We start from the raw sequence: 72,089 nt of genomic DNA, 5'->3' as shown, positions 1-72,089 counted from the left end.
CGGACACGGAGGGCTTTTTCATCAACACCATTGCCTCTCCGATGATGCGTGAGTAGTTCACCACAGACCTTCGGGTCCATAGCTAGTAGCTAGATGGCTTCTTCTCTCTCTTGGATCTTCATGGAGATATATCCGATGTAATCTTATTTTGCGGTGTGTTTGTCGAGATCCGATGAATTGTGGATTTATGATCAGGTTATCTTTGAATATTATTTGAGTCTCCTCTGATCTCTTATATGCATGATTTCGTATCCTTGCAATTCTCTTCGAGTTGTGGGTTTTGTTTGGCCAACTTGATCTATAATTCTTGCAATGGGAGAAGTGTTAGAAATATGCCCTAGAGGCAATAATAAAATGGTTATTATCATATTTCCTTGTTCATGATAATCGTCTATTGTTCATGCTATAATTGTATTAACAGGAAACAGTAATACATGTGTGAATAAATAGATCACAATGTGTCCCTAGCAAGCCTCTAGTTGGCTAGCTCGTTAGTCAATAGATGATCATGGTTTCCTGATCATGGGCATTAGATGTCATTGATAACGGGATCACATCATTGGGAGAATGATGTGATGGACAAGACCCAATGCTAAGCCTAGCACTAGATCGTATTGTTCGTATGCTATTGCTTTTCTAATGTCAAGTATCTTTTCCTTCGACCATGAGATTGTGCAACTCTCGGATACCGTAGGAGTGCTTTGGGTGTATCAAACGTCACAACGTAACTGGGTGACTATAAAGGTGCACTACGGGTACTCCGAAAGTGTGTGTTGGGTTGGTACGAATCGAGATCGGGATTTGTCACTCCGTGTGACGGAGAGGTATCTCTAGGCCCACTCGGTAGAACATCATCATGAGCTCAATGTGACTAAGGAGTTAGTCACACGATGACGTGCTACGGAACGAGTAAAGAGACTTACCGGTAACGAGATTGAACAAGGTATAGGTATACCGACGATCGAATCTCGGGCAAGTTCTATACCGACAGACAAAGGGAATTGTATACGGGATTGATTGAATCCTTGACATCGTGGTTCATCCGATGAGATCATCGTGGAGCAAGTGGGAGCCACCATGGGTATCCAGACCCCGCTGATGGTTATTGGCCAGAGAGGTGTCTCGGTCATGTCTGCCTGTCTCCCGAACCCGTAGGGTCTACACACTTAAGGTTCGATGACGCTAGGGTTATAGGGAATTGTTATACGAGGTTACCTAAAGTTGTTCGGAGTCCCGGATGAGATCCCGGACGTCACGAGGAGCTCCGGAATGGTCCGGAGGTAAAGATTGATATATAGGACGGATGGTTTCGGATACCGAAAGTGTTTCGGGCATCACCGGTAATGTACCAGGACCACCGGGACCACCGGAGGTGGCCCCGGGGGACCACCGAAGGGGGGCAACGACCCCAGGAGATAAGGTGGGCCAAGTGGGGGTGGGAACCAGCCCCTAGGTGGGCTGGTGCGCCTCCCCACTCAGCCCATAGCGCAAGGGAGAGAAAAGGGGGGGGGCAAACCCTAGGCCAGGTGGGCCTAAGGCCCACCACATGGTGCGCCACCCCCTCCTCCCCCCTCTGGCCGCCGCACCTCCCATCTGGGGGGGCTGCCGCACCCCCTAGGGTGGGAACCCTAGGGGTGGCACCCCCTCTCCCCTCCCCCTATATATATCGGGCACTTTTGGCCATTGAGACACACGGTTTTTCCCTCTCTCTCGGCACAGCCCTCCTCTTCTTCCTCCTCCTCTTTGCCGGTGCTTGGCGAAGCCGTGCCGGGAGACCTCGTCTCTCCACCGACACCACGCCGTCGTGCTGCTGGAGTTCTTCCCCAACCTCTCCCTCCTCCTTGCTGGATCAAGGTGCGGGAGACGTCACCGGGCTGCACGTGTGTTGAACGCGAAGCTGCCGTGGTTCGGCACTAGATCGGAATCGCTGCGAGTACGACTCCATCAACCGCGTTCTAGCAACGCTTCCGCTTAGCGATCTTCAAAGGTATGAATATGCTCTTACCCCTCTCTCGTTGCTGGTTTCTCCATAGGAAGATCTGAATATGCGTAGGAAAATTTTGAATTTATGCTACGTAACCCAACAGTGGCTTCCGAGCCAGGTTTTCTATGCGTAGATTCTATGCACGAGTAGAACACAAAAGTTGTGGGCGATGATTTGTCAATTTGCTTGCCGCTACTAGTCTTATTCTTTTCTGGCGGTATTGTGGGATGAAGCGGCCTGAACCGACTTTACACGTACACTTACGTGAGACTGGTTCCACCGACAGACATGCACATCGTGCATAAAGGTGGCTAGCGGGTGTCTGTCTCTCCTACTCTAGTCGGATTGGATTTGATGAAAAGAGTCCTTATGAAGGGTAAATAGCTTTGGCATATCATCGTTGTGCCTGTCATGTAGGTAAGAAGGCGTTCTTGCTAGAAACCCAAATCAGCCATGTAAAACTTGCAACAACAATTAGAGGACGTCTAACTTGTTTTTGCAGGGTTTGACATGTGATGTGATATGGCCAAAGTTGTGATGTTGCATGTATGATGTATGAGATGATCATGTTATTGTAATAGGTTTCACGACTTGCATGTCGATGAGTATGACAACCGGCAGGAGCCATAGGAGTTGTCTTAATTTATTGTATGAGATGCAACGCCATGTGCTTACTACTTTTACTTCATTGCTAACGGTTAGCTATAGTAGTAGTGATAGTAGTAGTTGGCGTGACGACTTCACGGAGACACGATGATGGAGATCATGGTGTCACGCCGGTGACGATGATGATCATGCGATGCCTGAAGATGGAGATCGAAAGAGCAAAGATGATAATGGCCATATCATGTCACTATATGATTGCATTGTGATATTTATCATGTTTTACATCTTATTGCTTAGAACGACGGTAGCATAATAAGATGACCCCTCTTAAAATTTCGAGAACGTATTCCCCTAAGTGTGCACCGTTGCGAAGGTTCGTTGTCTCGAAGCACCACGTGATGATCGGGTGTGATAGATTCTAACGTTCGCATACAACGGGTGTAAGCCAGATTTACACACGCGAAACACCTAGGTTGACTCGACGAGCTTAGCATGTACAGACATGACCTCGAATACAAGAGACCGAACAGTCGAACATGAGTCGTATGGTTGAATACGATCAGCATGAAGTTGCTCACCATGGTGACTAGTCCGTCTCACGTGATGATCGGACACGGGTTAGTCAACATGGATCATGTATCACTTAGATGACTAGAGGGATGTCGATTTAAGTGGGAGTTCATACTTAATATGATTAAATGAACTTAATTGTCATGAACTTAGTCTAAAAGTTGTCTTTATAAATATTGTAGATGTCCAACGTCAACCTCAACTTCAACGCATTCCTAGAGAAAAACAAGCTGAAAGATGATGGTAGCAACTATGCGGACTGGGTTCGCAACTTGAAGCTCATCCTTGAAGCAGCTAAAAAGGCCTATGTCCTTAATGCGCTGCTAGGTGACCCTCCCGCTCCCGCAGCAGCCCAGGACATTCTGAACGTCTGGCGAACGCGGAGTGATGACTACTCTCTGGTCAGGTGTGGCATGTTATACAGTTTAGAAACGGGGCTCCAAAGGCGTTTTGAGCAACACGGGGCATATGAGATGTTCCAGGAGCTGAAGCTAGTTTTTCAAGCTCATGCCCATGTCGAGAGATATGAAGTCTCCGACAAGTTCTTTAGCTGTAAGATGGAGGAGAACAGTTCTGTCAGTGAGCACATACTCAAAATGTGTGGGTTACACGGTCGTCTGACTTCACTTGGAGTCGAACTTCCGGATGATGCTATAATTGACAGAATCCTCCACTCTCTCCCACCAAGCTACAAAGGCTTTGTGCTTAACTACAACATGCAAGGGATGGAGAAGACCACTCCCGAGTTGTACTCGATGCTCAAGTGTGCAGAAGTAGAAATCAAGAAAGAGCATCAAGTGTTGATGGTCAACAAGACCACTAGTTTCAAGAAAGGCAAGGGTAAGAAGAACTTCAAGAAAGACGGCAAAGCTGTTGCCGCGCCTGGTAAGCCAGATGCCGGGAAGAAGAAAAAGAACGGACCCAAGCCTGAGACTGAGTGCTTCTATTGCAAGGAAAAGGGTCACTGGAAGCGGAACTGCCCCAAATACTTAGCGGACAAGAAGGTCGGCAACGTTAAAGGTATATGTGATATACATGTTATTGATGTGTACCTTACCAGCGCTCGTAGTAGCTCCTGGGTATTTGATACCGGTGCTGTTGCTCACATTTGCAACTCAAAGCAGGAACTGCGGAATAAGCGGAGACTGGCGAAGGACGAGGTGACGATGCGCGTCGGGAATGGTTCAAAGGTCGATGTGATCGCCGTCGGCACGCTGCCTCTACGTCTACCATCGGGATTAGTTTTAAACCTTAATAATTGTTATTTAGTACCAGCTTTAAGCATGAGCATTGTATCAGGGTCTTGCTTAATGCGAGACGGCTACTCATTTAAGTCAGAGAATAATGGTTGTTCTATTTATATGAGTGATATGTTTTATGGTCATGCTCCGCTGGTGAATGGTTTATTCTTGATGAATCTCGATCGTGATGTTACACATATTCATAGTGTGAGTACCAAAAGATGCAAAGTTGATAATTATAGTCCCACATACTTGTGGCACTGCCGCCTTGGTCACATCGGCGTTAAGCGCATGAAGAAGCTCCATACTGATGGACTATTAGAGTCTCTTGACTTTGAATCATTTGACACATGGAACCGTGCCTCATGGGCAAGATGACTAAGACTCCATTCTCAGGAATAATGGAGAGAGCAACCGACTTATTGGAAATAATACATACTGATGTGTGTGGTCCAATGAACGTTGAAGCTCGCGGTGGTTATCGTTATGTTCTCACTCTCACCGATGATTTGAGTAGGTATGGGTATATCTACTTGATGAAGCACAAATCTGAGACATTTGAAAAGTTCATGGAATTTCAGAGTGAGGTTGAGAATCAACGTGATAGAAAAATTAAATGTCTACGATCTGATCGTGGAGGAGAATATTTGAGTCACGAGTTTGGCACACACCTAAGGAAGTGTGGAATCGTTTCACAACTGACGTCGCCTGGCACACCGCAGCGCAACGGAGTGTCTGAACGTCGTAATCGCACTTTATTAGATATGGTACGATCTATGATGTCTCTCACCGACTTACCGCTATCATTTTGGGGATACGCATTAGAAACTGCAGCATTCACTTTAAATAGGGCACCGTCTAAATCCGTTGTGACGACACCGTATGAACTATGGTTTGGCAAGAAACCTAAGTTGTCGTTTCTTAAAGTTTGGGGCTGCGATGCTTATGTGAAGAAACTTCAACCAGAAAAGCTTGAACCCAAAACGGAGAAATGCGTATTCATAGGATACCCTAAGGAAACTATTGGGTATACCTTCTATCTTAGATCCGAAGGTAAAACCTTTGTTGCCAAGAACGGATCCTTTCTAGAGAAAGAGTTTCTCTCGAAAGAAGTAAGTGGGAGGAAGGTAGAACTTGATGAGGTAATTACACCCCCTCTGGAACAGGATAGTAGCGCATCGCGGGAAGTTGTTCCTGTGGCGCCTACACCAACTGTAGAGGAAGTTAATGATGATGATCATGAAGCTTTGGATCAAGTTACTACTGAACCACGAAGTTCCACAAGGGTACGCTCCGCACCAGAGTGGTACGGCAACCCTGTGATGGAAATCATGTTGTTAGACAATGGTGAACCTTCGAACTATGAAGAAGCGATGGCGGGCCCGGATTCCAACAAATGGCTTGAGGCTATGAAATCCGAGATAGGATCCATGTATGAGAACAAAGTATGGACTTTGGTGGACTTGCCCGATGACCGGCGAGCCATAGAAAATAAATGGATCTTCAAGAAGAACACTAATGCAAACGGTAGTGTAACCGTTTACAAAGCTCGACTTGTCGCAAAGGGTTTTCGACAAATTCAAGGAGTTGACTACGAAGATACTTTCTCTCCCGTAGCGAAGCTGAAATTAGTCCGAATCATGTTAGCAATTGCCGCCTTTTATGATTATGAAATTTGGCAAATGGACGTCAAAACAGCATTCCTTAACGGGAACCTTAAGGAAGAGTTGTATATGATGCAACCAGAAGGTTTTGTCGACCCTAAGGGTGCTAACAAAGTGTGCAAGCTCCAGCGCTCCATCTATGGGCTGGTGCAAGCATCTCGGAGTTGGAACATTCGCTTTAATGAGGTGATTAAAGCGTTTGGGTTAATACAGGTTTACGGAGAAGCCTGTCTGTACAAGAAAGTGAGTGGGAGCTCTGTAGCTTTCCTCATACCGTATGTGGATGACATATTATTGATGGGGAATGATATAGAGATGTTGGAGAGCATAAAGGCCTATTTTAACAAGAGTTTTTCAATGAAGGACCTTGGAGAAGCTGCATACATATTAGGCATCAAGATCTATAGAGATAGATCAAGACGCCTCATAGGTCTTTCGCAAAGTACGTACCTTGACAAGATATTGAAGAAGTTCAATATGGAAAACTCAAAGAAAGGGTTCTTGCCAGTTTTGCAAGGTATGAGATTGAGTAAGACTCAGTCGCCGACCACGGCAGCAGATAGAGAGAAGATGAGTTCTGTCCCCTACGCTTCAGCCGTGGGCTCTCTAATGTATGCCATGCTGTGTACCAGACCTGATATAAACCTTAGCATAAGTTTGGTAGGGAGGTACCAAAGTGATCCCACTACGGAACACTGGACAGCGGTCAAGAATATCCTTAAGTACGTGAAAAGGACTAAGGAAATGTTTCTCATTTATGGAGGTGACGAAGAGCTCGTCGTAAAGGGTTACGTCGACGCTAGCTTCGACACAGATCCGGATGACTCTAAGTCACAGACCGGATACGTATATGTGTTGAATGGTGGGGCAGTGAGCTGGTGCAGCAGCAAGCAAGAAGTCGTGGCAGCATCTACATGTGAAGCGGAGTACATAGCTGCTTCAGAAGCGGCTCATGAAGGAATTTGGATGAAGGAGCTCATCACCGACCTTGGAGTGGTTCCAAGCGCGTCGGGTCCTATGACACTCTTCTCTGATAACACTGGAGCCATTGCCATAGCCAAGGAGCCCAGGTTTCACCGAAAGACGAAGCACATCAAGCGCCGGTACAACTCCATCCAGGACCATGTCTAGAGTGGAGTGATAGATATTTGTAAAGTACACACGGATCTGAATATTGTAGACCCGTTGAATAAACCTCTTCCACGAGCAAAACATGATCAACACCATAATGCTATGGGTGTTCGATACATCACAATGTAACTTGATTATTGACTCTAGTGCAAGTGGGAGACTGTTGGAAATATGCCCTAGAGGCAATAATAAAATGGTTATTATCATATTTCCTTGTTCATGATAATCGTCTATTGTTCATGCTATAATTGTATGAACAGGAAACAGTAATACATGTGTGAATAAATAGATCACAATGTGTCCCTAGCAAGCCTCTAGTTGGCTAGCTCGTTAGTCAATAGATGATCATGGTTTCCTGATCATGGGCATTAGATGTCATTGATAACGGGATCACATCATTGGGAGAATGATGTGATGGACAAGACCCAATCCTAAGCCTAGCACTAGATCGTATTGTTCGTATGCTATTGCTTTTCTAATGTCAAGTATCTTTTCCTTCGACCATGAGATTGTGCAACTCCCGGATACCGTAGGAGTGCTTTGGGTGTATCAAACGTCACAACGTAACTGGGTGACTATAAAGGTGCACTACGGGTACTCCGAAAGTGTCTGTTGGGTTGGTACGAATCGAGATCGGGATTTGTCACTCCGTGTGACGGAGAGGTATCTCTGGGCCCACTCGGTAGAACATCATCATGAGCTCAATGTGACTAAGGAGTTAGTCACACGATGACGTGCTACGGAACGAGTAAAGAGACTTACCGGTAACGAGATTGAACAAGGTATAGGTATACCGACGATCGAATCTCGGGCAAGTTCTATACCGACAGTCAAAGGGAATCATATACGGGATTGATTGAATCCTTGACATCCTGGTTCATCCGATGAGATCATCGTGGAGCAAGTGGGAGCCACCATGGGTATCCAGACCCCGCTGATGGTTATTGGCCAGAGAGGTGTCTCGGTCATGTCTGCCTGTCTCCCGAACCCGTAGGGTCTACACACTTAAGGTTCGATGACGCTAGGGTTATAGGGAATTGTTATACGAGGTTTCCTAAAGTTGTTCGGAGTCCCGGATGAGATCCCGGACGTCACGAGGAGCTCCGGAATGGTCCGGAGGTAAAGATTGATATATAGGACGGATGGTTTCGGATACCGAAAGTGTTTCGGGCATCACCGGTAACGTACCGGGACCACCGGGACCACCGGAGGTGGCACCGGGGGACCACCGAAGGGGGGCAACGACCCCGGGAGATAAGGTGGGCCAACTGGGGGTGGGAACCAGCCCCTAGGTGGGCTGGTGCGCCTCCCCACTCAGCCCATAGCGCAAGGGAGAGAAAAGGGGGGGCAAACCCTAGGCCAGGTGGGCCTAAGGCCCACCACATGGTGCGCCACCCCCTCCTCCCCCTCTGGCCGCCGCACCTCCCATCTGGGGGGGCTGCCGCACCCCCTATCTCCTCCCCCTATATATATCGGGCACTTTTGGCCATTGAGACACACGGTTTTTCCCTCTCTCTCGGCGCAGCCCTCCTCTTCTTCCTCCTCCTCTCTGCCGGTGCTTGGCGAAGCCCTGCCGGGAGACCTCGACTCTCCACCGACACCATGCCGTCGTGCTGCTGGAGTTCTTCCCCAACCTCTCCCTCCTCCTTGCTGGATCAAGGTGCGGGAGACGTCACCGGGCTGCACGTGTGTTGAACGCGGAGGTGCCGTGGTTCGGCACTAGATCGGAATCGTTGCGAGTACGACTCCATCAACCACGTTCTAGCAACGCTTCCGCTTAGCGATCTTCAAAGGTATGAAGATGCTCTTACCCCTCTCTCGTTGCTGGTTTCTCCATAGGAAGATCTGAATATGCGTAGGAAAATTTTGAATTTATGCTACGTTACCCAACAAGAAGTGCTTGGTTTTGGGTTCATACCGTGCGGTGTCCTCACCTAGTGACACAAGGGGTAGCGAGGCATGCATCGTGTTGTTGCCATCAAGGGTAAAAAATGGGGTTTATATCATGTTGCATGAATTTATCCCTCTACATCATGTCAGCTTGCTTAAGGCGTTACTCTATTTTTTATGAACTCAATACACTAGATGCATGCTGGATAGCGGTCGATGTGTGGAGTAATAGTAGTAGGTGCAGAAAGTATCGGTCTACTTGTCTCGGACGTGATGCCTATATGTATGATCATTGCCTTAGATATCATCATGAGTTTGCGCAATTCTATCAATTGCTCGATAGTAATTCGTTCACCGACCGTAATACTTGCTATCATGAGAGAAGCCTCTAGTGAACACTATGGCCCGTGGGTCTACTTCACATCATATTTTCAGATCTACACTTTTACTCTGTTGCACTTTCCACCTTCAGATCTCACCTTGCAAATAATCGTGAAGGGATTGACAAACCCTTTATAGCGTTCGGTGCAAGTTTGTTTGTTTTTGCGCAGGTACATTAGTGCCTAATCTTGATACTCCTACTGGATTGATACCTTGGTTCTCAAACTGAGGGAAATACTTATCGCTACTGTGCTGCATCACCCTTTCCTCTTCAAGGGAAAAACCAACGCAAGCTCAAGAGGTAGCAAGAAGAATTTCTGGCGCCGTTGCCGGGGATGATCAAGTCAAGAATAGTCTCCCATCAACGTGCCAATTTCTGGCGCCATTGCCGGGGAGTATTCAAAGTGAAGCATATCCAAGTAACTATCGCAAACTCATCTCTTGCATTTACATTATTTGGCTTTTTCGTTTGCCTTTCCTTTGATTGTGTGCTATGTGCCTTCAATATGCTTGCATCTTCGCTTGCTAAAAATCTATTGATATGGATCCTCATCCACTTGCTAATCTTTTCAAGAGATCCAATTATTTTGAACAAATTGCTAGTGAGTTTTGTGCACTAGATTATCTTTATGAAGTTTTGCTTGAGATGCGTGAATCTGACAATTGTGATGAAGAAATTTATGAAGTGATTCACGAGGGCTCCTTGAATGAAAAGAATGATTGCAATGGTTTCACTATGAATTCTATTAATGTCAATCATGTTAAAAATATGCAAAACCCTAAGCTTGGGGATGCCAGTTTTGCTATGTCCACTACTTGTTGCAATGATCATTATTGGGGTGATGATTTTTCTTATGATCTTTAAAATTTGTTTAAGCCTCATGATTAATATGATATTTGCAATAATATTGAAAGTGGGTTTGTATAAGTCATGACTTTAGTTGATGATAATCCCACTATTTTTGAAGAGCGTCAACTTTGCATACATTTGGATCATGAAAAGAATATCCTATGTGATAGCTATATTGTTGAATTTGATTATGATCCCACATGTAATTGTTATGAGAGAGGAAAATATTGTGGTAGAAACTTTCATGTTACTAAATTACCTCTCGTTTTGTTGAGATTGATATTGTCTCTTTCTTCTTCCTTGCATATGGTAGTTATTGCTTGTCTTGATAATTTGTTTTCCTATAAAATTCCTATGCATAGGAAGTATGTTAGACTTGGATATGTTTGTCACATGTTTCATGATACTCTCTTCATGTCCGATTACTATCTTTTATGTGAGCATCATTGAATTGCCTTATGCCTAGCTAAGGGCATTAAACGATAGCGCTTGTTGGGAGGCAACCCAATGAATAAATTTATTTTTGCTTTTTGCTTTCTGTTTTGTTGTGTCCACACCATCATAATTCTGTTATGATTGTTTTTTTATGTTTTTTTGTCTTTTTGTGCCAAGTAGAACCTTTATGACTAGTTTGGTTGATGGTGGTTTGATCATGCTGAAAAAGACAGAAACTTTGTGCTCACTAAATTATTTTTACTTCCTATCCAGAAAGAGCTTTTGAGTTGATTATTTTTTCTTCTGTTTGATATGCAAATTGCCTTAATTTTCAGAAGTTTTCAGAATTTTTGGGATAACATAAGTATACGAAGTATACAAATTGCTACAGACTGGTCTGTTTTTGAGAGATTCTGTTTTTCTTGTGTTGATTGCTTATTTTGATGAAACTATGGATAGTATTGGGGGCTACTAGCCATGGAAAAGTGAGAATACAGTAATCTAACATCAATATAAATAGAAATCAACTTTTCTACAGTACCTAAAGAGTTGGTGGTTTGTTTTCTTATGCTAATGATATCACGAGTTTTTGTTTAAGTTTTGTGTTGTGAAGTTTTCAAGTTTTGGCTGATGTTCTCATCGACATTGGGATAAAGAGTGGGAAGAGCTTAAGCTTGGGGATTACCAAGGCATCCCAAGCCAAATTCAAGGACACCAAAAAGCCAAAGCTTGGAGCTATATTTTTATTCACCACATGATATGTGTTTTGCTTGAAGCGTCGTGTATTATAGGAGTCTTTTCTTTTTGTTGTGTCACAATCATCCTTGCTGCACACCTTTTTGAGAGGGACATGCACTCATCGTGAATTTGCTAGAATACCCATTGAGCTTCACTTATATCTTTTGAGTTAGGAAATTTTTCTCTAGTGGTTCAGTTAAATGTTTGTAGAGCACGGCGGTGTCATATTTTGTAGAAATAAAAACTCTCGATCTTCACTTATATCTTTTTGAGAGTGCTCTCTCTCAGTAACTTGGTAATTGGCGTGTGCTATGAAAGTAGTCCTAAAGATGATGGGCATCCAAAGAGGATATAATAAAAACTTCCATATTCAAGTGCATTGATTAGGAAGAGAAGTTTGATTCCTCACAATTTAGTTTTGAGATATGGATTTGGTAATATTAGAGTTATGTTAGTAGGGTGTTGTGAATCTAGAAATACTTGTGTTGAAGTTAGTGTTTCCCATAGCATGCACGTATGGTGAACCGCTATGTTAGGAAGTCAGAGCATAATTGAGTTATTGATTGTGATCCTTTGTGTGGCGGTCGAGATCGCGCGATGGTTAAAGCCTACCAACCCTTCCCCTAGGAGTATGCATTTAGCACTTTGTTTCGATTACTAATAAAACTTTCGCAATAAGTATATGAGTTCTTCATGACTAATGTGAGTCCATGGTATAGATGCACTTTCACCTTCCACCATTGCTAGCCTCTCTAGTGCCGTGCAACTTTCTCCGGTGCACAAACCCACCATATACCTTCCTCAAAACAGCCACCATACCTACCTATTATGGCATTTTCATAGCCATTCTGAGATATATTGCCATGCAACTCCCACCATTCCTTCTCATGACTTGTGCCGTCACTTTCATGTTGCCATTGCATGATCGTAAGATAGCTAGCGAGATGTTTCAACTTTATACGCTAAGCTAGATCATTGCACATCCTGGTATACTACCGGAGGTATTTCCTATAGAGTCATCATTGCTCTAAGTATTGAGTTGTCAGTAAATAAAACTGTGACGATCATCACTATTAGAGCATTGTGCCATGTGAGGAATAAAAATAAAAAAGGGGCCAAATATGCCCACCAAAAAAAGAGGCCAAAGAGCCCAAACAAAAAAATGAAAGAAAAAGAGAGAAGGGACAATGCTACTATCTTTTTCCACACTTGTGCTTCAAAATAGCACCATGTTCTTCATGATAGAGAGTCTCTTGTTTTGACACTTCCATATACTAGTGGGAATTTTCATTATATAACTTGGCTTGTACATTCCAATGACGGGCTTCCTCAAAATTGCCCTAGGTCTTCGTGAGCAAGCAAGTTGGGTGCACACCCACTAGTTTTCCTTTTGAGCTTTCACACACTTATAGCTCTTGTGCATCCGTTGCATGGCAATCCCTACTCATTCACAATGATATCTATTGATGGGCATCTCCATAGCCCATTAATACACCAAGTCAATGTGACCATCTCCTCCTTTTTGCCTCACAACCTCCACCACACTCTATTCCACCTATAGTGCTATATCCATGGCTCACGCTCATGTATTGCGTGAGAGTTGAGAAAGTTTGAGAGAGTAAGAGTGTGCAAACAATTACTTGGCCAATACCAGGGTTGTGCATGATTTAAATTCATTGTGTGGGGATGATGGAGCATAGCCAGACTATATGATTTTGTAGGGATAACTTTCCTTGGCCTTGTTATTTCAAAAGTTCATGATTGCCTTGCTAGTTTGCTTGAAGTACTATTGTTTTCATGTCAATAGTAAACTGTTGTTTTGAATCTTACGGATTTGAACATTCATGCCACAAGAAACAAGTTACAAAGGACAAATATGTTAGGTAGCATTCCACATCAAAAATTCACTCCTTATCACTTCCCTACTCGAGGACGAGCAGGAGTTCAGCTTGGGGATGCTTGATACGTCTCCAACGTATTTATAATTTTTGAAGGTTCCATGCTATTATCATGTCAACTTTGGATGTTTTGTATGCATGAATATGCAATTTTATATCTTTTTTGGGACTAACCTATTAACTTAGTGCCAAGTGTCAGTTTCTGTTTTTTCCGTGTTTTTGACCTTTTTCAGAGGAGAATTTTAAACGGAGTCCAAACGGAATAAAACCTGCGAAATGATTTTTTCCATAATAGAAGATACGCAGGAGACTTGAGAACAGGCAGGGGACCCCGGGGGAGGTCACAAGCCCCCTAGTCGCGGCCTGGGGGCGCTCCTAGCAGGCTTGTGGCCCCCCCGTGGCTCCTCTGCCCTACCTCTTCCGCCTATAAATTCTCTAAAAAATCAAAACCACGGAAGAGAGCCACGAAAATACTTTTCCGCCGCCGCAAGCTTCTGTCTCCGCAATTTCCTATTTTGGGACCGTTCTAGTGCCCTGCCGAAGGGGGGATTCAGACACGGAGGGCTTCTTCATCAACACCATTGCCTCTCCGATGATGCGTGAGTAGTTCACCACAGACCTTCGGGTCCATAGCTAGTAGCTAGATGGCTTCTTCTCTCTCTTGGATCTTCAATACAAAGTTCTCCATGATCTTCATGGAGATCTATCCGATGTAGTCTTCTTTTGCGGTGTGTTTGTCGAGATCCGATGAATTTTGTATTTATGATAATATTATCTATGAATATTATTTGAGTCTCCTCTGATCTCTTATATGCATGATTTCTTATCCTTGTAATTCTCTTCGAGTTGTGGGTTTCGTTTGGCCAACTTGATCTATAATTCATGCAATGGGAGAAGTGCTTGGTTTTGGGTTCATACCGTGCGGTGTCCTCACCTAGTGACAGAAGGGGTAGCGAGGCACGCATCATGTTGTTGCCATCAAGGGTAGAAAGATGGGGTTTATATCATATTGCATGAATTTATCCCTCTACATCATGTCATCTTGCTTACGGCGTTACTCTCTTTGTTATGAACTCAATACACTAGATGCATGCTGGATAGCGGTCGATGTGTGGAGTAATAGTAGTAGATGCAGAAAGTATCGGTCTACTTGTCTCGGACGTGATGCCTATATGTATGATCATTGCCTTAGTTATCGTCATGACTTTGTGCGATTCTATCAATTGCTCGAGAGTAATTCGTTCACCCACCGTAATACTTGCTATCATGAGAAAAGCCTCTAGTGAACACTATGGCCCCCGGGTCTACTTCACATCATATTTTCAGATCTACACTTTTACTCTGTTGCACACCTTCAGATCTCACCTTGCAATTAATCGTGATGGGATTGAAAACCCTTTTATAGCATTGGGTGCAAGTTTGTTTGTTTTTGCGCACGTACATTGGAGACTTGTCTTGATACTCGTACTGGATTGATACATTGGTTCTCAAACTGAGAGAAATACTTACTGCTACTGTGTTGCATCACCCTTTCCTCTTCAAGGGAAAAACCAACGCAAGCTCAAGAGGTAGCAAGAAGAATTTCTGGCGTCGTTGCCAGGGAGTATCAAGTCAAGAATAGTCTTCCTTCAACGTGTCAATTTCTGGCACCGGGGACTATTCTAAGTGAAGCTTATCCAAGTTACTGTCGCAAACTCATCTCTTGCATTTACTTTTTTTTGCCTCTCGTTTTCCTCTCCTCCACTTTTGAAAAACAAAAAATTACATTTTTTTTGCCTTTTTCGTTCGCCCTTTTCTTTCGCTTGGTTTCTTTTCGCTTGTGCGCTTGTCTGCTTGCTAAGACCTGTATGGCCCAACCAAAGGATTATGATGCTTACTATAAAAGGTTGGAAGAGATTGAAACTAGTGTTAAAGGATTCATGTCTACACAATTTGATTATAATAGTTACTTTCATGGAGAACAAAGGGAGCAAAATTCTTTTATGGCTTTTATGAATAAAGAAGTTGATGATATGGCCAAAGAATTCCTTGCGTAAAATTCTCAGTTTGCTTGTCTTGAAAAATTGGTAGGCCAGATTTCTGATAAACAGGCTACCTTAGTCAATAAAATGGTGCTAAACCTGAAATATGTGATGAGAATCAAGAAGATCTTAAAGTGCTTGGTGTGACTCCCATTGAATCCTTGTTTTCTAATGTCAAACCTAATGATGATGGGGCTGGATATGAATCCACTTTGGTTGAGAAACGCCTCAATGGTTCAGAGTCTATCTATCTTGATGCTAAAAGCATTGAAAGTGGAGTAGAGGATATCAAAACTTTGAGTAGTAATGAAATTACTACTTTGGATTTCAAGGAATTCAATTATGATAGTTGCTCTTTGATTGAATGTATTTCCTTGATGCAATCCACGCTAAACTCTCCACACGCTTATAGCAAAAACAAGGCTTTTACCGATCATATCGTCAATGCTATGATGAAATCTCTTGAAGAGAAACTTGAGTTGGAGCTATCTATTCCTAGATAACTTCATGATGAGTGGGAACCTACTATCAAAACCAAGTTTAAAAACTGTGAATGCAATGCTTTGTGTGATTTGGGTGCTAGTGTTTCCGCTATTCCAAAGTCTTTATGTGGTGTTCTAGGCTTCAATGAGATTGATGAGTGCTCTCTTAATTTGCATCTTGCGGATTCTACTGTTAAGAAACCTATGGGAAAGATCAATGATGTTCTTATTATTGCAAATAGGAACTATGTACCAGTGGATTTCATAGTGCTTGATATTGATTGCAATCCGACATGTCCCATCATTCTTGGTAGAACTATCCTTAGGACTATTGGTGCTATCATCGATATGAAGGAAGGGAATATTAGATTTCAATTTCCATTAAATAAGGGCGTGGAACACTTTCCTAGAAAGAAAATAAGATTGCCTTATGAATCCATGACGAGGGCTACTTATGGTTTGAGGACCAAAGACGACGATACTTGATTCTATCGCCTTATGCCTAGCTAAGGGCGTTAAACAATAGCGCTTGTTGGGAGGCAACCCAATGAATTTATCTTTGACTTTTTCTTTCCATTTTGTTGTGTCCACACAATCATAATTCTGTTATGATTGTGTTTTTTGTGTTACCTTTTGTGTTTGTGCCAAGTAAAATCTTTATGACTAGTTTTGGTGATGATTGTTTGATGTTGCTGAAAAGACAGAAACTTTGCGCTCATGAAATTATTTTTAATTCCTATCCAGAAAGAGATTTTGAGGTGATTCTTTTTTCTGGTGGTTTATATGCCAATTTCCCTAATTGTCATAATTTTTTGGAATTTTTGAGATACCATAAGTATACGAAGTATACAGATTGCTACAGACTGGTTTGTTTTTGACAGATTCTGTTTTTGTTATGTTGATTGCTTATTTTGAAGAAACTATGGATAGTATCGGGGGGTACTAGCCATGGAAAAGTGAGAATACAGTAATCTAACATCAATCTAAATAGAAATCAAGTTTACTACGGAACCTAAAGACTTGGTAGTTTGTTTTCTTATGCTAATGATATCACCAGTTTCTGTTTAAGTTTTGTGTTGTGAAGTTTTAAAGTTTTGGGTGATGTTCTCATGGAAAATGGGATAAAGAGTGGAAAGAGCTCAAGCTTGGGGATGCCCAAGGCATCCCAAGCCAAATTCAAGGACACCAAAAATCCTAAGCTTGGGGATGCCCCGGGAAGGCATCCCCTCTTTCGTCTTCAATCCATCGGTAAATTTACTTGGAGCTATATTTTTATTCACCACACGATATGTGTTTTGCTTGGAGCGTCGTGTATTATAGGAGTATTTTCTTTTTGTTGTGTCACATTCAACCTTGCTGCACACCTTTTTGAGAGGGACATGCACTCATCGTGAATTTGCTAGAAAACTCATTGAGCTTCGCTTATATCTTTTGAGTTAGGCAATTTAGCTCGCATGTGCTTCACTTATATCTTTTGAGCTAGATAACTTTGCTCTAGTGCTTCACTTAGATCTTTTTAGAGCACGGCGATATCATATTTTGAAGAAATAAAAACTCTCGATCTTCACTTATATCTTTTTGGGAGTGCTCTCTCTAAGTGACTTGGTAATTGGCGTGTGCTATGAAAGTAGTCCTAAATATGATAGGCATCCAAAGAGGATATAATAAAAACTTCCATATCGATTAGTAAAGAGAAGTTTGATTCCTCTCAATTAGTTTTGTGACATGGATTTGGTGATATTAGAGTTATGTTAGTAGGGTGTCGTGAATCTAGAAATACTTTTGTTGAAGTTAGTGATTCCCGTAGCATGCACGTATGGTGAACCGCTATGTTAGGAAGTCGGAGCATAATCGATTTATTGATTGTCATCCTTTGTGTGGCGGTCGGGATCGCGCGATGGTTTACACGTACCAACACTTCCCCTAGGAGTATGCGTTATAACTTTGTTTCGATTACTAATATAACTTTCGCAATAAGTATATGAGTTCTTCATGACTAATGTGAGTCCATGGTATAGATGCACTTTCACCTTCCACCATTGCTAGCTTCTCTAGTGCCGCGCAACTTTAGCCGGTGCACAAACCCACCATATACCTTCCTCAAAACAGCCACCATACCTACCTATTATAGCATTTTCATAGCCATTCCGAGATACATTGCCATGCAACTCCCACCGTTACGTCTTATCACTTGTGCTGTCACTTTCATATTGCCATTGCATGATCGTAAGATAGCTAGCGAGATGTTTCAATGTCATATGCTAAGCTAGATCGTTGCACATCCCTGTACACTGCCGGAGGCATTTCCTACAGAGTCATCAATTCTCTAAGCATTGAGCTGTGAGTAAATAAAAGTGTGATGATCATCATTATTAGAGCATTGTCCCATGTGAGCAAAAATGAAAAGAGGCCAAAGTTGCCCACGCAAAAAAAAGAAATGAAAAGAGGCCAAAGAGCCCAAACAAAAAAAGAGGGAAAAAGAGAGAAGGGACAATGCTACTATCTTTTTCCACACTTGTGCTTCACAATAGCACCATGTTGTTCATGATAGAGAGTCTCTCGTTCCGACACTTCCATATACTAGTGGGAATCTTCATTATATAACTTGGCTTATATATTCCATTGATGGGCTTCCTCAATATTGCCCTAGGTATTCGTGAGCAAGCAAGTTGGATGCACACCCACTAGTTCTCCTTTTGAACTTTCACATACTTATAGCTCTAAGTGCATCCGTTGCATGGTAATCCCTACTCATTCACATTGATATTTATTGATGGGCATCTCCATAGCACGTTGATACGCCGAGTCGATGCGACCATCTCCTCCTTTTTGCCTCACAACCTCCACCACACTCTATTCCACCTATAGTGCTATATCCATGGCTCACGCTCATGTATTGCGTGAGAGTTGAAAAAGGTTTGAGAAAGTAAGAGTGCGAAAACAATTACTTGCCAATACCGGGGTAGTGCATGATTTAAATTCGTTGTGTGGGGATGATGGAGCATAGCCAGACTATATGATTTTGTAGGGATAACTTTCCTTGGCCTTGTTATTTCAAAAGTTCATGATTGCCTTGCTAGTTTGCTTGAAGTATTATTGTTTTCGTGTCAATAGCAAACTATTGTTTTGAATCTTACGGATCTGAACATTCATGTCACATGAAAGAAGTTACAAAGGACAAATATGTTAGGTAGCATTCCACATCAAAAATTCGGTCTTTATCACTTCCCTACTCGAGGACGGGGAGGAGTTAAGCTTGTGGCCCAGGGACTGGGGGGGCGTCTACCAGGCTTGTGGCCCCCCGTGGCTCCTTTTCCCCACTTCTTCCGCCTAAAAATCCAAAACTGCCAGAGAGAGCCACGAAAATACTTTTCCGCCGCCGCAAGCTTCTGTCTCCGCAAGATCCCATATGGGGCACGTTCTAGTGCCCTGCCGGAGGGGGAGACTCATACACGGAGGGCTTCTTCATCAACACCATTGCCTCTCCGATGATGCGTGAGTAGTTCACCACAGAACATTGGGTCTATAGCTAGTAGCTAGATGGCTTCTTCTTTCTCTTGGATCTTTAATACAAAGTTCTCCATGATCTTCATGGAGATCTATCTGATGTAATCTTCTTTTGCGGTGTGTTTGTCGAGATTCGATGAATTGTGGATTTATGATCAGATTATCTATGAATATTATTTGAGTTTCCTCTGATCTCTTATATGCATGAGTTTGTATCCTTGTAATTCTCTTGGAGTTGTGGGTTTCGTTTGGCCAACTTGATCTATAATTCTTGCAATGGGAGAAGTGCTTGGTTTTGGGTTCATACCGTGCGGTGTCCTCACCGAGTGACAAAAGGGGTAGCGAGGAACGCATCGTGTTGTTGCCATCAAGGGTAAAAAGATGAGGTTTATATCTATTGCATGAATTTATCCCTCTACATCATGTCATCTTGCTTAAGGCGTTACTCTGTTTGTTATGAACTCAATACACTAGATGCATGCTGGATAGAGGTCGATGTGTGGAGTAATAGTAGTAAATGCAGACAATATCGGTCTACTTGTGTCGCACGTGATGCCTATATGTATGATCATTGCCTTAGATATCATCATGACTTTGTGCGATTCTATCAATTGATCGACAGTAATTCGTTCACCCACCGTAATACTTGCTATCATGAGAGAAGCCTCTAGTGAACACTATGGCCCCTGGGTCTACTTCACATCATATTTTCAGCTCTACACTTTTACTTTGTTGCACTTTCCACCTTTAGATCTCACCTTGCAATTAATCGTGAAGGGATTCACAACCCCTTTATAGCGTTGGGTGCAAGTTTGTTTGTTTTTGCGCAGGTACATTGGAGACTTGTCTTGATACTCCTACTGGATTGATACCTTGGTTCTCAAACTAAGGGAAATACTTACTGCTACTGTGCTGCATCACCCTTTCCTCTTCAAGTGAAAAACCAACGCAAGCGCAAGAGGTAGCACTACTATACTTAAATAGGAACCTTAGTTACCTACTCATGCAAGGCACACAACTCAGTGCAATGAGCCTACTCTCTAAACAAGATAAGCATGAGAACTAAAGAGAGTTCCAAAATCAACCTAAATAAAAGCTCTTAAAAAGATATAACATGAAAACTAAGAGCTAGGCATGACAGTAGCTAAGAAAAGATAGAGAACACACAAAAAAGATAAGCATGAAAACCTATGATGTGTTCTAGAGTGTAATGGAGCGTGTTTCTCTCCCAAAAAAGGTAGTCTAGGTCCGTATTTGCTATGAACAGCAAGCAAAACTAAAACAAACTAAAAAGTAAAGAGCGGGACGCTCCAAGCATAGCACATAACATATGAAGTGATAAAAATATAGCATGGAGATGGACGAACTGATGATTGTTGATAGAGAAGGGGATGCACGGGGGCATCCCCAAGCTTAGATGCTTGAGTATCCTTGAATATTTCTTGGGTGTGCATGGGGGCATCCCCAAGCTTGAGCGCTTGACACTCCTGGATCTTCTTTCATCATCTTCCATCGCATACTTGAAAACTCCCTTCATACGAAACTCATCATAAGCTGATTAGAGTGGTTAGTACCCATGATAAAATAACTCATTACCTAGTGGAAATAATGATTTTCTTGAAAAGCTAATGTTTCTCATGATTGCCAAAAGGTTTTTGCAAATAAAAAGTAAGCTTAGGATTTGCAAAACAATGAAAACGCAAAACATGGCAGAATCTGTTAAAAACAGAACATCAGGTAGTAAATAATTTTTTCGTGGTACTTCTGCAACTCAAATAAAATAAATCAGAACAGATGCCAGAGAGACAATTATATAGAGCATGTTTTCAAACAAATTCAGATCAAAAAGATGATCTGGTGATTTTTTCCGTCAGGCAGACAAAATCTGTTTCTAGACAGCATGTCACAACTTTTGAATTTTCTTGCAATCGGAGGCTAAAACTTGGCACAAAGCTTGAAAATAAAGATACAGTGATGTTGCTATAGTAGAAACAAGCATCAAGACCACTAAAACTGAAAGTTAAACAAATTGGGTTGCCTCCCAACAAGCGCTTTCTTTTATGCCTTTGAGCTAGGCGTAGTGCAAAAAGGAGGATCATAATTCTCCGAGGTCATCGGAGTCATAAAAACCTTCAAACGGATCCTCAACAAGTTCATCCTTATTTTTCCTAGGGAAAGGGTACGTACCTTTCAATTTCCCACGTAAGCGTATATGTCCTTTACTTATATCAATGAAGCCTCTCATGGCTCGAATGAAGTCCCTTCCAAGCACTATATTCCCTTCGTTGGGCTTCATGATGAAGAAATCAACCGTTGCATTCCTTTTTGAGAATGTAACCTGGACATCATTTACCTTTCCATGGATTTCAGAAATATTACCATTAGCATGTTCGTGGTAAGATGAAAAATTGTCCATGTCTAACCAGAGAGAATCATAAACAACTTTTGGCATTGTAGACCGTGGATCCAATATCACAATAAGCAAGGAGGTCTTGGTTAAAGATGCTAATTCTAACAAAAGGCTCCCGGTCATCATCTATTTTCAAAATATGTTTCTTATCAACCATGGGTTTCTCTCTTTCTCTTAAGTCTAGAGCATCTATTCTTCTTTCAATGATAGCAAGTTTATATATAATAGTGTCAAATCCATGATCAATAAACAAAGTAATTAGGTAGACTATGTATAATATCAAGAGCTCTAGCCTCATCACACTCTAAATTTTTTCCTTCAGCTTTAATATCAAGAGAGTGTTGACACCACCTAAAAAGACCATGACAATAATTTCTAAGCACAATTTTGATAAGGATCTAAGGCATAATTCTTTTATGTACTTTAGAAGTTCTATCCCAAGCTTTCTTCACATCTTCTCCAACCCTTTGATGAAAATCTAGGACCTCATATTCCCTAAAGCACCAAATCCTAACATGCTAGACAACTAATAGTAAGAGCATCTCTAGTGGCTAGTGTATCTCATTGTCTAAACCAAATATAGACTACCACAGGTCAAAAAATGCCTCCAGCGACTCGTGTATCTGCTAGTCTAAATTTTAGACATCCATCAAAATCGCTACCCATTGTCCACATTTGGACAACCGAGCGACGATGTCCAAACCAGAGCTGCTTCTCGCGAGCTCTCTCTCGCGCCCATCTGGAGCAGTTGGAGACAAGGAGGATGCGAGAGCGCGAGCGGTGGCGGCGGCTTCGAGGGCGCGAGGACGCGAGCAGGGGAGGGCACGAGCGGCGGCGGCTGCGAGGGCGCGAGCGATGATGTGCGCAAGCAAGCGAGCGAGCGGCGGCGGCAGCTAGGGTGAGCGAGCGGCGGCTGCGGCTGCGAGCGGCGGCGGGGGGCCGTGAGCGCGAGTGGTGCCAGCAGCGAGCGCGAGCGAGCGGCTGGGGCGGCGGCTGCGGTGTATTGGCAGAGTGCTGTGTATTTTCTCCTCTCTATATTGCTGCTACTACTGAATATTGCTGCAAGGTGGATCTGAATATTGCTGCAGGGTGGATCTGAAATATAGACTATCAAATTTACACATTCGAGTGAAAAACTGAGGTTGTCTAAAATAAAATTCATTTACACAATTGTCTATATGAAGATATAGACAATGAAATTTAGACAAGCCACTAGAGATGCTCTAAAGTAACTATTTTTTGTGGTTTTTGGTATAAGACTCTAAAGCAAAAACTAGAAAGCAAACTAACAAGACTAAAAAGCAAAGGTAAAAGATAGCGTGCAACTCCCCTATCATGAAGACTGGAGTCCCCGGCAACGGCGCCAGAAAACTTTGCTTGATGACGAGATGATGTATATACTTCTCGCTCCTCGTTGGTTACCCCACGTGGAAGGTTGAGATGTAGTCAGCAGCAGATTTCCCTTACACGGAGACTCCTAGGCTCAACAAGTAGGTGTCTCCCACCCTCACGCTAGCAGAAGACGTGGACCTGCACACACAACAAATAACTTTGCTCCCAACGAGTACAGAGAGGTTGTCAATATCTCCGGCCTTGTAGTTTGCAAAGGATCAAAACACAAGCGAGAATAGTAATAGTGATTGCAACGGAAAAGTAAATGAAAGAAGTAAATGATGGAGGTGTAAGCAATGGTGGTGATATGGACCGGAGTCACATGATGTTCACTAGTGATGTCTCTCTCCCAAAAGACGATAAACAACTATCATTGGGTAAACAAATTACAGCTCGACAATTGACAGAATTATGAATGCACCGCAATGCTAATTATGCTTCCTGAAAGTTAGAGGCTCAATAGTAATGGGCACTACGCCAAGACAAGTAGACCATTTATTCATCATCATCTACTTACTAATCATCCACGTTGAGATATCTATCCAAAACATCTCGCCGGTATTAAGTTGCGAGCCCCACCCAAAGTGTAAACTCAAAGCAACGGAAACTGCATTAGTGAACTATGCGTAAGGTAAACAATCCTTGCAACTCTGGTCACAAGCACCGTTGTGTTCTCCCTCGTGGCAACAGCACATCCCCTAGTCTCATGTTTCTGTCACTCAAGCTAGACATCGAGGGGCATGAACCCGCAATCATGCATAATGTTCCCTCCTGGAGTTACAATCTACTACTCGTCCAAAGCAATAAATAGCAACGGAGAACATGCATGAATCACTAAAGAACATAATATAAAAGGATAATCAAATATATAACTCATAACAATCTGAACATAATCTCATAATCCATCGGATCCCAACAAACCGAGCATAGAATTAGCAAGATAATTACATAGATGCCTTGATCATGTAGGGCAGCTCAGAAGGACTAACCATTGATGCAAAAGATTGGAGAGAAGACATCACATAGCTACTGGTCATGGACTCATGGTCCAAGGAGGACTACTCATGACACGTCCGGGAAGCGTCCATGGCGGTGGAGAAGCTCCCGGAGGTCAATCCTCCCTTCGGCACGGTGTCGGGAAGAGGTCTCCTGACTCTCCCGATCTCGGAAGCGGTGTCACGGCGGAACGACGGAGAAATTTGTGGTTCTCGATCCTGTATAGGGGTTTCCTCGTCAAGGGGCAAATAAAGGCGAAAGGAGGGCCCCAGAGGGCGTGGGTCCCACCCAGACGGCCTCTTGGCGTGGCCTACGGGTGGGCCGCGCCCACAGGTCGCATGGGTGGCCCCTGGCTCCCCTCTGGCCCCCTTTCGTGCTTCTTGAAGCTTCTGGTGCGCTAATTTATATATATTTTTCTCGGGATTTTTGGGGCTCCCGAAAATTGGGTAAAGGCCCCTGAAAAAAGACATCGGCAGACAGAAACTGGCACTGGGTGCACTGAGTTAGTAGGTTAGTCCAAATATGTGTAAAAATATAGAAAAGTGTAGAAAACATATAACAATGTCACCCAAAAGATCATGGAACAAGCATAAATTATAGATACGCTTGGACGTATCATCGACACCTCTATCTCTAAACATGTGTACATATTTATCGATCTCGGCTTTCGATTGAGGACAAGCGAGGTCTAAGCTTGGGGGAGTTGATACGTCCATTTTGCATCATGCTTTTATATCCATATTTATTGCATTATGGGCTGTTAATAAACATTTTGGTACATACTTATGCCTTTTCTCTCTTATTTTACGAGGTTTACATGAAGAGGGAGAAAGCCGACAGCTAGAATTCTGGACTGGAAAAGGAGCAAATCTAAGAGACCTATTCCGCACAGCTCCAAAAGTCCTAAAATTTTACGGAGAAATGTTTTGGAATATATAAAAAATATTGGGCGAAAGAAATACCGGAGGGGACCCACTAGGAGGTCACAAGCCAAGGGGCGCCCCCTACCCCCTGGTCGCGCCCTGCAGGCTTGTGGGTACCCTCGCAGGCCTCCGGTGCCCATCTTCTACTATATGAAGGGTTTTGACCTATAAAAAATCATATCAGAGCTTTTGGGATGAAGCGCCGCTACCTCGAGGCAGAACTTCGACAGAACCAATCTAGAGCTCCGGCGGAGCTATTCCGTGGGGGAAACTTCCCTCCCGGAGGAGGAAATCGAAGCCATCGTCATCACCAACGATCCTCTCATCGAGAGGGGGTCAATCTCCATCAACATATTCATCATCACCATCTCCTCTCCAAACCATAGTTCATCTCTCGTATACGATCTTTGTCTCAAAACCTCACATTGGTACATGTGAGTTGCTAGTAGTGTTGATTCCTCCTTGTAGTTGATGCTAGTAAGTTTATTTGGTGGAAGATTGTATGTTCATATCCTTAATGATTATTAATACTCCTCTGATTATGAACATGAATATGCTTTGTGAGTAGTTACGTTTGTTCTTGAGGACATGGGATAAGTCTTGTTATAAGTAATCATGTGAATTTGGTATTCGTTCGATATTTTGATAAGATGTATGTTGTCTCTCCTCTAGTGGTGTCATGTGAACATCGACTATATGGCACTTCACCATTATTTGGGCCTAGGGGAAGGCATTGGGAAGTAATACGTAGATGATGGGTTGCTAGAGTGACAGAACCTTAAACCCTAGTTTATGTGTTGCTTCGTAAGGGGCTGATTTGGATCCATATGTTTCATGCTATGGTTAGATTTATCTTAATTCTTCTTTCATAGTTGCGGATGCTTGCGAGAGAGGTTAATCATATGTGGGTTGTTTGTCCAAGTAAGGGAAACACCCAAGCACTGGTCCACCCACATATCAAATTATCAAAATAACGAACGCGAATCATATGAGCATGATGAAAACTAGCTTGACATAAATTCCCATGTGTCCTCGGGAGCACTTTGCTTTATATAAGACTTTGTTCATGCTTTTCCTTTGCTACAAAAAGGATTGGTCCACCTTGCTCGACCTTTGCTACATTTTTTACTTGCTACCCATTACGAATTACTATATCATAAAACTACCTGTTCCCGATAATTTCAGTGCTTGCAAAGAATAACTTACAGAAAATCGCTTGTCATTTCCTTCTGCTCCTCGTTGGGTTCGACACTCTTACTTATCGAAAGGACCATGAAAGATCTCCTACACTTGTGGGTCATCATTAGTCTCCATATATTGATCTTGGTGAGCATCGGAAATTGTTTGTTTCCTATTCGACGTTCCGCAACACATGGCAATTTCTACCTACCATACATGGAAGATACTAGCTTACACACATGGCAACTAGCATGCATCACACATTGTACTTCATGACCTTCACATGGCAACTCTAAATGTTCCAACATGGCAACTTCTACCTACGATACATGGCAGACACTAGCTTGCTCACATGGAAACTAGCATGCATCACACATTGAACTTCATGTTTGACATACATTTACTAACTCTTCCATATCAACTACGAATTTCTATGTTAGAATACATGGCAATTACTTGTTTCTTTCAACCACATTTTATTTCATACGTGTTTCTTTTTTACTAGTATATGTTCGTTGCACATTTTTTGTAGGGTAACTGTCTCACGATCGACTAAAGCTACTAAAAAAGACCCATTAGAACGCATTCCCTCGAAGTTGGTGACGTCCGGCAATGTGGACATACAAATGCCGCCAGTTAATAAACCTGATGCCGCTATGCCAAACGTTGCTACTAGTTGTGATGCACGTAAGCATTTATCTGTGCCAACTGTAGAGGTACATACTACAAGTGGAACAATTGGTATTTCATGACTATCTGGCAGCGACGAGTTAGTGTGTGTGAGGACTGTTGAGGTTGTGCCTACGCTGCTGTCAATGAGGGATGCTACCACTATCCCATCTAGCTGCTCGCAAGTGATGAAGTGAGTGAGCCAGAGCTTATATTTAGCAAGGAAGATTCCCGCTGATCTGGTACGGACTCGACACGTGAGGCTACTGGTACTGCTATGCCCACAAAGGAAGGTGTTGCCGGTGAAATTCCTGATCACATGACATCCACGGACGAGTTCCACCACACAATTCCTACATCAGCTCCCATTGCCCACGCTGCTCCAGCAAAGGTTTTGAGAGCTCGCCTGCCTCCTAGGCACAACCCCCGCAAGAATCCTACAAAGGCATCTACTGCAGTGGAGGTCGTTAAAAGCATACCTGACACGAGTTTTGTGTCTGCTTCCACTCTATCCCACCTTTCTAGGAAAGCAAGCCAATGGGGATGATGGAAGTTTGGATTTTGGGAGTTGCTAGCAGTAAGGAGGACTCTACTGATGGAGTTGCACGTACACAGTCGACGGCACCCCTTACGACCCATAAGGACCCCAATTTGAATCTGCAAACCTCCAAGATTCCTGTTAACGTTGGTGTACCCTACAGTCATAACAAGAAGATAGGCAAGAAAGATGTGATTGGAATCATCGACAGCTTGCCTCATCCTACCAATAAGCCTGATTTGCGTGCAACATTCGATAGTGGCATGTTTGTTCAGCTTTCACCTCTAGATTCTGCTAATCAGTTTATGTGGAACCCATCCGAGCCGCACGAGAGGCACCCATGGATTTCACCCCACCAAGTTGCAACCTTGGTATAGATTGCAGTCAGGATGAACCAGCAATTGATCCCGAGACGGTTGCTTTTTCTTTTCCTGATTGCATGGCCCCGACGATGGCGCAACCCATCCTTGATGGTCGAAAGGCAATGAAGTTTGCACACCCTATAGTGCAAGGTAAATTATATGTTTCACGTTTTCTTTTATTTTTCGATCTTCACGGCAAAATATGTTTCATATTCGATGGCAAATCTTATATGTTATATATGGCATTTGTAGTTAACTTTGCATGGAAACTCCGGTCTTTTGTTGCTATTTTCTTCCCGTTCTTACTTTCGATCTCACGTGGTCATTATTTGTAATGTAATATGACAATTTTAGTTCCTTCTACATGGCAGATTTCCATGATCTCACATGGCAAACTATGTTTGAATTTGTGATGGATAATATTATGTGTTGTTGATGGAATTTTTGCTACCTAACCTTGAGTGTCAACTCCATTCTTTTTGTTGTTGTTATTTTGGTCAATGTTTTAACTACATTATTTACATGGCAAATGTAGTTTGATGACCCATTTTTGCTGCTTTCGTATTGTGTCCATGTCAAGTGCAGTTACACAAACACGGCATTTTTTCTGCTGAAATGGCAACTTTATACGTTTGTTTATTTATTTTCTTGTGTACCTTTTTACGACAACTCCCGAGGTGATTTCGCCATCAGTCGAAGAAGCTTACCACAGGATTGAGCAAGATGCTATTAAGAAGAGGTTTTTGTGCAATCAAGCAACCGAGCTCTGCTGACCCTGCTGACTTAGTGCCTGATGACATCATCAGAACCGCAACACTTGGTTCCGTGAAGCAGGCGAGGGACATTCACGCACTAATAGTTGACGATTGCCAGACCGAGCTGAGGTCTACCAGGGAGCACACTCTTCTATACGATATTGTCAAGCGTCTCGGTAATGCGAGGGCGAGGAGCAAATGCATGAAGCAGCTGAAAGAGTAATGCACCATACAAACCCACCCATAGACCGTGTTCTTGTTCATGCATATTTTTTTTTAATTGTATATTTTCGAAGATTTATTTTCTTTCGTGTAAAATCATTTTCATACAACTCATGTTTGGAGAGAACTTAAATCATTCAATGTGATTCGACGTATATTAAACTTGGTGATCTAGCTGAGTGTGTGAGGCCGAGTGGTAAAATGTCGTATAATGTAGTTGCTTGTGGGATCGTCTACATCAAGAACCATATGGACATTTGTGTCGACAAGATCATCATGACCTACAATGTGACGAGCAAAATATGGCACAGGGACTTCCACCATTTCATTATCAGGAAAATTTCGCAGCACATGGTGATTCGAAGCTCACATTGAAACAATTTCTGAGTGCTTTCCCTCGCTGTTTTTTGTTTTTCTGTCTAATACATGTTGTTATAGCTCGTAGATACATTTTTATCTATTTTCGCTTTTTGGCATTTTATTTATGTAAACTGATGGCAACATGAGTACTGCATAATGGCAACTATTTGCAATTGCACATGGCAACTGCAAGCCATTTTCACACACAAGATGGCACCAACTTCTCTTTTTTCGACATGTTTTAAAAGATGATCAGCATCGCACTTGTTCCTTCATGTAGTTTTTTGGGAACTTTGTTGCATACCACATGGCAACTCTACCCACATGCTTTTCCATGTTAACACTCCCCCCTTTTTTTCCCTGTTGTAGCTCATGTTCCCCATGTTCCAACACCTCGCGCCAGAAAACTCTATCGATAATTGCGGTTACCACTACACCATATGCCTTGACCTCAAGCACCAACGGTTCCAGGTGCTTGATTCACTTCGCTCATGAGATGATACCAGCCTCACTTCCCATGCTGAATTCTTTGTGAGCAACCTCAAGGAAATGTGGAACCGTCATTACAAAAGCTCAAAGGTGCAGATCATCCACTTTCCAATCGAGTATGTCCTGACCGATAAGCAAGGCAACAGGTAAGGAGGCACCATATACGCAATGGCATTCTCTGTCCTTTTACTAAAATGATCCTCAGTTTTATTGAATGTTACTTTTTTGCAGCACGTATGACTGCACATACTACGTGTTGGAATACCTCACAATGTGGGAAGGAAGAAAGTCCATCTCAAAGGAAAGTGTTGACGAGCTCCGTAAAATATTGGTGTGGAACTGGGTGACGAATGGAGATTTCAACAAGTGGCCTTAAGCCCGGGATTTCATCGACAGAGCTGTCAAAACCGCGTGCAAGAAGTACAAGTGATCATGTAGTGGCTATACCCCCACGCCTTACATTCTGTGTTGTATGAATGTAAGGTACTGTCTGCTCGGCTTCGAAAGCTTATTTGCGCGTGCTACGTTATGTCTTTCACCGTAACCGTAGTTTTGAGCGATGGCTTGCATGCATTCCCTTATCTTGTAATATAAGTGTGCAATCGAATCTGTTTTAATTATGATAACTAGCACCTTATGTGTTTTAGCTTGTGTTTGCGAAAGTTCGTAGTGATGTTCAAAATTGATGTTTGTGTGCACCGGTACATCATTTAGAAGGAATGATGACTATTGGTCATCTTCCTTTGTTATGTGTGTGTCTATGTGGCATGCACTGTACGATCACACGACAGTTATTTTGATGCAACGATTTGTACATACATAAATATGTTGGTTCTGTATAGAATAGATTTTTCATATAACTATTTTTATACATGACACATGTAGTTTTGATATACAAGTGCAGTCCAAAAAAAACAAGATGCTTGCATCTAAGCACAAATGGTAACTAGAGTCACATAATACATCGCAACTACAATTACCCATACATGGCAAATACAGTTGTCCATACATGGCAATCGCAGTTATTCATACATGGCAACAATAGTTGTCCATACATGGCAACTTCAATTTTTTCATAAATGGAAACTGTAGTTCTCATACATGGCAACTGTTCACATATGGTAGTGAACTTCACTACACAACTTGTCATTCATTACTGACAAAATGCTCGGACAGTTTTCCACACGATAAATCCCCCCGGTAAATGCAACATGTGTTTCTACGCCACGGCATTTTTACCAGCATCTACATTGCTAATTTTCTGTTGCAAAATTTTATGCAAGATACATGGCAATTATATGTAAGAAAAGTCAAGTAGTCGTGACATTTTTCTAAACCATCAACATTTTTTGTGCTGCAAAATTTATCTAACCGCAAGTCCAACCCGTGTATATCTCCCTATGGGTTCCCACATCCTTTTCTTGGTTTTTGTGCTTTGCTTGAATATATGTGCCTGACATCTCACTTCTTTTGGACGCCCTTTCGTGACGGAGCACGACGGGTTCCTGATATGCGTGTGCATGTTTGATGCTCCTGACCCTACTTCTGAGTTTTCATACGGCGGACCCATGCATGAAGTTGCCTTTGAACTACGCAGGAATCTGTGTAAGGCCTCCCCAGCCTTCCTTTTCTTGAACTCCTCAAGGTCTCTCTTGAAGGCATTTCTGTGCTTGTGTGCAATTCTAGCCATCTCATCGCTCATGCATGCATCATCTATTAGTTCAACAAAATCCCTAGTCAGCACCATGTGCCTCATGGAGTCCATTGTTGCTTCCGGTTTGTCCTTATGTATTGCCAATACTACATTCGATGTTTGCAGTCCCAACGCCTCATTAACGTCCCAAGTCCATCGGCGACGTATGAAATGGCGGGGTAAATGCTTCATGACGTGCTTTTCCATAACTTTGAGTATGTGGCCCCACACAATCCCATCCCATTCAAACTTGCAACATTCGTGGTAGTACTCACCTTTAGGGATGACACCCACAGGGTATGGGTACGGGTGGAGCCTCCCCATACCCTTACCCGACCCGTGTGATAATACCCATCACCCTTACCCATACCCGTCAACAGGTACAATTTTTTCCCATACCCTTTACCCGACAGGGTAGACGGGTACCCGCGGGGAAAATTACCCATATTTGCAAACATCAATTTAAATAACTTATAGTTATAAAATGCATTGTATTCTATATTTAACAAAGATAGATTATAACTACAACACATATTTTTAAAACAACATCATATAGTCATAAACAACAACACATAGGCATACACCTTCAATTCATAAATTATTGACATAGTGTAGATTGTAGAGATAATTTTGAGTTTATATAGATTTTATATGGATACATGGGTATATGGGTATGTGTTATATGATCCCATACCCGCTTTACCCGATCGGTTTCAGATTTTCCTATTTATATACCCATGGGTAAGTTTTTGTCCCATACCCTTACTCTAATAGGGTTTTTATCCACATGGTATGTGGGTAATGAGTACCCATTGCCATCCCTACTCACCTTCTGTTACAGCGTCCTTCACAAAGTAGTTTCTATCCTTGTTCGAATCTTGTGTTTCCGAATCGAACATGTCCCTCAGACTGGACACCTTGAATGCCCAATCGTCAACCTGAAAAGTTGTGTACGAGGTGGACCGCTTTATTTTTTCTTGGAACCTGCATGATTTGTGGTCGTTAGTTCCTCACTCCCTTTTTTATTAGTTTTTTATTCTTTCATAGTAGGACATAAATTAGAAATCATACTAAATTGAACATGGCAAACACAGGATACAAGGCACGGTATAGTTTTCTATCGTTTCCACATGGCAATTGCATCACAAATTGTGATGAAACATATTGTCTTATGCATTTCTTGTCGTTCGTACACCATTTTGCATATGTGAATCTACTAGGTGCATGAGCTATATCAAAGTAGGGTCAGCGGTGGCAACTCTCTTGTGCATTTGTCATGGCAAACAGACTGCTATGCACATGGCAATTATGGATGTTTTAACATGGCAACTGCGACAACTTCATCGTGTGGCAATCATAGTTGATGTCTTCACATGAAACACATTTTAATTATAAATTACAAACTACATCTCTACGCAAACCAGTTTACACATGGCAATTATACTACCATCTAGATTGCACTCACACAACATCACACATGGCAACTATTATTCTTGTCTCATATCTAGCCACATTTTTGCACTCCACTTTTTCATGTTGCCAATATTGATCATTCTAGCATGGCAGCTTTGTTTGATCATCCACGGTATTGCGTTCTGTTATTTGAACACTCTTTTTTCAAAAACCAAAATGCGTGTAGCATGTTTCTTTCACACATTTCTATTTTTTATTAATTATGGTTGTGATCGCATTCTGCCATTCTTTTGTCAACTAAGGATCGTGCAAGCAAAATACTTACTTTACAAAGATCTTATTTGTGTATATTTTGCTCATTTGCCTCTCCGTTGGCAAGTATGTGAGAAATTTAGGTTGCTTAAGGGTTGTGTTTGTGATTGCAATCTCTGGCGATGGCTAGACGAATGTTGATGACAACAAACCTTCCCCTGCAACGGCACCAGAAGAATGCTGCTAGCACTCCCCGACAACAAAACTAGAAGAATGTTGTTGATGGCCCACCATCGCGTGGGTTCGCAACAGTTTTCGAGGGTAGAGTATTCGACCCAAATTTGTTGGTTAGCCACACAGGAGGTGAGAGAATACTCTCAAGTATTAGCGGCCGAATATGTCAGATTCAACCACACCTGAAAGATTAGTATCTACAAGCAAAGTATCAGTAGCAAAGTAGTATGATAACAACGGTGTCAGAAACGATCTGTTGACGGCAGACTATTCCTAACGATTGTATCAATGGCGCCAAGTTGCCTCGTTGACGGAAATTGTCAGTTCCCGTCAACGATCAGCGAATCAAGATTGTAGCAGGTAGCAGCAATGTAACGAGCAATAGCAGCGGCGAGGAACAGCAGTAGTGACAACAGTAGCAAGTAGCAACAGTAGCAAGCGATAGTAGCAGCAACAGTAGAGCAAAATTGGTAACAACAGTAGTAGCAGCAGCAGCAGAGCAAGACAAGTAATAGCAGTAGCAATAGTAGTAGAAGCAGCAGCAGAACAAGACAAGTAACAGTAGTAGGACAAACTCGTAGGCAATGGGTCGGTGATTTGTTTGGATGATATTCATCATTCAACAACTATAACACGGAGAGATATGTGGCTAGCTCCCGTTCATCAATGCGATGTAGGCATGCATTCCGTGTGTCGCCATACGTGCTTAGGGAAAAGAACTTGCATGACATCTATTGTCCATCCCTCCCGTGGCAGCGGGGTCCAAAAGGAAACTACGGGATATTCAGGTTCTCCTTTTAATAAAGAACCGAACCAACGCATTAGCACTTGGTGAACACATGAACTCCTCAAACTATGGTCATCACCGGGAGTGGTTCCGGTCTTTGTCACTCCGGGGTTGCCGGATCATAACACATAGTAGGTAACTACAACTTGCAAGATCGGATCTAAAACACACATATATTGGTGACAACATAATAATTTCAGATCTGAAATCATGGCACTCGGGCCCTAGTGACAAGCATTAAGCATGGCAAAGTAGTAGCAACATCAATCTCAGAACATAGTGGATACTAGGGATCAATCCCCATCAAAACTAACTCGATTACATGATAGATCTCATCCTACTCATCACCGCCCAGCGAGCCTACGAATAGATTACTCACGAACGATGAAGAGCTTCATGGAATTGGAGAGGTAAGAAGGTTGATGGTGACGATGGCGACGATTTCCCCTCTCCGGAGCCCAAGACGGACTCCAGATCTGCCCTCCAGATGAAGAACACGCGGTGGTGGCGCCTCCGTATTGTAAACGCGACGAAAACTTCTCCTTTTATTTTTTCTGGGACGAAAGGGATCTTATAGAGCTGGAATTGGGGGCGGCACAGCCGTTTGGGCCCCACAAGCCTGCCCACCGCCACCAGGGGGGTGGTGGCGGAGCCAGGGCTTGTGGCCCACTGGCCCACCCCCTGAGGTGGAACTTGGCGCATATATTTTTCTTATTTTCCAAAACTGCTCCCCGTAAATTTTCAAGACGTTTGGAGAACTTTGATTTCTGCACAAAAATAACACCAAGGCAATTCTGCTGAAAATAGCGTCAGTCCAGGTTAGTTCCGTTCAAATCATGCAAATTAGAGTCCAAAACAAGGGCAAAAGAGTTTGGAAAAGTAGATACGATGGAGATGTATCAGTTTGCTTCTTGCTGCACCTTCGATCCTAATATTTTCTGTTGCAAAGCTGAATACTCCTTAGCAAACTGCAGCAAAGAGTTTCCGGAGCTCGGGTAAAGTAGGCTGGCACCGAGTAGATCCGCTTCTCCCATAGGCCGTGTAGTGTCTCGTTTGTAGGACTGAATACTCCTTAGCAAACTTCAAAACAGCATTGAAACCCTCACTATGTTGTGTAGTTTGTAGGAATGGGTAGAAGAACTTCATAAAGTAGGCTGGCATCGAGTACATCCGCTTCTCCCATAGGTTCTGTAGTGTCCCATTTTCCTGAACTTGGTCCTTTTCAATCATATCTGCCCAGCTCTGTTCAAACTCTTCGCGGTCAAGCTGTGGTTGACACACAACTCGAAAGCCTTGTGCAATTCTGGATGGTCAGCAAAGAATAGTCTTAGTGTCTCTTCTGCATTCCTAATTAGATGTCACCTGTAGTGCCTATGAACTGCCGTGGGGAAGCCGTCACTTATGCATGCATGCTGAAGTCCTGATCTATTATTATGTTCATCGGAGCAAGTCCACCCTTGCACTCCAAGAAAGTCTTGAACAACCAGGTGTAGTCGTCGATATATTCGTTCTGCACAAGGCCGTAGCCGAATCCTCGGGTACCATCCATACTAACATCAATCCGGGGGGAGTCTTGTTTTACAATTATGTTTTCGATTTAAGCGTGGAACTGGGCATTCCAATTACCAGCCCCTTTCTCGTGAATGGTTGTGAATAAACACATGTCAAGGATAAAACTCCTAGCATGGAAGATACCAATAGCCCTCTGTCACCACATGAGCGGTTCGGGCATGCAAAACATATTATTTCTTGAAGGTTTAGAGAATGGCACATGCAAATTTACTTGGAACGACAGGTAGATACAACAAATAGGTAGGTATGGTGGACTCTCATGGAAAAACTTTTGGGTTTATGGAAGTGGATGCACAAACAGTATTCCGCTTAGTACAAGTGAAGGCCAGCAAAAGACTGGGAAGCGACCAACTAGAGAGCGACAACAATCATCAAGATGCAATGAGTTTGACTAACATTAAATGCAAGCATGAACAGGATATAAATCATCATGAACACGAACATCATAGAGGCTATGTTGATTTTGTTTCAACTACATGCATGAACATGCGCCAAGTCAAGCCACTTGAAACATTCAAAGAAGAATACCATCCTATCATACTACATCATAGTCATCTCAAAATCTATGTTGGCATTCAAGACAAACCATTGTAAGCTCTCAGCTAAATCTATTATGGCACACTACAACAGAACCCCACCTATAGCAACGCATTTTTGTGTATCTAAAAGTCCATATATGCGTTGCTAGGGTCTTTACCAACGGTTTGGGAAGCGTTGCCTTATCCAGTGTTGCTAGGACATAATGCAACGATTATACTTCCGTTGGTAAAAGGGACCGTTGCAAGAGTACAACACATAAATCCAACTCTTACAACACACATATATGTTGGTGGTTAATGTACATGAATCCAAATCTCATTTCTTGGCAACGAAGAATTGCAGCGCTTCAAGTGTTTTACATATAAAATGTGAATGATATTTTATATATTGCAAACAATTAAATTAACACTACACACAATTGTGACAAGTATGTAGATATGCAAAAAACAAATACTCACGAGAGGAAGAAATCATATATTGAGAAGAACTGTTGGACTACAATAGTTGATATTACAGGAGGAATACCATCCAAATGTGGTGCATAATCTAAATATTTTCTTCATAGTGAAACTTAAACTAAAGCATCCATCAACATCCCTACAACTTAACTAAAACTTAAGCAAGGAACATCATCCAACAGAAACAACATCCCTACAAACTAAAACTGAAAACAACCATCATCATCATCATCATCATGAATCGGAACACCACCATCATCATCATCATCATGAACCTGAACATCATCATCATCATTGAAGTATAATTGCCACACACCTGTATAATCGTCCATATATCTTGTGTATCTACAATGAAAATAACAAAATGAAATGTTAATACACAATTGATTGACATGATGCAAATAGTGATAGGTTGCCGAGCAATTAAGAAACTTTACTTCTTAAAAGGGTCATTACTTCAGAAACATTGGTCGCCCAGCTAGATTACGACTATATAGAAAATAAAAGTTGTCACCTGGAAGTATTCTCTTACAACTCAATATACTACTTCAGATCACATAACAAACATAAACAGGCTCGGAGAAAAAAAATAGATGTGGTTGTGGCCTAAAAGCAAGCCACTGATAACATAGACCTAGTTAGTTCACGGGTTAAAAGCACAAAGACACTGCTCATATGGAACAGTGCAAGCGATATAATGGGAAATTCGGCAATTTATATGAACCATGGCAGCAAGAGTTCATATGGGTAATTCAACAATTTATGAATCAAAGTGGCGAAAGCTCAGCGGTCAGTATAGCAATTTACGAATCAAATGGCAAGAGCATCTAATAAGAACATTACTCGCATTTCCTTCTTCGCAAACAGTAAAGATATGGAGATCGTAGACAGTTACCAGAATCATGACTATGAACACTGTCGTATCTTGGACAAATCTAATCCTAACTCCAACCATCCATGATGTTGGCCTCCATCCCAACAGTGCCGGAACAGATGAGTGCAGCGCCTCACACTAAATTACACACAACAATAGGTACTACATTGGGGAGATAGGAGTACATAAATAGTTGAATAAGAGCAGAAAAGGAGGCTGAAAAATGATTAGAGCTAATTTAAGCAATAAAGGAATAAACAAATAATCACCCCAACGTAAATAGTCTTAGTTGAAGGTAAAAATCAGTGATGTACTATAAATGTAGAGACTGGCACAATGAGAACCACCGAATGGCATTGAATATTTCTTTCTTTGGAAACCCGCACACAGACAAAAAGTGAGAATCTACTTAACGAATGACAAAATCTTAAAGAAGGGGTTCCTATTCTGTCGAAGTAAGAAGCGCTTCCTACCAATTAACAACCACAAGAATCCAATAGATCCCAACAACAATGACATGAAATCTCAACTGTTAAAAGGAAGTCTGTGGCGGTGCTGGTATGTTGGTCATCGTTCGTCTCCCCTCTTTCACGCCTTCCTCGAAGCATGACGTGGCCGAGTCCAGCCCCGTAAAATCCTCACGCAATCCTCGCAACAACCACGCTGCAGATATCCTTCCTCAATTCTTTTTTCTTTCCCCGAGATCATGGTCCCTTCTCACTCCTCCCACCTGCGCCTCCTCTGTTTTGCAATCATAATAGAATCCCTCGACGGCCACAGGCAATGCAGTCCAACCATCATCTCCCAACTCATCACGTCCGCATTGTTTAACTTGAGCTCTTGTTGAACCATGAAAACTGTATTTTCACCAGGATGATTTCTTGATGATGTGCGTAGGTCATTTGATGTGCTTGCTGCCGCTGCTACGTGTGTCCACACTTCGGCGATGTCGTTCCTTTGCATAAGTATGTCCTTGTTTGGCGCTGACGGTGTATATGTATATGTGTGCTTGCTGGAAGCTCAAGTATATGAATGTTTACACATGAAGACGCATAAAGCTCAGATGTAGGTTGCATCTAAGTGGGTTATTGGGATTCAGTTTCATTTTCACTATGATGTACAACAGTAGTATATAAGTACTTTTTTGGATTAGTAGATAAGTACTTGGTATAGATGAATCCTCTACATTGACTTGACCCAAGTGCATATATAATAACTTCATGCTATGAGAGGACAATCACATAACCAAATGACAAAGAAAATGTGTACAATATCTTATGATGAGTTTATTAGATGAAGAGGCTAGCAAGACTGTGTATAATAGTAAGAGCATACAACAATCAGTACATTAATAGGCGTGGAGAGAAGTATTTATCAGTGTTCTGAATCATATCAACAGCATCAAAGCAACATCCTCATGGAAGAAATAATGTGGGTTATTAATTTACCTGCTCACTAAAACAAGGTGTACGTGCTTCCCCAACAGATCCACGACATCTAGTATTTGAGCTGGGCGTCAAAGTCACCATTAGCAGGCTATTCACTCCATCTAAATAACCTGACCATCAGACTCCTGAAAGGTGTGAAATTGCAACAGAGAACATTGATTGCTAACTCATCAAAACTGCCATATATACAGAAATCTACTAAGACTAGACCCCTCCTTATATATTATAACTCTTGCAATAGACTATTCAATATGGGGTCCGCATATATGAAGTAGTCTGCAGTATATACATTTTCCATAATATTCCAATATGGGGCCTTTTTACACGTGTAGGCTTATATATCCATGACAACCTAGCAGCTGCAGCCGCCGGCATGCACCAAGTCCAGTGAAATGCTCGTTTCGGTCATCCTCTGCTAGAAGATGTGTTGTTTCATACACGGTATTCTTGTAGTGGCATTAGAAACTATGATCTCTAAGTTGTCATTGCAAACATGGTTCTCTCACAACAAAGCTAAATCTGGGTCAACAAGCTAGTCATATTTACAAAAGCAAAATAGATAGAGTTCATACCAGCTTTTCAGTCTCAGTCACTTCATCATATATCATCATTGTTGCCTTCTGCATTCCTAATTACATGCCACATGTAGTGCCTATGAACTGCCATGGGGAAGCCGTCACTTATGCATGCAAGCATGCTAAAGTCCTGATCTATTATTATGTTCATCAGAGCAAATCCACCCATGCACTCCAAGAAAGTCTTGAACAACCAGGTGTAGCCGTCGATATATTCGTTCCGCACAAGGCCGTAGTCGAACTGCAAATACTCGGTGTGGTTATTTATTCCAATGAGTGGAGCACATGGCATCTTGTACATATTTGTGTGATAGGTCACGTCGAACGAAATGCAATCACGGTAATGCTTATATGCTCTCCTCGCTGCACTGTCCACCTAGTACATGTTCCTCACACGGTCCTCATCATCGAGTCTTATTATGAAGAAGAACTCAGGATCTTCTTTTGCTTTCTCTTTGAAGTATGCAATGGTGTCTTCCACGTTAGCCAACTTGCTTTCTTTGCGGTACTTTGGTTTCACGTTTTTGATGTCTGCTAGGAGGTAGGGCATGCCGCTTAGTTTCCCATCTATGTTGTGTATCAGGGACAATATCTGGACCATTCTTGAAGTGCTTACGTTACAGTCGTGCAACAGTTTTATGAATTTCTTCTCTTGGAAACTAAATCCTCGATGGGCACTCAGAAATTTTAGAAGGTCAAACTTCTTTTATCATATTGTGGTTGTGTTCGGAGACAAACTCAGTGACCACCTAGCAGGTTCCATCTATGTTTAGCTTCAATCTGGCAGGGCATTGCGTCTTGACAGTGATGCCTCTTCTCCGCTCCGGCACGACTCCCATGACACCTTTAGCTTTCTTGTTTTTCCGTGCCTTGTAGCACCTAAACTCGCCTCTGTTGTACTGCCGAGCTTCTTTTATCTTCCTATGGTATTTTGTGTTTATGGCAAATCCATTTAACACGACATAGCTATGGTAGTCTTTCCTCGCATCTTCAAATTAAGTGAACCTCTGTCCAAAATAAGGTGGCTGCGTTATTATGAATTCAGACTGTTTTTCTTCTTCTCTCATTTGCATTTCGTCATTAGTTTCATCACTCAGAACTTCAGTATTTGTGGTTGACCCATCTGTTTGGACGTTGCTCGTGCTCGTGTGTCATGGTGTTCTTGTTGTCGTTGTTGCAATGATGGCAAGTTCTCACACTGTCCCTGCATTGTTCGTGACAGGCTCATTGACGGGCTCGTGGAACGTCTCTTCTATGTCCTCAGAGTTGCCTTCGGCAGCTATGCACGGGATGTCGTTGAGCATTGTTATAGCTCCTACAATTTTTTTATCAAGTAAGTTCACAATCAGTATTCTTGAATGGCAACTTCTCTAAGATCACCTATGGCAACTCTATTTTTTAATAAACCACGACTAGTGCATTTAATGCCATTAGTCAAGATGCAGGTGTCCCCAAATTTTTCTCCTACATTGAATTGACATACGACAACTTTAGTTGTTTTCATGTGGCAAAAGTAGATAACTATAAGTGTACTCAACTCAAAGTGGAGTCTTCAAAACATGGCAACTTTTAGCCAACTGTGCATGCCACTATGTGTTTTGATATGTTATGGCATATGTAGTTGGCCATACATAGCAAGTGTGGCTCACATGCATTGGCATGGCTTGGCAATTGCAGTTGCCCAAGGATGTCAAATAGAAGTTGAGCATCCTTGTCAACTAAAATTTTAACATCCATGGGCAAGTGCAATCCAACAAAAAACATGATATTTGCAATGAAGCACAAATGGCAACTACAATCACACAATACTTGGCAACTGCAGTTGCCCATACATGGCAACTGCAGTTGTTCATACATGGCAATTGTAGTTGTCCACACATGGCAACTCCAGCTGTTCATATATGGCACCTGTATCTGTTCATACATGTTAACTGTTCAAAAGTGGTAGTGAATTTCACTACACAACTTGTCATTCATTACTGACAAAATATTATAGTTGTCATTCATTACTTTCATTTTGTTGTAACACCCATTATAGTTGCCATGATCAAACAGTTTTCCACATGATACATTATGTGTCAACAGTTTTTCTTTTCTTTTCTCACCTGTGATAGATGTTGATGGCAGGTCTATAGATGTCAGCTGTTGCCACGCGTAATAACCCACAAGTATAGGGGATGAATTGTAGCATTTCTCGATTAGTAAGAGTGTCGAACCCAACGAGGAGCTAAAGGTAGAACAAATATTCCCTCAAGTTGCATCGACCACCGATAGAACTCTATGCATGCTTAATGTTCGCTTCACCTAGAACAAGTATGAAACTAGAAGTACTTTGTAGGCCTCATAGGTTAGGTTTGCAAGAAAATAAAGAACACGTAAATAAAAACTAGGGGCAGCTAAGATAAAGAAACAACTAACTTGGTGTTAGTAGAGATCATGATCATCAATCAACCCATAGGACAAAAGGGATCTACTCAAACATCATAGGATAGCCATACATCATTGGGAAATAATATATAGCGTGAGCACCATGTTTAAGTAGATATTACAGTGGGGAGAAGAGGTGTTGAACCGCTACATAGAGGGGGAGAGAGTTGGTGATGACACAAGCAAAATTGTTAGTGTAGATCGTCATTACGATGATGGCCCCGGCGGCGTTCCGGTGCCACCGGGAGAGAGGGGAAGAGAGCCACCCTCCTCCTTCTTCTTCCTTGGACTCCCCTTGAGATGGGAGGAGGGTTTCCCCTCTGGTCCTTGGCCTCCATGGAGGCGGAGTGGCGAGAGACCCTCCGAGATAGGATCTCTCTCTCTGTGTTTCTTTGTGTTTCTGCCTTTTCTCCGTTTCTTAAATTCCCGGGATCCGTAACTCTGATCGGGCTGAATTTTAACATGATTTTTATCCGGATATACGCTTTCTTACGGCGAAATAAGGACACCAACCGCCTTACGGGGTGGCCACAAGCCAGCCTGGCGCGCCCTACCCCCCATGCAGCGCCCCTCTGGCTTGTGGGCCCCTAGGGCACCGCCTTGTGTTGATTCCACTTGCCAAAATTCACATATATTCCAAACAAAATTCTTCGTAAGTTTTTATCCCATTTGGACTTTGTTTGATATGGATTTTTCGCGAAACAAAAATCATGCAATGAACAGGAACTCGCACTAGGCACTGGATCAATACGTTAGTCCCAAAAATAGTATAAAAAGTTGTCAAAGGTATAGGAAAGTTGTAGAATATTGGCATGAAACAATCAAAAATTATAGATACGACGGAGACGTATCAACGCGCTGCTCGATGCTCGTGCGTATTGAAAATTTGAAAGTTTGTGAGTTCATAACTCTACATTTTTTGTTTGTTGCCACATCAATTTGTTTGCATGTTTATTCTTTTTGTGTCATGATACCTTCAGTTGCGACATGCACTTCTTTAAATTGATGTCCTCTATCCGCATTACCGATAGCTTCAAATGGCGCAACTTGCCACGGGTTACCCGCGTTCATGCCAACGTAAAACATTTAGTTGATTGCCATTTTTAACTCTACATAATCATTTTTCAAATCTGACTTTTTGTTTCATGGATTCTTCGCATATATGTGTGAAATCTCATAGTAGTTGTAGCAAAACCATGTAATCAAATATCTTATTTTACAAATGCCAACACATATAGTTGCCACTTTTAAAACATGGGAAAAAATAGCCCAGGATGCATGGCATATCGAGTACACCCTCTATGGCATGTGTAGTTTCATATGTCTTGGCAAGTGCACCTGTTCAGTATGCCAAACTACTGTTGTCCTGTTATGAGAGTTGTAGTTGACTTGAGATGGCTAGTACAGTTGAACATACAATGGCAAGTACAGTTGAGCAGACATGGCAAATGCATAACGACCTCACTCCCAAACGTACAAACTCCTAAATGATAATTGTGTCAGACAGCACCATGGGTTCTCTAATACCTTGGTTCGCCATTTGTGTCAATTGAAATTGCTCCCGTGTATCTGCCATTTGGATAGTTCCCTCTGGTGTAGTTTGCCATGGCTCTCTTGGTGGTGTGCACATACCGTCATAACCTGCAAACATGTCAATGAAAAATGTAACACAAATTGTCATTCTTTCACTCGAATAAACAATCCAAATAAAACTTGTTTCTATTTTTCACACATCCCTACCTATGCTTGCGTATTATTACAATAATGGTAGCAGCGAACCTGATGAAATTAGTTCGTTGTACTCTAGTGCATCCCAAGGAGGCGCTTGTGGCTGCCCTAAAAAACCAAGTATTAGTCCCTTCTCGATACATTTGGTCCCGTCCCTATTTTTCAATACGTGCACAACGATCAATCATGACATGGATGAGTATGCATTGGTCTAATCTATGAGCATAATAGCAAGCTTATTGCATCATTGGCATAGACCCCTAGCATGGCATGGGAAGCATATCATTTGTAGTCGCGTATCTAATTTTTATCAAGCGTGCATGTGCATAGTTCTTGTTCAATCTGCATGGCAACTAGCATGAAAATTGGCGGCATCTAACTCTATAGCTAGGCGTCAACTAACAGCAAAGTTGGATGGCAACTATTTTTCCTTCCATCTCCTGCGAGGAGTTACTCTGCTATGCCCTGCACCTCCCATACGCAACTATGGCAACTAACTCTACAACAAGGCGGCAACTACCAGCAAGGTTGGATGGCAACTGTTTTTTCCTTTCGTCTCCTCTGAGGAGTTACTCTACTATGTCGTGCTCATCTCGTACCCACATATATCTTCTCACTCACCATATGATCCTTGGTGTATTTGCTCCAACTTGCTATCACTTCACTCTGATTATAACCTCAAAAATTCCAACTCCATATACCAATCTATGGCACATGATGGGCACCTATTCTGATGTGGATCTATTTTCCAGCAACTGTCCATTGCTGCTCTAAGGCAGAGTTTTGGATTTGTCCGGAAAAAACTAATTTCGTCCGGAATTCGCCCATTTCGTTTGGGCCCGTATTAGTACAAATCAGTCAAAAAATCAGCCTTTTTTGAACTTTCAACCCGACCCATGGTTAAAAATAGCCCACATATGACCCCACTAGTATAAAAACTGTTGTATAGGGTTTCCTAATCCTAATTTTCATTTCTACCCGTCTCCAATCTTCGATGTGGCGGTGGTAGCCTCATCCTCTCCTCTGGCACTCCACCTTTGCCCATCCTCCTTCGGCGCTCCATCTGTGCCCATCCTCCTCCTCCGATGCTTCACCTATGCCCAGCCTCCTTCTCCTACAGCCTTCCACCTCCTCAAGAACTCCTCCTTATTCTCTTTCTCATAGATGGTGAAGGTCATGGATGTGGCAGTGTCGGGGACGAGGGACCCTGTTCACGGCCCGATCATCAAGAACTGCCCCCTTCTAGTTTGGTCTATATGGTTTTGAAACATGGATTGTATGATTTTACATGTGTATTTGATAAAAATTCTGTTGTAAGTTTTTACTCTAGTTTATTTCAAATTTTGTTCAGATTTCAATTTTTTTTTCATTTTCGTTCGCATTTTTTCGAAAAATATTCGGAAATCCGAATTTCGCCCGGTCCCGATAAAATTTACAAAACAAAATCCAAAATCTTGCTCTAGGGTTCTTATGTGGTGGTTGCCATGGCCAATTCGAACGTGTGATGACCGTTTACGAGGTCAATTTTATGAGAGGAGAAAGTAGATTGACCAGATCCCACACGGGTTGCATACCTTTTATGGATCCTTTTACAGTGTTCTTGGTCTAGAAATCGCTAGATCTGTTCTAGCATTGTTGCCATGGCAACCAAGACACAGGAGGCAAGGAGATTTTAGATCAGAAGGTGCGAGAAGGTCGGCTGGATCGGGAGGTGGGAGATGGTGGGGGAGTACGATGACTGTGGGGGATTTCTCGCGTGTGGGCTGGTGGGTGGGAAGCCCGGATGGTGGGCAAGCTAGGTCGTGCTGCCATGGCAACCAAGACGCAGGAGGCAAGGAGATTTTAGATCGGAAGGTGCGAGAAGGTCAGCTGGATCGGGAGGTGGGAGATGGTGGGGGAGTACGACGACTGTGGGGGATTTCTCGCGTGTGGGCTGGTGAGTGTGAAGTCCGGATGGTGGGCAAGCTAGGTCGTGCGGACGATCGTCCCATCCACCAGAACAGACATGTGGGCTGCAATTTGAGATGCCCGGACGTTCGTGTGCGGGCGGACCAAGGTGAATGTCACACATGACATGCGACGGATACCTTCCACCTGCCACTCGCGCGTGAGATATCGCGACCCAAAAATAATCCAGCGGACCCAACAGCGAGAGAAGCCAATCATTCATGTTTTATTGCATCCTTTCAGTTTGGCTCGCGGCTTTCTGAATCTACTCCGCCAAAAGTTGACTTCGGCGGTTGCAAATCTATCAACAACTCTGCTAGAAAGTCAATCTTATAAAAACAGTCGACATATAATGGCCATGTTTGGATCCATGAGTTAGAGTTAGATTGGACCAATATAACCCCAGAACATCCAAACAGAGAGGGTTAGAGTTGGTTAGATGCATCTAACCCACCCAAAAAAACTAACCCCACCCAAGAGGTGCTTATTTGGGTTAGAGTTGGGTTGGGCCCATAAAAAGTTACTTTTCTCTCTACCTCCACCACACCAAATCATTGATAAAGGAGCCAAATGATTGGAAAAGGTGCATTTATTGACAATCTAACCCTTCCATTCAAACACCTATTTGGTTAGAGTTAGTTTAGGGTTAGTCCAAGGTTAGAATCTGACTCTAACCTCTAACCGAGTTAGAGTATCCAAACAAGGCCAATAACTCAATAGCGACAGGAAGTTGATTATACTACCAAGTTGAAGCGGACTAAACTTGAAATATGTAGTGCCCCAGATGTAAACCTTCCCTATTTGGAACCTATTGTAAATGGGTCCACCTTGTCATAGTTATGATGATGTCATTTGTGCCATGAGTTCTTGTGATGACCTTTGTATTTTTTTTCCTTCCTTCCCATGCATGCATGCATAGCATATCTTTGTTTGCCTTGTCCTTTGTTGTTTTATATGATCTTAGCATTTCTTGAGATGTGGTGATCTTGTGGTTAGCTACTTTGTGATGTTGTGTACGTGTTGGGGGTGATCTATGTTTTCTTGTGTGTGTGACTAGTTCTAAATGAAGTGGGCTTGTCATATTTGCAAACCTCTCTCTCTCTCTTTTAATTCCCCAATTCAAAATTCACTTGTCCCAACCTTGTTTCAAAAATGCCCAGGGTTTAGTGTATTTTGTGAAGGATGCCAATGTGTGTATTTGCTGATTTGTATCTTGGTTTTAAGGGTGCAAATAAATCCAAAATGGTCAATTAATTACTGTTTTGCATTTATTCCAAATTGCTCCAAATATTGTTTTTCTATTTTATTCAAATAGGTCATAATTCCTTATGACCAGGGGCATTTTTGTTTTGTTTTTAACCCCAACAGATTTGTTTATGATTTACATCCTTTTCCCTGTTTGCTTTAAATAGAAAACCCCCTCAGGTTTTTCTCCTCTCCTGTCTGGCGCCAACTAGTGGGCCTCCTCCCACTAGCAGGCCCAACTCCCCTCTCTCGCGCGTGGCCTCTGTGTATACAGCGTGCTCGTTCCCCCTTCTATCGTCAGTGCTCCACTCCAGCAGGATTCAGAGCAGCGGCGATTTGACGGCGCCACGGACGTCGAGGAACGTTCCTCGCTCCTTCCCTCCATAAAGGCGACCCCCCCCCTTGGCGTCCGTGCAGTAGGGTTTCCCTCTCTCGCGCCGCCACCTCTTTTCCCCTCTCCACCTCGCTGTGTGAAGGTCCGCGTCAGGTAAGGTAGAGTTCCTCCGCCATGGCCGTGGATTGAGGTCCTCCTCGCCGCCGCGTACGAGCTTCTTCTCCCTCCCCGACGACTCGGCGAGCACGCGGGGTCATCCATGAATCCATCCCCGCGGCTAGATCAACGCGAACTCCCCTGCTTCCTCTTCTCCACGACGACGACAAACCTCTCTGACGAGCAGGCCAGAACGGCAGCCACCTCTTCTTCCCCTGCTTCCTCTCCGTCGCGGCCGAGCTCTCCTACCGTAGGGTGAGCAGATCCATCTCCTACCCCCTTCCCTGCAGTAGATCGTCGCGTAGGAGCAGTAGCACGTCGACGTACTGCGTCTCTATCACCGGCGCCGTCGTGCACCGTAGCTAGGTAGCTGTGATACGTCTCGGGCGGTATTAGCACCGGAAATGAGTTCCTGTGTGTGCGGGCTCCCTCCCCTCTCGCATCGCCGGCGAGAGCCCTCCCCTGTTCCGGTCTACCGCCGGTAGCAGTTCAGCAGAGGGGACCCCCTTTAGTTGATTCTTTGCGCGATATAGTTCAGACATCATTGCGTAGCCCAGTGGTATCTGGTGTGGTGTGCCACTGGTGAGGGCGTGGGTTCGATCCCTCCCCTCGGCAACCCTTTTCCTTTCTCGTGTATTTTTCTTCGACACAGTAGCAGGCAGATCAGCCATACCTGGAGAGAACCTCCTCTCTGGTCAGATCAGTGACCGTAGCACAGTGGTGGCTGCCTTGTGGATGTGTGTGCTCGAGCAGCAGGTCTGTTGTTCGACCCCCAGTACCTCCCTTTTATTTTTCATCTGATGCATCATGTGATTGTTGCATCTTGTGGTGCTGCTGTTCATTGGCTGTTGTTCTTATGTTGGGTAGCACCGGGATCGAAGAACGAATACGTGGAGTCAGGAGAGTACGTGTAGGACGATCTAGAACCATTCCAAGCTGAGGATATCACAGGCAAGATGATATGACCTTGATTCCATCTCTAGACTTGTTATGCTAGTTTCGTTTCCTTGTCATATTGCTCGCTGCCTACCACTAAAATTAAATTGCCTCTTCATATGCCATAAGCCCAAACACCGTTCCCCTTCCTAGCAAAACTTGTATGGCTAAGTAGGCTTGCTCAGCTACTAATGTTAGTGTTGCTAATTGCAGGTGCTTTGACTCATGTAATCACATGAGCTTGATATCGTTATCCTAAATTCTGTTATTTAATTAATGCACCTATATACTTGGTAAATGACGGGAGGCCTAGCCTTTTGCCGGGTGCTTGTTCCGTTATTGCCGCCTTAGTTACCGGTTACCGGTGTTTGATTCCATAATGATCGCTCCTAACACGTTCGGGGTTGTTATGGGGACCCCCTTGATAAATTGCGTAGTGCTAAGGCTTGTCCGGCAGGACCCAACATTGGTTTTATTTGCTGATCACCTAATAACCTGCATAGGGAATAGCTACCCCAAGGAATTTAATCAACAACCCGGGCCAGTGCTCCTCATGAGTGTTGGTCCAATCACCTAGCAGTCGGCAAGACCACCCCAGGGAAACTTGAGGTTTGGTCCTTGTCCACTTTGCATAGACGGTGTTGTCCTGAGACTGAGATACGCGGCTCTTATCGGGTCGTCGACACACCGGGAGGTCCTGCTAGCCTTGCCTTACCTTAGCAGTATATCTTGCGTATAGGAATCCCTGTGAAGCTTTGGTGTCCCCCAGAGTTGAGGTTTTCCTCGAAGGAATCTGACGAGATCACGAGATTCGTGATAGAGGATGCCTTTGCGGCCTGTGTTCGTTTGTGATGGACTAGTTGGAGCACCCCTGCAGGGTTTAATCTTTCGGAAAGCCGTGCCCGCGGTTATGTGGCAACTTGGAATATTTTGTTAACATCCGGTATTAGGGAACTTAAACATAAGCTAATAAAATTGCCAACTGTGTGCGTAACCGTGACTGTCCCCTCGAAGTCTCTCTTCGATCGGGGACACAGTGGGGTTATGAATGCCGTAGGTAGGTGTTCAGGATCACTTAGTGATCAAGTAATCCCGAACGCTAATGTAGACCACCTTCACAATTAATTTGCGTAAGTTAGACACTTAATCAAGCTTAGGATGTTGCAGCCTTATGCACTTCACCCTTACCCTACCTAATAACATAACTAGTTCTGGCACCAAGGTCTTAGATTGCTCAGTCCCCGTGACTCACGGATTCCTCCGAAACTCCCAACAGGTACAGGTACCCCAGAGACAGATGATCCCGACGGTACCCAGCTGGCGTGGCAGTACGACGAGGAGACATACCGCCTCTACGTGAACTATCCAGAGGACTGAGGCGTGGTCGTGATCGTGGGCGTGCAGGCAGGGTAGCATAGCATGTTCATGTTTTGTAGTCCGTAGCGGAACTACCTTGATTGTATCTGTGATGTACTCCGAGTTATTAATGAGAGGACAGTTGAATCCCAAATTGTCTACTTTTATTATTATTTGTGCTATGTTACTTGCTTGCGAAACGCTTAGATGCGCTTCTTTCCTATTCGGGGCCTCGACCCCCAGATCGGAAAGGACCGCATCTTTGTCGTTACAAGTTGGTAATCAGAGCCTTACGACCATAGGAGCCTTTGTGTGATCGTATTTTGGCCGAGTCGAGTCTAGAAAATGTTTTGAGTCTTAGTTATATCGGAGAGTAGGATTCTTTTTTCTCCTCTTCTATGCTCTGGTGAGGTTCCCGTCTTAGGAAATCTTCAACTCTACTCCTTTTCTCGCTCAAAATTTTTTTAGTATCACGCGGGTATTTGTGAAATCTATATGATTTCGATGTGACGGAATCTTGTCCTGGTGCCTCCTATCTGCTCTAAGTATCAGGGGAGTTGAGCTCCAGGGATTATCGCGCACATCGCCATCATTCAGATTTCTGAGTATCTAAGAACGGAGGGTGTTCGTTATTGCTTCAGTACTGGTAGTGGTGAGATAACCCCGATGTCCCCAGTACTGGTGTAGATTATTCTGGGGTATTACCATACTTGGTATCGTTGTGATCACGAGGATCTATTGTAGATGAAGGTCCGAGATGCTGGTTGTGTGTTGAAGGATGTGATACACGTGATGGGTTAGTTTAGGAGTTGTGTGAAATACTCCTTGTATCCGTGTACCTGATTGCATGACCAGTTATTTCGGGAATTCATAGGTGGGATATCTAGTAGTATCTTATAGGACTATCTTCCTACAGACGCTTGATTGAGGTTTGGGAAAGCTCGATCATATGTTTGTTCCGAGCAGTTCTAGCTCACACTTGTTTGCAGTGGTCCTCATCGGAATTTTGTCGTCCGTCACTTTGAGGACGCACCCTTGCTATGTTGTTCGAGTGCAATGCTAAATTCTGTTCAGATATTCCTGTCTTTTGATTCAGCAATATCTTCAATCATTCTGTGGACTAATATGTTGTCCGTCTTCAGGATGGCTCCACCGACTCGTCACACCCCAGCGCGTGAGGATATGCCGCCTCCACCTCCTCCTCCGCCGCCGCCGCCGCCTCCTCCAGAGGCCTGGCATGCGATGATGGCAGCTACTAATGCAAACACTCAGATGCTGTTGCAGTTGATCCAGGAGAGAGCCAATCATCAGCAGGGCAATTTCCAGCAGGGTGGCAATCACTTCGCCAATCTGAGTCAGTTCCTGTCAAACCAGCCTAAGACGTTCACTTCTTGCGACCAGCCTTTTGATGCAGAAAATTGGATCCGTGATATGAACAAGCATTTCGAGTGTAGCAATGTGCGTCCGGAGGACTATGTCAAGTTTGCAATGTTTCAGTTGAAGGGACAGGCTTCTATTTGGTGGCACCAGCTTAAGGACTCCAGAGGCGACAGGGTGATGTCTTGGGACGAGTTTTGTCGTGACTTCAGGTCCCACTACATCCCTTCCAGTTTTGTGAAGGAGATGCACGAGAAGTTCAGGCGTTTGAAGCAGGGCAGCAATTCTTTGTACAAGTACAATGTCGAGTTCCACGAGCTGGCCCGTTACGCGCTGCAGGATGTCCCGGATCAGAAGAGCAAGATCTATCAGTTCAGGGGTGGCTTGAAGGAGGACTTGCAGTTAGCGCTTGCTTTGCATGATCCTGAGGAGTTTGACAAGTTCTACAACTTAGCTCCCAGAGCAGAGGCAGCCTTGCTCAGGGTGGAAAACTCCAAGAAGCGCTTCAGAGATTCCAGCTCTTCCTCGACTCAGGTGGTTCAGAAGCAACAGAGGTTTTGGGTTTCTCCTCCTCCTCCTCGGCACTCACAGCAGCTGAAGCACTCAGGTGGACGTGGTTCTTCCCACCCACCCAACCCTGGCTTCCAGCAGAGATACCAGCATCAGAAGCAAGGGCCTCCTCAGATTCAGTTCCGGTAGCCAACAGATGTCACTTGTCACAAATGTGGGCAGAAGGGTCACTATGCCAACAAATGTACTTCTCAGCTCCGTCTGCCGCCTCCTCCTCCAAGCAAACCTCCAAGAAATGCTCTTGTCAAATTCAACCCCAGATCAACTCGAGTCAACATGGTGAATGCAGCTAAAGCAGACAACTCATCTGATGTGATCATGGGTAACCTCCTCGTCAATGATATTCCTGCTAAAGTGTTATTTGATTCTGGTGCATCGCATTCGTTTATCTCAAGGGCATTCTCATTTAAGCATGGGTTCCCTACTCGTGATTTGCTTAAGCCTCTTTCAATTGTGTCTCCGGGTAAGATCATGAATTCTCACATGGTGGTTCCAGACGTTTCTGTCAACATGCGTGCTTATGCTTTTCTGGTTACTCCTATTGTCTTGGGCAATTCCGATATCGACTTGATTCTTGGTATGGACTGGTTGGCCATGAACAAGCGTCAATTAATTGTGAAGCTAAAGAGGTCAAGCTTACCCACTCTTCGAAGGATGTGATTATATTCGCGGCGCGCGATGATACAATCCGTTTGTTCTCCTTGAATGAAAAGGGTGAGATCAATCCTACTGAGCAAGTTCCAGTAGTCTGCGAATATCAAGATCTGTTTCCTGAAGAGCTGCCAGGCATGCCACCGCACCGTGAAGTTGAGTTCGTCATTGAGCTTGAGCCAGGCACAGAGCCAGTGTGCAAACAGCCGTACAAGCGGGGTCCAGAAGAATTGAAGGAACTCAAGAGGCAACTCGATGAGCAGGAGCGTTTGGGTTTGATCAGATCAAGCTCGTCTCCGTGGGGATGTGGTGTTCTATTTGTCAAGAAGAAGGATGGTTCGGACCGGCTGTGTGTCGATTACCGCCCATTGAAAAAGAAGACAATCAAGAACAAATATCCACTTCCGAACATACTTGAGTTGTTCGAACAGTTGAAAGGTGCTAAAGTATTCTCCAAGCTTGATCTCAGAATGGGCTATCATCAGATTCGCATTCGCGAGGAAGACATTCCGAAGACGGCATTCAGGACTAGTTTTGGCTTGTATGAGTATATGGTCGTGTCTTTTGGTCTGGCTAATGCTCCTCCGACTTTTTGTCGATTGATAAACTATATTTTCTCACCATACAAGAATGAATTTGTCTTGCTCTATCTCGACGACATTCTGGTCATTTCTGAGAATGAGGAAGAACATGAAACACATCTCAGATTGGTGCTTGATAAACTGAGAGAGTACAAGCTGTATGCCAAGTTTTCCAAGTGTGAGTTCTGGCTGAAAGAAGTGGTTTATCTTGGGCATATTATCTCTGCCGAGGGCATTAAGGTTGACCCATCCAAGGTTCAAGCCATTGTTGAATGGGAGCCTCCGCAGAATGTGAAGCAGCTTCGAAGCTTTCTCGGGCTTGCCTGATATTGCAGAAGATTCATTGAGAACTTCTCCAAAATCGCGAAGCCGCTCTCTAGTCTTCTTCATAAGGGTGTCAAGTATGTTTGGTCTCCAAAGTGTCAACTGGCTTTCGATACACTCAAAGAGAAGCTTATCTCCACTCCGGTCTTGGCCGATCCGGATGATTCCAAGCCGTACCAGGTCTGTTGTGATGCTTCTCTCCAGGGTCTCGGTGCAGTCTTGATGCAAGATAGGAAGGTGGTTGCTTATACCTCCAGGAAGTTGAAGCCTGCGGAGAAGAACTATCCTGTGCACGATCTCGAGTTAGCAGCTGTGGTGCACGCCTTGATGACTTGGAGACATCTCTTGTTGGAACGTAAGGTTGAAGTTTTCACCGATCACAAGAGTCTCAAGTATATCTTCACTCAGCCTAACTTGAATCTTCGGCAAACAAGTTAGGTGCAAATGCTCCAGGATTTTAATCCGAGTGTTGAGTACACACTAGGTAAGGCAAATGTTGTGGCAGATGCATTGAGCAGGAAGGCATATTGCAACAGTCAGATTCTGCAACCTCTCCAGCCGGGTCTTTCTGAGTCTTTCAGGAAGCTCAATCTTCAGCTAGTTCCTCAGGGTTTTCTTGCGAACCTTCAGATCTCTCCTACCTTGGAAGATCAGGTCAGAGCAGCTTAGCTTCTTGACGCTATGGTGAAGAAGGTCAAGATTGGTGTGGGAAAGAGTCTCCCCAAGTATAAGTGTTTCACTGTTGATGCCAGGGACACGTTGTTTTTCGAGGATCGCCTTGTCGTCCCGAAAGGTGATCTCAGGAAGGTGATCATGGAAGAAGCTCATAACTCTCTGCTCTCTATTCATCCTGGAAGTTCCAAAATGTACCATGACTTGAAGCAGACTTTCTGGTGGACTCGTATGAAACGTGAAATTGCACAGTTCGTAAACGAGTGTGATGTATGTCGAAGGGTGAAAGCAGAACATCAAAGACCAGCAGGCCTCTTGCAGCCTTTGCTGATTCCCGAGTGGAAGTTTGATGACATTGAGATGGATTTCGTCACCGGGTTTCCGAAGTCCAAGAAGGGCAATGATGATATCTTCGTCGTCATCGACAAATTGAGTAAAGTGGCTCATTTCCTTCCAGTCAAGGAGTCCATTTCAGCAGCTCAGCTGGCAGAGTTGTACACCTCCAGGATTGTCTCTTTGCATGGTGTACCGTTGATGATCTCTTCAGATCGCGGAAGTATCTTCACTTCCAAGTTCTGGGACTCCTTTCAGTCTGCTATGGGCTCGAAGATCCGCTTCAGCACAACGTTCCATCCTCAGACTAGTGGTCAAGTGGAGAGAGTGAATCAAGTTCTTGAGGATATGCTAAGAGCCTGTGTTATCTCTTTTGACATGAAGTGGGAAGATTGTCTGCCTTTCGCGGAGTTCTCGTATAACAATAGTTATCAAGCTAGTTCTGGCAAGGCTCCGTTTGAAATTCTCTATGGCAGGAAGTGTCGTACTCCGCTCAACTGGTCCCAGACAGGCGAGCGTCAGATCCTTGGCAATGATATGATCGAAGAAGCTGAGGAGATGTGTCAGATCATTCGCGACAACCTCACAGCAGCTCAGTCCCGTCAGAAGAGCTATTACGATAGCAAGCACCGTGACATGTCCTATGAGCTTGATAACTTTGTCTATCTCAAGGTGTCGCTTATGAAAGGTATGCAGCGCTTTGGCATCAAAGGCAAGCTTGCGCCTCGTTTCGTTGGTCCGTTCAAAGAGGTTGGCAAGAGGGGCGACCTTGCGTACCAGCTCGAGCTTCCGTCAACCTTTGGAAATGTCCATGATGTGTTCCATGTTTCTCAGCTTCGGAGGTGTTTCAAGACCCCCGAGCGCACTGTGCATCTTCAAGATATCGACCTTCAGCCTGACCTTTCTTATCGTGAGCATCCAGTTGCGGTTCTCGAGGCGACTGAACGCAAGACCCGTAACAAGACTGTCAAATTTCTCAAAGTGCAGTGGTCTCACCATTCCGATAAAGAGGCTACGTGGGAACGCGAGGACCAACTCTGTTCCGAATTTCCCGATTTCTTTCAGTCTTAGATCTCGAGGGCGAGATCTTCTTTCTAGTGTGGGAGAGATTGTCGTGCCCCAGATGTAAACCTTCCCTATTTGGAACCTATTGTAAGTGGGCCCACCTTGTCAGAGTTATGATGATGTCATTTGTGCCATGATTTCTTGTGATGACCTTTGTATTTTTTTCCTTCCTTCCCATGCATGCATGCATAGCATATCTTTGTTTGCCTTGTCTTGTGTTGTGTTATATGATCTTAGCATTTCTTGAGATGTGGTGATCTTGTGGTTAGCTACTTTGTGATGTTGTGTATGTGTTGGGGGTGATCTATGTTTTCTTGTGTGTGTGACTAGTTCTAAATGAAGTGGGCTTGTCATATTTGCAAACCTCTCTCTCTCTCTTTTAATTCCCCAATTCAAAATTCACTTGTCCCAACCTTGTTTCAAAAATGCCCAGGATTTAGTGTATTTTGTGGAGGATGCCAATATGTGTATTTGCTGATTTGTATCTTGGTTTTAAGGGTGCAAATAAATCCAAAACAGTCAATTAATTACTGTTTTGCATTTATTCCAAATTGCTCCAAATATTGTTTTTCTATTTTATTCAAATAGGTCATAATTCCTTATGACCAGGGGCATTTTTGTTATGTTTTTAACCCCAACAGATTTGTTTGTGATTTACATCCTTTTCCCTGTTTGCTTTAAATAGAAAACCCCTCAGGTTTTTCTCCTCTCCTATCTGGCGCCAACTAGTGGGCGTCCTCCCACTAGCAGGCCCAGCTCCCCTCTCTCGCGCGTGGCCTCCCTGTAGACGGCGTGCTCGTTCCCCCTTTTGCCGTCAGTGCTCCACTCCAGCAGGATTCAGAGCAGCGGCGATTTGACAGCGTCACGGACGTCAAGGAACGTTCCTCACTTCTTCCCTCCATAAAGGCGACCCCCTTGGTGTCCGTACAGTAGGGTTTCCCTCTCTCGCGCCGCCACCTCCTTTCCCCTCTCCACCTCGCTCTCTGAAGGTCCACGTCAGGTAAGGTAGAGTTCCTCCGCCATGGCCGTGGATTGAGGTCCTCCTCGCCGCCGCGTACGAGCTTCTTCTCCCTCCCCGACGACTCGGCGAGCACGCGGGGTCATCCACGAATCCATCCCCGCGGCTAGATCGACGCGAACTCCCCTGCTTCCTCTTCTCCACGACGGCAACAAACCTCTCCGACGAGCAGGCCAGAACGGCGGCCACCTGTTCTTCCCCTGCTTCCTCTCCGTCGTGGCCGAGATCTCCTACCATAGGGTGAGCAGATCCATCTCCTACCCCCTTCCTTGCAGTAGATAGTCGCGTAGGAGCAGTAGAACGTCGACGTACTGCGTCTCTATCACCAGCGCCGCCGTGCACCGTAGCTAGGTTGTTGTGATACGTCTCGGGCAGTATTAGCACCAGAAATGAGTTCGTGTGTGTGCGGGCGCCCTCCCCTCCACGAGCCGGAGCTGGTTTTGGCTCGCATCGCCGGCGAGAGCCCTCCGCTGTTCCGGTCTGCCGCCGGTAGCAGTTCAGCAGAGGGGACCCCCTTTAGTTGATTCTTTGCACGATATAGTTCAGACATCGTAGCGTAGCCCAGTGGTATGTGGTGTGGTGTGCCAGTGGTGAGGGCATGTGTCGTGGTTTTGTCACGGCAGATGTCCTCGTGAAAGGACTTAGTACTGGAACCATCGCACCTTGGTGGCGACTCAAAGGGGTTAAGCGGGAGAGACACGGCGATTTACCCAGGTTCGGCCCCTCGTGAGGAGGTAATAGCCTACGTCCTGCTTTTGTATGTATTCATGTGGATTCGATTACAAGGGGGCGTAATTCGCCAAACCTAGCACTCGATGATTTCTAACCTCCTCCCTGTCCCCCGGGACTCGTCTTTATATACAGGTCGATCCCCTAGGGTTTACAAGGATTCTTTCCTTCCTACAACTCGTGACCCCTGCGGTCTCTAAGTCGCCATCTTCCAAAACTTGGAGACCTTCCAAGAGCCATAACCGTCATACGACCTTGATTCGGCCAAAATGAGGCCCAACTAAATGTTTGGGTGAATCGCCCAATGGATAACCCGGCCCAACTAGTGCGGGTCATCCACAGGTAATATCCCCAACATTAGGCCCCAAATTGACTTGAACTATTCTTTTTCATGTCAATACCTCTGCTCCATCGAAGGCGATTCATCCCTCATTTTTCTTCATATGTCAGAAATTGTACACCCGCCATTGGGCACTGAAAATCCCTTAAGTCACCAAACCATTACTGATTGGCCTCTTCTTATTCCTCGATTTCCGGGAAGATAGTCACAACCCCAACGGATCTTTAGCGCATTGTTATCCCCAAATCTCCGGCACGCATTTATAGCGAATCTTTTTATCCCCTGGTGGTTCTCGCTCACGGCGCCTCGATTCCAGCACCTGCCTTGATAAATAGGCCAGGGGGGACAGAACTGGCTCTTCCCACCTACCAGTCCCGTCACCTTCTACCCACCTGCAGCGAGAAAACCTCATCACCCCCGAGGAATCCACCGCCGACCGTGCTTTTGGCCTTCACGCGAGGAGCTTCGGTGCCGCCTGTAGGCTTTCGCCGTCGTCCAGCCTCGTGCCGCAACCAACACATCCGCCGTCGTCGTCGTCGACTGCATCGCCGTCGACCACCTCGCCCTTCACCACGAACTCTGTCGCCGCCGAAGACCTCTTCGCTCGACGGGACACCCGTGCTTCTCCAACAAACTCCATCCCCGTCGGCTCCTTTTACCCGAAAGCATCAAGTTAGGCCTCCGCCCATTTTTAGGAGTAGATTCAATCTCCGTTTGAAACTCCGGCCATTGCCATGTTCTTGATGCTCCTTGCGTACAGACGCCGCTTACTCTGAACCGATTAGCATGAATGTTGATAGTGTTGGAATTATGCCCTAGAGGCAATAATAAATATAGTTATTATTATAATTCCTGTATCAAGATAATAGTTTATTATCCATGCTATAATTGTATTGAATGAAGACTCATTTACATGTGTGGATACATAGACAAAACACCGTCCCTAGCAAGCCTCTAGTTGGCTAGCCAGTTGATCGATGATAGTCAGTGTCTTCTGATTATGAACAAGGTGTTGTTGCTTGATAACTGGATCACGTCATTGGGAGAATCACGTGATGGACTAGACCCAAACTAATAGACGTAGCATGTTGATCGTATCATTTTGTTGCTACTGTTTTCTGCGTGTCAAGTATTTATTCCTATGACCATGAGATCATATAACTCACTGACACCGGAGGAATGCTTTGTGTGTATGAAACGTCGCAACGTAACTGGGTGACTATAAAGATGCTCTACAGGTATCTCCGAAGGTGTTAGTTGAATTAGTATGGATCAAGATTGGGATTTGTCACTCCGTGTGACGGAGAGGTATCTCAGGGCCCACTCGGTAATACAACATCACACACAAGCCTTGCAAGCAATGTAACTTAGTGTAAGTTGCGGGATCTTGTATTACGGAACGAGTAAATAGACTTGCCGGTAAACGAGATTGAAATAGGTATGCGGATACTGACGGTCGAATCTCGGGCAAGTAACATACCGAAGGACAAAGGGAATGACATACGGGATTATACGAATCCTTGGCACTGAGGTTCAAACGATAAGATCTTCGTAGAATATGTAGGATCCAATATGAGCATCCAGGTCCCGCTATTGGATATTGACCGAGGAGTCTCTCGGGTCATGTCTACATAGTTCTCGAACCCGCAGGGTCTGCACACTTAAGGTTCGACGTTGTTTTATGCGTATTTGAGTTATATGGTTGGTTACCGAATGTTGTTCGGAGTCCCGGATGAGATCACGGACGTCACGAGGGTTTCCGGAATGGTCCAGAAACGAAGATTGATATATAGGATGACCTCATTTGATTACCGGAAGGTTTTCGGAGTTACCGGGAATGTACCGGGAATGACGAATGGGTTCCGGGAGTTCACCGGGGGGGGGGCAACCCACCCCGGGGAAGCCCATAGGCCTTGGGGGAGACACACCAGCCCTTAGTGGGCTGGTGGGACAGCCCACAAGTGCCCTATGCGCCAAGGAGAAGAAAATCAAGAGAGAAAGAAAAAAAAAGGAGGAGGTGGGAAGGAAGGGGGACTCCCTCCCACCAAACCTAGTCCAACTCGGTTTGGGGGGGAGAGTCCTCCCCGTTGGACTCGGCCGACCCCCTTGGGGCTCCTTGAGCCCCAAGGCAAGGCCCCCTCCCTCCCACCTATATACACGGACGTTTTAGGGCTGATTTGAGACGACTTTTCCACGGCAGCCCGACCACATACCTCCACGGTTTTTCCTCTAGATCGCGTTTCTGCGGAGCTCGGGCGGAGCCCTGCTGAGACAAGGTCATCCCCAACCTCCGAAGCGCCGTCACGCTGCCGGAGAACTCTTCTACCTCTCCGTCTCTCTTGCTGGATCAAGAAGGCCGAGATCATCGTCGAGCTGTACGTGTGCTGAACGCGGAGGTGCCGTCTGTTCGGTACTAGATCGTGGGACTGATCGCGGGATTGTTCGCGGGCGGATCGAGGGACGTGAGGACGTTCCACTACATCAACCGCATTCTCTAACGCTTCTTCTGTACGATCTACAAGGGTACGTAGATCACTCATCCCGTCTCGTAGATGGACATCACCATGATAGGTCTTCGTGCGCGTAGGAAAATTTTTGTTTCCCATGCGACGTTTCCCAACAGTGGCATCATGAGCTAGGTTCATGCGTAGATGTCTTCTCGAGTAGAACACAAAAGTTTTTTGTGGGTGGTGATGTGCGTTTTGCTGCCCTCCTTAGTCTTTTCTTGATTCCGCGGTATTGTTGGATTGAAGCGGCTTGGACCGACATTACTCGTACGCTTACGAGAGACTGGTTTCATCGTTACGAGTAACCCCCTTTGCTCAAAGATGACTGGCAAGTGTCGGTTTCTCCAACTTTAGTTGAATCGGATTTGACCGAGGAGGTCCTTGGATGAGGTTAAATAGCAACTCATATATCTCCGTTGTGGTGTTTGCGTAAGTAAGATGCGATCCTACTAGATACCCATGGTCACCACGTAAAACATGCAACAACAAAATTAGGGGACGTCTAACTTGTTTTTGCAGGGTATGATTGTGATGTGATATGGCCAACGATGTGATGTGATATATTGGATGTATGAGATGATCATGTTGTAATAGAAATATCGACTTGCACGTCGATGGTACGGCAACCGGCAGGAGCCATAGGGTTGTCTTTATACTAACGTTTGTGCTTGCAGATGCGTTTACTATTTTGCTAGGATGTAGCTTTAGTAGTAATAGCATAAGTAGCACGACAACCCCGATGGCAACACGTTGATGGATGATCATGGTGTGGCGCCGGTGACAAGAAGATCGTGCCGGTGCTTTGGTGATGGAGATCAAGAAGCACGTGATGATGGTCATATCATGTCACTTATGAATTGCATGTGATGTTAATCCTTTTATGCACCTTATTTTGCTTAGAACGACGGTAGCATTATGAGGTGATCTCTCACTAAAATTTCAAGAAAAATTCTGTTCTCCCCGACTGTGCACCATTGCTACAGTTCGTCGTTTCGATACACCACGTGATGATCGGGTGTGATAGACTCAACGTTCACATACAACGGGTGCAAAACAGTTGCGCACGCGGAACACTCAGGTTAAGCTTGACGAGCCTAGCATGTGCAGACATGGCCTCGGAACACATGAGACCGAAAGGTCTATCATGAATCATATAGTTGATATGATTAGCATAGGGATGCTTACCACTGAAACTATACTCAACTCACGTGATGATCGGACTTGGGATAGTGTAAGTGGATCATGAACCACTCAAATGACTAGAGAGATGTACTTTTTGAGTGGGAGTTTAGCATATAATTTGATTAAGTTGAACTCTAATTATCTTGAACATAGTCTAAGTCCACTTTGAATATATTTGTGTTGTAGATCATGGCTCACGCGACAGTCATCCTGAATTTTATTACGTTCCTAGAGAAAGCTAAGTTGAAAGATGATGGAAGCAACTTTGTAGACTGGGCTCGTAATCTTAAGCTAATCTTACAAGCTGGGAAGAAGGATTATGTCCTTAATGCTGCGCTAGGAGATGAACCACCCGCTACGGCTGATCAGGATGTTAAGAACGCTTGGTTAGCACGTAAGGAGGACTACTCAATAGTTCAATGTGCAGTCTTGTATGGCTTAGAACCGGGACTTCAACGTCGCTTTGAGCGTCATGGAGCATTTGAGATGTTCCAGGAGTTGGAGTTTATATTTCAGAAGAACGCCCGGATCGAGAGGTATGAGACCTCCGATAAATTCTATGCAAGCAAGATGGAGGAAAACTCATCTGTCAGTGAACATGTGCTCAAAATGTCTGGGTACTCAAACCGTCTAGCTGAGCTGGGGATTGAACTCCCGCAAGAAGCTATCACTGACAGAATCCTTCAATCACTGCCGCCAAGCTATAAAGGCTTTGTGTTGAACTACAACATACAAGGGATGAACAAGTCTCCCGGCGAGTTGTTTGCGATGCTGAAAGTCGCAGAGTCTGAACTCCGTAAAGAGCATCAAGTGTTGATGGTGAATAAGACCACTAGTTTCAAGAGAAACGGCAAAGGCAAGAAGGGCAATTCGAAGAAGAGCGGCAAGCCTGTTGCCAATCCGCCGAAAAAACACAAGACTGGACCTAAGCCTGAAACGGAGTGCTACTATTGCAAGGGTATGGGTCACTGGAAGCGCAATTGCCCCAAGTATCTGGCAGATAAGAAGGCGGGCAAAGAAAAATCAGGTATATTTGATATACATGTTATTGATGTGTACTTAACCGGCTCTTGTAGTAGTGCCTGGGTATTCGATAGCGGTTCTGTTGCTCATATTTGCAACTCGAAACAGGAACTGCGGAATAGACGAAGGCTGGCGAAAGATGAAGTGACGATGCGCGTAGGAAATGGTTCCAAGGTTGATGCAATCGCCGTCGGCACAGTGTCACTTCAGCTACCATCGAGATTAGTGATGAACTTAAATCATTGTTATTTAGTGCCTGCGTTGAGCATGAACATTTTATCTGGATCTTGTTTAATGCGAGACGGTTACTCTTTTAAGTCAGAGAATAATGGTTGTTCTATTTCTATGAATAACATCTTTTATGGTCATGCACCGAATGTGAGAGGATTGTTCATATTGAATCTTGATAGCGCTACGCATATACATAACATTGAGACCAAAACAGTTAGAGTAAACAATGATAGCGCCATATTTTTGTGGCACTGCCGCTTGGGTCATATTGGTGTAAAGCGCATGAAGAAACTCCATGCTGATGGACTTTTGGAGTCACTTGACTTTGATTCACTTGACACGTGCGAACCATGCCTCATCGGCAAGATGACTAAGACTCCGTTCTCAGGAACAATGGAGCGTGCAAGTGACTTGTTGGAAATCATACATACCGATGTGTGTGGTCCGATGAGCGTGGAGGCACGCGGCGGATATCGTTATTTTCTCACCTTCACTGACGATTTAAGTAGATATGGTTATGTCTACTTGATGAAGCACAAGTCTGAAACATTTGAAAAGTTCAAGCAATTTCAGAGTGAAGTGGAAAATCATCGTAACAAGAAGATCAAGTTCCTACGGTCTGATCGTGGGGGTGAATATCTGAGTTTCGAGTTTGGTGCTCACTTGAGACAATGTGGAATTGTTTCACAGTTAACACCGCCTGGAACACCACAGCGTAATGGTGTGTCCGAACGTCGTAATCGTACTCTATTAGAGATGGTGCGATCTATGATGTCTCTTACTGATTTGCCGTTATCGTTTTCGGGTTATGCATTAGAAACAGTTGCATTCACTTTAAATAGGGCACCATCAAAATCCGTTGAGACGACACCATAGGAACTGTGGAATGGCAAAAGACCAAAGTTGTCGTTTCTTAAAGTTTGGGGATGTGATGCTTATGTCAAAAAGCTTCAGCCTGAAAAGCTGGAACCCAAAGCGGAAAAGTGCGTCTTCATAGGTTACCCAAAACAGACAGTTGGGTACACCTTCTATCTCAAATCCGAGGGCAAAGTGTTTGTTGCTAAAAACGGAGCTTTTCTCGAGAAGGAGTTTCTCTCGAGAGAATTGAGTGGGAGGAAGATAGAACTTGACGAGGTTGTCGAACCTCTCATCCCTCTGGATGGTGGCGCAGGGCAAGGGGAAACCTCTGTCGTTGCGACGCCGGTTGAGGAGGAAGTTAATGATGATGATCATGAAACTCCAGTTCAAGTTTCTGTTGAACCACGCAGGTCGACGAGATCACGCGCTGCTCCAGAGTGGTACGGTAATCCCGTCTTATCAATCATGTTGTTAGACAACAATGAACCTGCAAATTATGAAGAAGCAATGGTGGGCCCAGATTCCAACAAATGGCTAGAAGCCATGAAGTCCGAGATAGGATCCATGTATCAGAACAAAGTGTGGACTTTGGAGATACTACCTGAGGGCCGCAAGGCTATTCAGAACAAATGGATCTTTAAGAAGAAGACGGACGCTGACGGTAATGTGACCGTTTATAAAGCTCGACTTGTGGCAAAGGGTTTTTTCACAAGTTCCAGGAGTTGACTACGATGAGACTTTCTCACCCGTAGCGATGCTTAAGTCCGTCAGAATCATGTTAGCAATAGCTGCATTTTTCGATTATGAAATCTGGCAGATGGATGTCAAAACGGCATTCCTTAACGGTTTCCTTAAAGAAGAGTTGTATATGATGCAACCCGAAGGTTTTGTCAATCCTAAGAATGCTAACAAGGTGTGCAAGCTCCAGCGATCCATTTATGGACTGGTGCAAGCATCTCGGAGTTGGAACAAACGCTTTGATGAGGTGATCAAAGCATTTGGGTTTATAGAAGTGGTTAGAGAATCTTGTATTTACAAGAAAGTGAGTGGGAGCTCTGTGGCGTTTCTAATATTATATGTGGATGACATATTACTGATTGGAAACAACGTAGAGTTTTTGGAGAGCATAAAAGGTTACTTGAATAAAAGTTTCTCTATGAAGGACCTAGGAGAAGCTGCTTACATTCTAGGCATTAAGATCTATAGGGATAGATCAAAACGCTTGATAGGACTTTCACAAAGCACATACCTTGATAAAGTTTTGAAGAGGTTCAAAATGGAACAGTCCAAGAAAGGGTTCTTGCCAGTATTACAAGGTACAAGATTGAGTAAGACTCAGTGCCCAGCAACTGATGAAGATAGAGAGCATATGCGCTCCGTCCCCTATGCTTCAGCCATAGGTTCTATCATGTATGCGATGCTGTGCACTAGACCGGATGTTAGCCTGGCCATAAGTATGGCAGGCAGGTTCCAGAGTAATCCAGGAGTTGATCACTGGACAGCGGTCAAGAATATCCTGAAGTACCTAAAAAGGACTAAGGAGATGTTTCTCGTGTATGGAGGTGACGAAGATCTCGCCGTAAAAGGTTACGTCGATGCAAGCTTTGACACAGATCCGGACGACTCTAAGTCGCAAACCGGATACGTATTTATTCTTAATGGGGGTGCAGTAAGCTGGTGCAGTTCCAAGCAAAGCGTCGTAGCAGATTCTACATGTGAAGCAGAGTACATGGCTGCCTCGGAGGCGGCTAAGGAGGGTGTCTGGATGAAGCAGTTCATGACGGATCTTGGAGTGGTGCCATGCGCACTGAATCCAATAACCTTGTTCTGTGACAACACTCGTGCCATTGCCTTAGCAAAGGAACCACGGTTTCACAAGAAGACCGGACACATCAAACGACGCTTCAACCTCATCCGCGACTACGTCGAGGAGGAGGACGTAAATATATGCAAAGTGCACACGGATCTGAATGTAGCAGACCCGCTGACTAAACCTCTTCCACGGCCAAAACATGATCGACACCAGAACTGTATGGGTGTTAGATTTATTACAATGTAATTCACATGGTGATGTGAGGGCTAGATTATTGACTCTAGTGCAAGTGGGAGACTGTTGTAATTATGCCCTAGAGGCAATAATAAATATAGTTATTATTATAATTCCTGTATCAAGATAATAGTTTATTATCCATGCTATAATTGTATTGAATGAAGACTCATTTACATGTGTGGATACATAGACAAAACACCGTCCCTAGCAAGCCTCTAGTTGGCTAGCCAGTTGATCGATGATAGTCAGTGTCTTCTGATTATGAACAAGGTGTTGTTGCTTGATAACTGGATCACGTCATTGGGAGAATCACGTGATGGACTAGACCCAAACTAATAGACGTAGCATGTTGATCATGTCATTTTGTTGCTACTGTTTTCTGCGTGTCAAGTATTTATTCCTATGACCATGAGATCATATAACTCACTGACACCGGAGGAATGCTTTGTGTGTATCAAACGTCGCAACGTAACTGGGTGACTATAAAGATGCTCTACACGTATCTCCGAAGGTGTTAGTTGAGTTAGTATGGATCAAGACTGGGATTTGTCACTCCGTGTGACGGAAAGGTATCTCGGGGCCCACTCGGTAATACAACATCACACACAAGCCTTGCAAGCAATGTAACTTAGTGTAAGTTGCGGGATCTTGTATTACGAAACGAGTAAAGAGACTTGCCGGTAAACGAGATTGAAATAGGTATGCGGATACTGACAATCGAATCTCGGGCAAGTAACATACCGAAGGACAAAGGGAATGACATACGGGATTATACGAATCCTTGGCACTGAGGTTCAAACGATAAGATCTTCGTAGAATATGTAGGATCCAATATGGGCATCCAGGTCCCGCTATTGGATATTGACCGAGGAGTCTCTCGGGTTATGTCTACATAGTTCTCGAACCCGCAGGGTCTGCACACTTAAGGTTCGACGTTGTTTTATGTGTATTTGAGTTATATGGTTGGTTACCAAATGTTGTTCGGAGTCCCGGATGAGATCACGGACGTCACGAGGGTTTCCGGAATGGTCCGGAAACGAAGATTGATATATAGGATGACCTCATTTGATTACCGGAAGGTTTTCGGAGTTACCGGGAATGTACCGGGAATGACGAATGGGTTCCGGGAGTTCACCGGGGGGGCAACCCACCCCGGGGAAGCCCATATGCCTTGGGGGAGACACACCAGCCCTTAGTGGGCTGGTGGGACAGCCCACAAGTGCCCTATGCACCAAGGAGAAGAAAATCAAGAGAGAAAGAAAAAAAAAGGAGGAGGTGGGAAGGAAGGGGGACTCCCTCCCACCAAACCTAGTCCAACTCGGTTTGGGGGGGAGAGTCCTCCCCCTTGGACTCGGCCGACCCCCTTGGGGCTCCTTGAGCCCCAAGGCAAGGCCCCCTCCCTCCCACCTATATATACGGAGGTTTTAGGGCTGATTTGAGACGACTTTTCCACGGCAGCCCGACCACATACCTCCACGGTTTTTCCTCTAGATCGCGTTTCTGCGGAGCTCGGGCGGAGCCCTGCTGAGACAAGGTCATCGCCAACCTCCGGAGCGCCGTCACGCTGCCGGAGAACTCTTCTACCTCTCCGTCTCTCTTGCTGGATCAAGAAGGCCGAGATCATCGTCGAGCTGTACGTGTGCTGAACGCGGAGGTGCCGTCCGTTCGGTACTAGATCGTGGGACTGATCGCGGGATTGTTCGCGGGGTGGATCGAGGGACGTGAGGACGTTCCACTACATCAACCGCGTTCTCTAACGCTTCTGCTGTACGATCTACAAGGGTACGTAGATCACTCATCCCCTCTCGTAGATGGACATCACAATGATAGGTCTTCGTGCGCGTAGGAAAATTTTTGTTTCCCATGCGACGTTCCCCAACAGATAGGATAGCTAATGTTTCGAATACCTTTACTTATCCGCCTTTACTTGTGAATCTTTGAAAATAATGTTTTCACCAAGCGAAGGGCGTCATCTGATAATAAACTGCTGCGTCCAGTCATTTTTCTTAGGTTTTCTCGTCTGCCTGGTAGATCCATTTTTTACTTACTGTCTATAAAAAGTTGTTTATAGTCTTCATACCCTGGCACTTCAAACGAACGCCTTTACCATCTTTAGAACGTATCCCTTGTGAATAGCCACACTCCATAAGTCGCCAAAGTGACCCAACTCGGCCCTTTGATCTGGCGAGTCAAATCCTTCCTTAATCAAAGTACTCGGCGAGTCAAATGAACTGATTTCATCCCATACAGTAGATGTTCAAGGCATGTAATTTCATACTTTACTCATTTGTAGCATGGGCGCCGTCTTCAAAAGTGACTGGCTTCCTACCAAGGTCGATGACACCATATTAGCCGATTATGTGAAAACGGGCAGCTTGGATCCTCAGGATGTTATTGGCTGGCGCACCGGGTTCGGAGAAGATCTCCCTAACCCCAAAGAAGGGGAAATAGTCGTCTTTCTTGAACACCTGGAACGGGGTTTTAAGCCGCCCGGATCAAAGTTTCTTAGGGACGCCATGACATTCATGAACGTCCGCCTCCAGGATTTGGGACCCAATTCCATAAGTAACATGTGCCAATTCCAAGTTTTCTGTGAGTCTTATCTGCGGATTGAGCCCTCTGTTCCTTTATTCTGGCACTTTTTCCATCTAAATCGCCAAACGGAATTCCACAACGGCCCCAGCTTGGAACTCGGCGGTGTCAATGTCCAACGCCGCAGGGATAGCCCGTTCCCCTCAGTCGCCATGCCTAGCCATCCCAAAGGCTGGGGCGAGTCTTGGTTTTAATGTCAAGAGACGTCTCCTGCAGGCGAAAACAAGCTTCTAGGCTACAGGCCAACTCGCCTTCCGACCAACTTCAAGCTCCCAAACAAGCTCACCGAGGAGGAAGAATCGGAATTCATCCCGATACTATCTGAATTAAGATCCTTAACGAACAACGGCCTTACTGGGATCGACCTAATCCGCTGTTGGGTTGAATGGCGTATCCTCCCTCTGACCCGCCGGGATGGTCTGATGTGTGAATTTGATGGCACCCTGGATCATCCTCAATGTTATTTCCATACGGCTTTAACAGAAAAGGACATTGTTACCATTATCAAAAAGCTGACTGGCGAGCCTGCGGGAAAATGCGGCCAAATCGGCCTCAAGCCTTTCTGCAAAATTAACCCGGCGCCCAAGGTGAACAAACCTAACCCGCCTTTGGTCTTTACTCTTTATGCTTCATTTGTATTATGGTTTCGTAACATATGCCATTTCTGAAAGGCGATAAGTTCTGGTCCAAGAAGCCCAAAAGGCCAGCCATGAAGAATGTTAAGCCGCCCTCAAAGAAAACCAAGGGTAAGGGCAAATCTGTTGCGGCTGAGCCATCCGAAGTCGATGAATCTCAAGTCGGCGATGCACTTTCGGAGGTAAAAATTCGTCCTCTTTTCACTCGCCATCCATTTACTGTTAACCTTTGTATTTATATCTCTCCCTCTCCTTGTAATAGAATGAAGACAATGAAAGCCAGGAGGACTCTGTTGAGGTAATTTCTGTTTCCTCCGATTCATCTCCTTCTCCACCTATGCCGGCCAGGCGAATTTGTGGGGAAGTTCCCTTCTCACATCCAAATGCTTGTTTGGACCCAAATTTCCTACTGAAGAAAGCACAACATACCTCAAATCGGAAAACACGAAGTCACTCCGGCGATTTGGTATCTGGATTACCAGCAACGAACAAAAGGAAAACAAACGAGGTACTTTATGAATAAAAATTCTTCATGTCTCTTTGGATCACGCCTGTAACCCGCCTGTATTATTGACGTATAATTCTTGCAGAATTCTCCTCCCACATCTGGCGACTCAGTGATGTCGACACTTCCACCAATGATTCGAGTTCCAGGGTAAGTCTTTTGATAACCTTGCTTTGAATCTTGAGAGTAATGAACTTAAGTTCCTTAATGTGCTTATTCCCTCTTTTTAGGGCACAAGCCAAGAAAAGGAAAACCAGTGGATCAACTCCTGTCGCAACTTCAGAACCCATTAAAGAATCAACTCTGATTCAGGACAACCCGGATCAAACTGAGCCTGAAAATAAAATGGATCTTCGTGAGTCGCCGAAGGAAACAATGGATACCCCTAAGCCGCCAAGTCCATTGATGACAACAGAAGACCCAGATGCTGTGGTTATTACTGGTACCGGCTTTTCTAAGCCGGCGGCAACAGTTTTATCCAAACATGTAGCATCCTCCTCTCAAGCCATTCCCGAGTCTGAGCTCTCCAAAGCGAAGCTTTCCGAATATGAAAATCTGGAGTTTAAGGAACTGTGCTCTGGCTTTGCAAGTCGCCTGGAGGCAAGCTATGAGATGGAGAAAAGCCTGCTGCGGATGTTAAAAAATAAACATGAGGTAAGTTTTGTTATACTATATTATTCCCATTAACCCCAAAGGGTCGGGTCATCAGTAAAAAGATGAGCCGGGTCTTGAGAAATTTAGAAAAACTTTGCGACCAGTAACCCCCAAGGGCCGGGTCATCAGTAAAAAGATGAGTCGGGTCTTGAAAAATTTAGAAAAACTTTGCGACCAGTAACCCCCAAGGGCCGGGTCATCAGTAAAAAGATGAGTCGGGTCTTGAAAAATTTAGAAAAACTTTGCGACCAGTAACCCCCAAGGGCCGGGTCATCAGTAAAAAGATGAACCGGGTCTTGAAAAATTTAGAAAAACTTTGCGACCAGTAACCCCCAAGGGTCGGGTCATCAGTAAAAAGATGAACCGGGTCTTGATTTTGTATAATTTCATCTGACAAAATTATACATTAGCCCCCAAGTGTCAGGGATATTGCTTGCAGTAGTTCTGAGACTTGCCCTTATTTTGTACTTTCAACAGGAAACTCTTGCTCAGACCGAATCGGCAGTGGGTGATTTACAGAAAAACTTATCTGGTCAACAAGACACCCGAGCTAAGTCGGAGGAGAGATGTCAATTGGCCTTGGCCGAACTGGAGAAACTCAAGGCCGAGTTGAAAAGAGCTCAGGCTGACCAAGACGCCGCCGTGAAAAGAGCAGAGAAGGCTGAAGCCAGGCTGGCCACTGTACAACAGGAATTGTCCGGCTTGAAGCTTCATATCTCCAACATGACACAAGCCGTCTTCGGTAAGCTTACTTAAACTTTTGATCTCCTCTTTTTTTTAAATAAGTCTTATCATAAGTCGCCGATCATCATGATTCCTTGCTCAGGTCCGAGAGCCGCCAACCTTCAAGAAGACTGTGTGCTGATGCTGAAGGAGATTTACACGCTGACAGAGCAATTGTACACAGGCAGTGTCTTGATTGTTAAAGCTGTGATGGGTGCCAAAGAACCTATAACTTCCATAAAGAAGGTGCTTGGCTGCTTATCCACACTTCCCCCTCAGATTGGCGAGTTAACTCGGTCAGCCGCCCGAAAGGGTGCTCTGACTGCCCTGAGTCGCTGCTCGGCGTATGCTCCAGAAATCAACCTAGAAGAGGTAGCAGCAGGCTTTCCTCAGCTTAAAGACGATGGGTCAGAATTTGTTGAAGAGGACTATCAACGTGTCGTCAAGGACTCCCGGCTGGCAGCAACCCAACTCGCAGCAAGCCTTGATTTATGAAAGTATCAGGCGGCTTATGATAGCAAAAACAAGAAGGTCAACCCGCCAACCTTTGTGACGACCGGTCTAACTCCTCGGCGACCCAAGAACCCTTTCGACTTGGAAGCAGACCTGGCATCAATCCTGACTGATGAAGATGACTTCGCAGCTTTGGCTAAGTGCAACTGGGTACTGGGCGACTTGCAAATCGAAGTCGACCAAAGCTCACATCAGGATGACCCTAAGGCGCCAGCAAAATAAACTTTATTGATTTTGGCCTGAGAGCCATGTATTAGGTCTTTTTCCATAAGTCAGCACTGTTTTGGTGATACCCTTTGCAAGAATCTTTATATCGCCCTTAAGGCAATTTGAAATATTTGACCCGCCTTTATAAGAATCTTTTATGATGCTTAATTTGCCATGGATGAAACAGTTCTGATCATCCTCCTGACTTAAGCTTTGAAAATAGCATATGTGAAATCAAACAAATGATAAATATTCTCAATAGGTGTCAGAAAGAAAGGCTTAAAAACCCTCGAGGCTATGCCACGAAGAAAAAATAGCAACAACAATTTCGTCGGCTCATAAGGTCGCGACAGGATGAGGTGAGTCAGAAAGCTCGTGCACACACCCTAAATGCAGGTTTCGTCGGCTCATAAGGTCGCGACAGGATGAGGAGAGTCAGAAAGCTCGTGCACACACCCTAAATGCAGGTTTCGTCGGCTCATAAGGTCGCGACAGGATGAGGCGAGTCAGAAAGCTCGTGCACACACCCTAAATACAGGTTTCGTCGGCTCATAAGGTCGCGACAGGATGAGGCAAGTCAGAAAGCTCGTGCACACACCCTAAATGCAGGTTTCGTCGGCTCATAAGGTCGCGACGGGATGAGGCGAGTCAGAAAGCTCGTGCACACACCCTAAATGCAGGTTTCGTCGGCTCATAAGGTCGCAACAGGATGAGGCGAGTCAGAAAGCTCGTGCACACACCTTAAATGCAGGTTTCGTCGGCTCATAAGGTCGCGACAGGATGAGGCGAGTCAGAAAGCTCGTGCACACACCCTAAATGCGGGTTTCGTCGGCTCATAAGGTCGCGACAGGATGAGGCGAGTCAGAAAGCTCATGCACACACCCTAAATGCAGGTTTCGTCGGCTCATAAGGTCGCGACAGGATGAGGCGAGTCAGAAAGCTCGTCCACACACCCTAAATGCAGGTTTCGTCGGCTCATAAGGTCACGACAGGATGAGGCGAGTCAGAAAGCTCGTGCACACACCCTAAATGCAGGTTTCGTCGGCTCATAAGGTCGCGGCAGGATGAGGCGAGTCAGAAA

General features: G+C 44.3%; 1 pseudogene; it reads right to left on the bottom strand.

Annotated features, from left to right (window-relative positions):
- Positions 1-22,466: 22,466 nt before the first annotated feature.
- On the bottom strand, positions 22,467-40,089 carry LOC123400848 (annotated as a pseudogene).
- Between the last annotated feature and the right edge of the window lie 32,000 nt (positions 40,090-72,089).

This window comes from Hordeum vulgare, chromosome 1H (assembly GCF_904849725.1).
Source record: "Hordeum vulgare subsp. vulgare chromosome 1H, MorexV3_pseudomolecules_assembly, whole genome shotgun sequence".
Taxonomy (NCBI): domain Eukaryota; kingdom Viridiplantae; phylum Streptophyta; class Magnoliopsida; order Poales; family Poaceae; genus Hordeum; species Hordeum vulgare.
Note: the sequence above shows the minus strand (reverse complement) of the source record. Positions and strands in the feature narration are given on the sequence as shown.